The sequence below is a fragment of the Hemibagrus wyckioides genome, linkage group LG07 (genome assembly GCF_019097595.1).
Source record: "Hemibagrus wyckioides isolate EC202008001 linkage group LG07, SWU_Hwy_1.0, whole genome shotgun sequence".
Classification (NCBI taxonomy): Eukaryota; Metazoa; Chordata; class Actinopteri; order Siluriformes; family Bagridae; genus Hemibagrus; species Hemibagrus wyckioides.
Genome location: NC_080716.1, coordinates 20,918,902 through 20,972,400, shown reverse-complemented (window position 1 = coordinate 20,972,400; position 53,499 = coordinate 20,918,902). Strand labels below are relative to the sequence as shown.

General features: G+C 38.3%; 8 protein-coding genes across 14 annotated transcripts; 1 reads left to right on the top strand and 7 right to left on the bottom strand.

The window, feature by feature from the left end:
* Window positions 1–18: 18 nt before the first annotated feature.
* On the bottom strand, window positions 19–4,314 carry si:dkey-165a24.9 (probable G-protein coupled receptor 132). 4 transcript variants are annotated; one of them, XM_058393941.1, is made up of 4 exons: window positions 4,100–4,314; window positions 3,866–4,005; window positions 3,140–3,722; window positions 19–2,302 (listed from the first exon to the last, which is right to left on the bottom strand). In XM_058393941.1, the coding sequence occupies exons 2-4, from the start codon at window positions 3,873–3,875 to the stop codon at window positions 1,954–1,956; spliced, it is 942 nt and encodes a 313-aa protein (XP_058249924.1). In that variant the 5' UTR covers window positions 3,876–4,005; window positions 4,100–4,314; the 3' UTR covers window positions 19–1,953. The 4 variants fall into 4 exon arrangements, with proteins under 4 accessions (XP_058249924.1, XP_058249925.1, XP_058249927.1 ...); XM_058393942.1 differs by having other exon boundaries at window positions 3,866–3,984; XM_058393944.1 differs by having other exon boundaries at window positions 4,105–4,314.
* Window positions 4,315–8,178: 3,864 nt separating this feature from the next.
* On the bottom strand, window positions 8,179–11,278 carry ugt5g1 (UDP glucuronosyltransferase 5 family, polypeptide G1). Of its 3 annotated transcripts, none has more exons than XM_058393812.1 (2): window positions 11,089–11,278; window positions 8,179–10,088 (listed from the first exon to the last, which is right to left on the bottom strand). In XM_058393812.1, exons 1-2 carry the CDS (start codon window positions 11,261–11,263, stop codon window positions 8,494–8,496), a joined length of 1,770 nt encoding a protein of 589 aa, XP_058249795.1. In that variant the 5' UTR covers window positions 11,264–11,278; the 3' UTR covers window positions 8,179–8,493. The 3 variants fall into 3 exon arrangements, with proteins under 3 accessions (XP_058249795.1, XP_058249797.1, XP_058249796.1); XM_058393814.1 differs by having other exon boundaries at window positions 8,185–10,088; window positions 11,085–11,128; XM_058393813.1 differs by having other exon boundaries at window positions 8,189–10,088; window positions 10,961–11,148.
* A 4,442-nt stretch (window positions 11,279–15,720) lies between these two features.
* On the bottom strand, window positions 15,721–17,782 carry LOC131356429 (cornifelin homolog B-like). Its single transcript, XM_058395454.1, has 4 exons — window positions 17,742–17,782; window positions 17,277–17,391; window positions 16,970–17,124; window positions 15,721–16,485 (listed from the first exon to the last, which is right to left on the bottom strand). The coding sequence occupies exons 2-4, from the start codon at window positions 17,377–17,379 to the stop codon at window positions 16,360–16,362; spliced, it is 384 nt and encodes a 127-aa protein (XP_058251437.1). The 5' UTR covers window positions 17,380–17,391; window positions 17,742–17,782; the 3' UTR covers window positions 15,721–16,359.
* A 1,499-nt stretch (window positions 17,783–19,281) lies between these two features.
* LOC131356449 (PLAC8-like protein 1) lies at window positions 19,282–20,914 on the bottom strand. Its single transcript, XM_058395500.1, has 4 exons — window positions 20,780–20,914; window positions 20,425–20,538; window positions 20,034–20,188; window positions 19,282–19,723 (listed from the first exon to the last, which is right to left on the bottom strand). Exons 2-4 carry the CDS (start codon window positions 20,525–20,527, stop codon window positions 19,604–19,606), a joined length of 378 nt encoding a protein of 125 aa, XP_058251483.1. The 5' UTR covers window positions 20,528–20,538; window positions 20,780–20,914; the 3' UTR covers window positions 19,282–19,603.
* Window positions 20,915–23,170: 2,256 nt separating this feature from the next.
* Window positions 23,171–27,791, bottom strand: LOC131355572 (cornifelin homolog B-like). The gene is made up of 4 exons (XM_058393937.1): window positions 27,633–27,791; window positions 26,194–26,307; window positions 24,773–24,927; window positions 23,171–24,015 (listed from the first exon to the last, which is right to left on the bottom strand). The coding sequence occupies exons 2-4, from the start codon at window positions 26,300–26,302 to the stop codon at window positions 23,893–23,895; spliced, it is 387 nt and encodes a 128-aa protein (XP_058249920.1). The 5' UTR covers window positions 26,303–26,307; window positions 27,633–27,791; the 3' UTR covers window positions 23,171–23,892.
* Window positions 27,792–29,409: 1,618 nt separating this feature from the next.
* On the bottom strand, window positions 29,410–38,119 carry LOC131355665 (cornifelin homolog B-like). 2 transcript variants are annotated; one of them, XM_058394079.1, is made up of 3 exons: window positions 37,918–38,119; window positions 37,639–37,793; window positions 29,410–30,060 (listed from the first exon to the last, which is right to left on the bottom strand). In XM_058394079.1, the coding sequence occupies exons 1-3, from the start codon at window positions 38,024–38,026 to the stop codon at window positions 29,875–29,877; spliced, it is 450 nt and encodes a 149-aa protein (XP_058250062.1). In that variant the 5' UTR covers window positions 38,027–38,119; the 3' UTR covers window positions 29,410–29,874. The 2 variants fall into 2 exon arrangements, with proteins under 2 accessions (XP_058250062.1, XP_058250061.1); XM_058394078.1 differs by lacking the exon at window positions 29,410–30,060 and adding an exon at window positions 30,550–30,871.
* Window positions 38,120–43,262: 5,143 nt separating this feature from the next.
* On the top strand, window positions 43,263–45,691 carry si:dkey-112a7.4 (calcium/calmodulin-dependent protein kinase II inhibitor 2). The gene is made up of 3 exons (XM_058394669.1): window positions 43,263–43,419; window positions 43,771–44,067; window positions 44,871–45,691. Exons 2-3 carry the CDS (start codon window positions 43,842–43,844, stop codon window positions 44,954–44,956), a joined length of 312 nt encoding a protein of 103 aa, XP_058250652.1. The 5' UTR covers window positions 43,263–43,419; window positions 43,771–43,841; the 3' UTR covers window positions 44,957–45,691.
* A 731-nt stretch (window positions 45,692–46,422) lies between these two features.
* Window positions 46,423–52,708, bottom strand: cldn7a (claudin 7a). The gene is made up of 4 exons (XM_058394667.1): window positions 52,319–52,708; window positions 49,940–50,104; window positions 49,491–49,575; window positions 46,423–49,107 (listed from the first exon to the last, which is right to left on the bottom strand). The coding sequence occupies exons 1-4, from the start codon at window positions 52,539–52,541 to the stop codon at window positions 48,945–48,947; spliced, it is 636 nt and encodes a 211-aa protein (XP_058250650.1). The 5' UTR covers window positions 52,542–52,708; the 3' UTR covers window positions 46,423–48,944.
* Between the last annotated feature and the right edge of the window lie 791 nt (window positions 52,709–53,499).

The window sequence follows — 53,499 nt, the reverse complement described above, 5'->3', positions numbered from 1 at the left end:
AACAGGTGCTGATAAACAGACAAATGTCAGCTGTGATCACAGGCCAACTGGAAAAAGAAAAACAGGAAAACAAAGCATACAAGGTGTTTATTCAGGGTTGTCTTTATTGCCAGTGCTGATAATTGTGCTATTCTTTGGTTAAAACCAGCAGAGGGCAACAGAGCCTCATCTATCACAGATCTGGGCTAATTTATGGCCTGCATGTGGCGTGCTGGCCCAGTCTTTGTGAAATGAAGGGGTGTTTCATAAAGTGACATAATAAACAGGTGAAGATGCAAAGAACTTTCTTGAAGGTGACCTTTAACTCTTAAAAGTACTACTACTAGAAATAAACTACTTTGCCATGTAGGCTTCAAAAAAAAATAAATAAATAAAAGGACAGAATTATGTTTTATGTGAATCAAAACCGAACATAATTTACACAAAACAAACCCAATCTTGTTAATCCATTGATAAACTTGAGTTCTTTCAGTCTTTGTTTGATGTACTGTAGCCTACTGATATTCTAGTCCAAAAAAACAGTTCCAAAAAGTAACACAAGGTAACAAAACTATGCAATATGCTATCATGTCTACTCCTTAAGACAACCAGATTTAAAATATGCCTTTTGCTGTCATTTTTCTGCAAACATGTAATCCATTACTCCTTAATCCATTCCCCTGCCCGAATCATCTTTATGATGCAACAGAGAACAGTGGAACGATTTGTAATTTTTCATTTCTTAAAATGAACAGCCTCTGGATACAGAAAAAGCACAACTTGTCTTCGACACTGATCTTACGCTTGGATATATACGGAAGGTTTGTTTCCAGCCTTGGAGACAACACATATCTGACAGGTTTAGATTTTTTTTTTCTCGGAAAACTCATAAACTGTTTTAAGCCCCTCTATGGTTTTAATCAAGCATATTAGCAGAGGGAGAATATGACTGTGCAGAGCACTGAAGGTTTTGTTAGTGGACCCAGTGACTGGAGACTCTCTTGAAAAAAAGGGGAGCAAACTCTATAAAAGGTTTGCTGTGTGGAAATGTACTATCTGGAAAACTAATCATGAAAAAGGTTGAAAGCCCAGGCATAAGGACAGCTTGTATTTGTCAATTCTCCTTAACATGCAATAAACATCATTCTAAGTACAGACCATTACCAGACAGTTGGCAATGATAAAAAGAATAACTACATGTGTTTTTATTTTGAAGTAGATTGTAATACTAATAGCGCTGTAGAGAGTCAGCTCAAGAGATCTGACCTTGAGTAAGAGTATGAGAAATCGGAATCGGTCTTGTAACACACATGCTGTGACTGTGTCAGCGGAAGAGAGCGTACTGGTAACCTGATGATGACCTCAAACCAGATGATGAATAACTTGATAACTGCTAACGTGTTAAATACATCACAAATCCAACACGAGTGTAACCAGATTTGAAGAAGCTTAATAAAATTAAAAAAAAAAAAAAAAGACTTTCATTTTATTTCACTTTAGTAAAGATAGTTCAGATTAAATGTATAGAAATGTATAGAAATCCTAAAAAAAAACTCATCACCATGATAAGTAAAGAATATGCACTTTTCCCATTTATCCCTCATATGAACTGTACTGTTTGTGAACTCTTAAAGATCTCAGAAAAAATGAATAATATTTGTAGAATGCTGCCTGATTAAGAGCATAAATCTTACTGAATAAGACATTCGAACAATTCAAACATGCTAGCGTGAGGCTTTTTGTTTGGTTTCAGAGCCTGCATGCTTGGCTGAAGGTGTTGTCATCACAGAAATGTGTATCACTGTACGACACGTAGCAGTCGTACGCCTCTCATACCAGTGGACCCAGTGACACAACAGATGCAATCAGAGCTCTGACAGGTCATCAATCAAAAACACCTGATAAGCCTTTTAAAGGACCTGCAGGCTTTTCTTTTCACAAAGGAACCAGTCTACACATCTTCTGGGTCAAAAGTCATGGACCCTCAGACCTGCGCGGTAATGGGAGGCAGGGGAGAGATCTCTGGAGCTCAAGACGAGCATTCTGACAAAGGAATATATAGAAGAGGGGATCTAACAGCGTGTTAAGGCTGGTTAATCCGTAGCAGATCCTGTAGTACAGGTAGATGGAGCGCTCTAACATACACTGGTCTTCAGTTAGAAGCAGCGCTACAAATCTATAACCTTCCACCATGTGATAGGGGCCGAAGACCACGATGAAGATGATGGTGATGACCGTTAGAGTGCCCACAATTTTGTTGCGCTCGTGATCAGAGATGGAGGGGGAGTTGTGGAGTGTGACCCCGATTCTGGCAGAAGTGTAGCTGTTGGAAAGAGGGGTAGATAATTATTCAACTGATAAATAAAAGCTGTGTTCTTATTCAAGGTGCAGACGTGCTTGTAAAAGGAACAATGTGAGAATAGTGTTATAGAGAAAAAAAATCCACAGGGTAGTGTGATGCATGAAGCATAGTTACCATTAGGCAAAAAATGTATTCGTTTAGAATAAAAGCTTGTCCTACTGTGTTTATTTCTCTTATACCACAGACATTTGCCAACAATAAGCCGACATTTAATTTTTTTTTTTTTTTTTACAATTTATTACATCGCACTGTTTCACATTAATGTTGTCTGAGATAACTTACTGTTACTGTTATCACTTATAACACTCATTACTTCACCAGCATCTTTTTTCTTTTCTTTTTTGCTTCCTTAAAATTAATCACACACACACACACACAAATAAAATAAAAACAGTAATGGAAAAACTGACTGTTATAAAGCAGGAGACAGGAGACTGTATATATATATATATATATATATATATATATATATATTTCCTAAATAACACCATTGATTATTAAGCTCAGATAATGTGAGGCTCCACTGCAAGTCCACTACAAGTGAAGGAAGTGTTACTAGAGAAACATATTAGAGGAAGCACATTAACATCAGCCTGTGATTTGAATTACAGCTGGGACTATTGTCAGAGTTGATGTTATGGAAAATTAATCAACACCTTCTGACCAATCAGGACTGAGAATTCAACACCACTGCTGTGGTATAAAGATTCTTAATCCGTAGGGATAATACTATTTTTGTCAACACATCATATATCTACACACACACACACACACTCTTCCATGAAGTCACACACTTACCCAAGTATAGAGCATGGCATCAGAAAACCCAGTACCACCGTGGCTATTTTAAAGTAAGCGTATCTTGGGGTGACAGGATACTGCTCCAGACACAAGCCCTTCTGAGGCTCAAATACAGATGGGTAGAGACCAATTAAGCAGAACAGGAATACAAGAGTCCAGACAACCACTCCAGAGAACGCAGACAGCCGTACCTTCCTCACACTGCGGCTGCTCAGTGGGTACACAATGGCCAGACAACGGTCCAGTGCTATGAGACACAGAAAGGCGATGCTTGCATAGACGTTCACGTAGAAGACATAGCCCACCAGCTGACAGGCGATGGGACCATAGGGCCAGCGATGTGCTCTCTGTAGATAGAGGATCCACAGAGGCAAGGTGAGCAACTGAAGGAGATCTGACAGCAGGAGGTTGAGGATATAAACCAGCTGAGTTCCAACTCCGCTTGAGCGGCCCAGCTGGTAAAGTCCCCACAGAGAAAGCAGGTTTGCTGGCAGTCCCAGAGAGAAGGCCAGGCTGTAAATGTAGGTTAGTCCAACCCGATCTGTCTCCAGAGGAATGTGGCAGCTTCCATTTGTCAGGTCTGTGGAGAGAATCAGGAAAAGTGGTGGGCTTACATGTGAATGATCTGCATCTGCTAGCGCTCAACATCAAAGACGGGCCCTGTGTATTTTTGTGACAAAAAAATTAATTATGCATCAGTGCCATATTATTGAAAGTACTCACTCATAAACATGATTTCTATGAGGTTCCCATGTGAAAGACATTTGAAGAGTTGAACATTTAGCTGTTCTCACTGCTGAGCCCAAACCACTCCAGCTGTTGTTGCAGTGCTTGTGTTGACTCTTGGAAAACAATGTCAGAAACTGTTATGCAAAAACAAAACAAAAAAACCCTCATAAAGTTCAATAATCAGCACTCAACATTCAATTCATTTAAAATGCAAATCCTTTTCCTTACCTTACCTCTGCCTGTGATGGAGACTGAGCTCAGTGTGCAAGCACCCGTGAGAGTCAGCATGCATACTTCATCCCTCCATGAGGGGCTTGTCTGATTTTTTTTGATCATTTCCCCCAGCAGGAAGCCACTTCTACTGCCTTTGAGCAGCTACATCCTGCGGCCTTTCTCCTCCAGAACAAAAACACCAGCGAGGGATACGAGTTGGGCCAAACTGTTCACGCTGACGGAAGGGCTGCTGAGAGACAAGCGAAACACCCTCATTCTACTTTTATTTCCCATGTGACACCCAGTCCCCAGGTTGGGCTGGCATTATTATGTGAAAGTTCATGATGATTTGAATGTGACAGGCTTCGTAATTTAGTACACTGTTGGTTAGAAATGTACGCAAATAAAAATAAAAATCGGGTGAACAATTGATACATCTGAGCAGTAAGTGGCTTAAATAAAAGTATGTATTGGTGACATGGTGGCTTAGTGGTCAGCATATAATCTGCAAACCTCATGGGGCTGGGGGTTTGACTCTCTCTGGGTTTCCTCCAGGTACTCCGGTTTCCTCCACCAGTCCAAAAACATGTGCTGTAGGATTACTGGCATCTCTAAATGGCCCATAGTATGAGAGTGGGTGTGTGAGTATGTGTGCCTGCAATGGATTGTGCTCCGAGTCCCCTGGGATAGGCTCCAGGTTCCCCATAACCATGTGTAGGATAAATACTACAGAAAATGGACGGATGTATATAATGGTATGTAGTAATTTATTATTAAATTTTTACTAAACTAATAAACAAATCTATTAGCAGTATACTTTTCATTATACAGTATCTGTCAATAAACCTCAATTAATCTTTTTTTCCTCCTGTCTACGATGATTCTAGTGGTCGATTTCTTCATATCCTAATGGCTTAACCTTATTTTATTCAGTCAAACATGTTCACAATTGTTAGGTATCAACAGCAGATATGATGTGAGGCAACTTAGGCATAGATAATGCTACCAATCATGTTTAACCAAGTTTATTAAGTGAGGTGGAGCAGCAGGATCTAGCAGCTACTTAATTTCAGTTAGTTTTAACATTTTCAGTAACAGTAATAATTTAACAAATAAATGAACACATAGCTACTATCTGATGATCACATGATCAAAAGTGTGTCATCTTGGCTAATCCAAAGCTAGGTAAATAAAATGAGATTTAAAAAAAAAAGAAGAACAAGAGACAAAGCTACAGATAAAGCTTAACAAATTTATTTTAGATTGGATTTTTATACTTTTAAATAAATCAAGTCAAATGCAAGTCAAAGAAAATGCATGGTGCTTTTGTGTGTATGTGTGTGTGTGTGTGTGTTTTCCCTCATGTTCTTTCCAGTGACATTGCACTCACAGCGAGTGACACAAATAAAGTACGATTGGGGTTTATTACTGCGGCAACATTCCCAGCTAGCTGGTTTACAGAGCTGTACTGATGAGCTCAGCATGCAGTGCTGCAACAGTGCAGAAGCAGCATGGTTACCTCCTCTAGTCATAAACAAGCTTTTTGTTGGTCTCCTTTTTCACTATCTTCACACAATGCCAGGCAGCTTTTTGAACTAGAGCCTTAGGCATGGGCTTAAGAATTAGAGCCATTAATTACTCTTAAAATGTGGTCTGATCTTTATCTGAGTCATAATAACAGACAAACACATTCACCCTTAACTAATCACAAAAACAATTGCACTTTTACTGCTTTTTTTTTTATTGTTCACTGTTGCCAACTTCCATTAAGCTTTAGTTCCACGTTCTCATTTAACATTTATTGAATTCCTTTTGCATTTGTTGGTTTCTCAATGATTACAAGTTGTCAAGGCCCGACAGACCCAACAGAAACACAAAAACCAAAAGCTCATACTATGCATCAAATCATTAAACAAGCTTTAACTTAATAACAGATGTTGGAAACTCATACATTAGCACGTTTTGGTCACTTCACTACATCTAATGGAGGCTAAGGCTAAGTTAGGATTCATAATTTTTTACCTAGTGCTGATGATGCTAATGTCATTAAATGTCACAAATGTAATTAATCAGCCTTATGATTATGTTTTAGCCAACAGTATTGTACAGGACAATCAAAAAAGGGATGTGGTAGCTTAGTGGTTAAGGTGTTGGACTACTGATCAGAAGATTGTGAGTTTGAATTCCTGGTCCACCAAGCTGCAAGAGCTGGGTCCTTTGAGCAAAGCCCTTAACCTTCAATTGCTCAGTTGTATAAAATAAGATAAAAATATAAGTTGCCCTGGATAAGGGTGTCTGCCAAATGGCAGAAATGTAAAAAGCCTCCTGTTCTGATCGTGAAAAAGTCCAGTAAAGAGTTAAACAGAAAAGCAACTGAAGAAAGCCGTCATGAATAGCCAGTGGTGGTTATATATAAAGTCTATCTTTACATCATATAAAAGGTTAAAATAGATGCATGGTGAGAAGATCTGATCAAGTTCCTCTTGAGCAATTCCTCATAAATGGGCAGGATAATGAATTGCTTCTGAAGGAGGCTGAACATATATGACATACTGTATGAAAAATGGGAAAAGTTTTTCCTTTCTTGTAGCAGCAAGAAGTCTCGACACTTTTAATTGCTTTGTGTAGATTTACAACACATTTAAATTTATCCTCACTGACATGCATGATTATGGATATTAATGATGAAAGAATCTGGATATTTCGATGCCATACTCAGGGTAACACTGTTTCTGTGGTAACGGTCTGTGGTGGGTCTCAGTGTTTAGCATGGAATTCAAAGTGGCCTGAATGCATAATGAATAAAGTGCAGATTAGGAGGTTGTGATGAAACTATGTGAAGTGAAGGTGAGTTAACAATTCAACAATGCTCAAAACTAGAGCATGAAATTGAGGACAAAGAAGCCTTTTCTCCAGGGATTCGCTCAGTACCATTGATAGTTTTACTTTGCTCACAATTTGGGGATACCTAAAACATCATCTGCAATAAAGAAGTATTAAGATAAAGAAGTAAGAAGTATTTACACAAATCAAAGCTAGGCAGTGATTTTTTTTAAAATGTAAAATTCTTCTAATCCATATTTTGAAAACAAACAAACATAACCTTACTCAAGGTGTCTGTCTTGCTTATGTCATAATTCTTCTTTATGATACAATGATGTATTCTTTACACAATTTTATTTAAATAATTAATTAACTAATTAATAATATTAATTAATTTGACTGAAACAAATGTAATGTATTTGTACTGTCATAGCTGGGGTTGCTGTTGAGTGATACATGACATGCTGCTATTGGGCAATAGGATTTTTTTCATGGCAATGTAGTTATATATTAGAATATTGGATTTTATCAGCTTTGGAGCTCAGTAGCTCATTCATGATGTGTTCCTGGAAGATGGAGACAAAATGTTCCTAGAGAATTTTGATGAAAACATGGCTGAGAAGAGCATCTGGTCATCTGTGTACCAGATGTGGGTCTACCCACATTTTTAAACACTTTACTACAGTATTCAATAACATACATGTGCAGTAATTAATTCTTCATAGTGACCACTACTTAAATTGTACTGTATATACATTCTCTCTTGATGTATCTTGATAAAAACAAGTTTTTCTAACTTTATACCCTGATTTCTTGAATATGATATTCACATAAATGTCTACCACCATCATCAAATAGTTTTCTTTCCAGATGGTAAATAACCACAAACAGACTGTTTTGTATTTATTTGCATGAAGACTGGCAACATTTTTATGTGTGATCCACTGAATATTTTTCATAATTTTGTTTGTGGCATTTGGCCAAAACGCTTATCCAGATCAACTTCAGTTTATTTTATTTTTCATACCAGTTAGCAGTATAGGGGTAAGGGATTTGCTCAATGCCCCAGCAGTAGCAGCTTGAGGGTTGAGGGCAATCAGTAAGCCAACATTATCCAACATCTTAAACACTGAGCTATCACTGCACACATGGTCTTACTCTAAGTGCAATTTTAGTTGCAATTATATTAATACCTAATGCCTGTACTTAATTTTATGCAAAAAGGGTTATACTTATTGTTTCCTGATGTGTACAAAAATGATGATTAGACATAATTACATTCAAATCACATTTTATTCCATGTCCTGTACATTGTAATGAGTACAAATGACACTACAAATGACAGGATTTCGATGATTTGTTGCCTAAACAAAAACTGAAAGGCTGTAATAAAGATTATGTGGCTAATAGACATCATAATGTCTATTAGCTAATGTTTTAGCTGTTAAATGGTCTATTTTGATTACAGTTAGTTCACATCCTAAAGTGCTTACACAAAATCAACAACAGAAACAACAACAACAAAAAACCCTCAAAGACCCAAAAACACATTTAGGGTGCATGTCAATAGATAGTGAAGGTTGAGTTCACTCAGTCTTTTGCTTCCTGTCTCGTGTACAACAAAGAAATTTAACAAGATATACCGTGGCCCAGAGTACAGTTATAATGATGACTAACAGAAAACCTACCACATCTAGATTATGGTAGGAGTACCATGGAAGTCTAGTTCCTTCAGAGTACAGGTGTTGAGCTCCTTTGTGCCTCATGACATACTCAATCCAGAATGTGGCACTGTCTAGAGGAGGAATAAGCTGATCACGGTGAAGCTCTGAGAGTTTTTGAATGTTGCTTCTGTAAGATGGATTCTTAATGACATCCTTGAGGGCTTCAAGGAATTCTTCAGAAGTCAATGTGCTGACCTCAAGCACACGTGCAGCACCTCGGGTTTCCAGTCGAATTGCGTTGTCGAACTGATCAAAGAGAAGTGGCAGAAGCAACACTGGAATCCCATGATAGATAGCTTCGTAGATACCATTGTTGCCACCATGAGACACGAATGCACACGTCCTCGGGTGCCCCAGGAGATTATTTTGAGGAAGCCATTCAAGAAGCAAAGTGTTGTTACCCAGAGACGAAGGTCGCTCACCTACATACCTCCATATGACTTTCTGAGGTAGCTTAGCAAAAGCAGCTGCAATGGCTTCTGTGATTTGTTTGGGCAGAGCAGTGACCATGACTCCAAGGGACATGACCACCACGCCATGCTCCCCAGAACTCTGCATAAACTCCTCCAGCTCTGGAAGAATGGGTTCAGCTGGGCGACACTGGAAGCCACCTATGTAGACCACATTAGGCACGCTAGGGCGTGGGTACTCAAAAATAAAGTCAACACGCATCAACCAAATATCTGCTGAACGCTGCATGGTGAGAAGGTCTGACCCTGGTGGAAAGTGCCTCTTGAGCAATTCATCATAAATGGGTAGGATAACAAATTGTTCCTGGAGGAGGCTGACCATATAGCGAAGGAAGTTCTCGGTCCTCTGCAGGAAGTCCATTCTGTCACTGAATAATGAGTTGTACATGGGAACGTAAGATGGCGTCGATGGAGCAATGGCCATATGCGCATCTCCTGCATTGAGCCAGCGTACATTATACACCATGGGTAAGTGGAGATAGTGGGCCAGGAGAACCCCTGCAGGGAAAGCAGGGTCAGTGAGCAATAGGTCAAACTTAGCATCCTGCAGTTTTCCCATCAGTGCTGCGTCATCCAGTATGGTAGAAATAATACTAAGGGCTCCACTGTGGAATATCTTCAGTATGGCCATCACGTCCTTCTGCTGTTCAAAAAAGCGCAGGATCGGTGTCATCCTACGTAAAGCTAGTGACCGTTCCAGCAAGGTCTCAAATAACCCTGAGCTACCTTCTTCTGTGTTAGTGAGGTTAACACTAATAAATGTGTAGAGAGGAGAACTGTCCTGAATGTACCAGCTTTTTGAAGACCGTACCACTGTCAGACTGTGGCCACGGGCGTGCAACTCCTTGAGTATGACCTGCATATTCACCCAGTGGCTGCCGTCTTCTGGAAACACTAAGATTCTGCCACCATTGCAACAGCTGGTCACAGAAAGAAGGCAGGAGAAGAAGAGGAGCTGCTTTGCATTCATTCCCATGTTCCAGAAAGCTGAGAAAAGCAGGGGGAACAAAGAGCAAACGTTACACCAAGCAAAGACTGACAAGCAGACCTGAAACTAGACCTATTACAAATCTACACATAGAAACCTGTTACGAAGTTTCGTCGTGCTCATTTCAACCTAGATATACCTCCCAGGTATGTGATATTATCACATTTTTTTCCTGGCAGAAAAACACTATGATAAGTGAATTTACGACAGCCATACAGCTCATGCTGAAAGTACACAAAGACATTTGTGCAAGTTATACAAAGTTGTACTGTTTCTGATTATTTGGAGGGTCTGAGATACACATTAAAAAATAACACCATTAGATCCACTATCTAGTGCACCCCTGGTGTCATATTCTTGGTATGGTACACTCTGAGCTGAGAAAACACGCTGATATACAGTGTGAGTCTCCTTTACCACTTCAGTGTCCTTAAGCCTATATCACGTTTCATCTTCATATCCCCAACACAGAAGCCTTTTCTGCCAAGAGCACATTTTCACAAAATGTTTTCCATTTCCATTCCATTTTGCAATATTTATCAGGTGCTACCAGATCAAAATATCTAGGAAACATTAAAAACCACACAAAAGCCCAGGTCAATATTACTAGACTGAATGATTAACCCTCACAGATAAAAATCACAGCCATAACAACACCATTCACCAACAATTGACTTTAGCAACTATTAGATTGAAAGATTTTATTAGATTTGTAGCTGTTAGATTTGCAAGGACAAAACAGTAAGGATTTCTAAAAAAAAAAATAAAATAAAAATAATAATAATAAATAAAAAAAATTCAAAAGGAAACTACATATTACCTAGTAAGAGATGAGATCACATACATTGAGAATGAGCTGGTTGTACTATACCTGATTTGTATCACTGATAATTCTTCAGTTGTTTGTAAGAAAACCTAATTAAACAAGCTCTGAAATGTCCAGATCTATCCATAAACCTCTACAGCATGCTGTAGCTGATGTTTTGAAAACATACTCACTGCAGGCAGACTGTTTCCAAGCCACCAGTCTGCAGTGTCTGTGTAATGTGAGATCCAAATTGACCTGAATTATGTGGTCATGTATAAACATGTCGTAATCAGGCGGAATGCAAGCGATCCCGCGGAATCTTCTTTCTGTGTTTTTTTTCCTTGTGTGAACTGGAGATTGGGACATGGAGTGAAAGTGCCAGTGGAAGACAAAGAAGTCTGTTTCCCCATCACAGTAGTCCAGCACCAAGGATAGATTTATACTACTCACATGTTTGTGGGTGCCAAAAACATTCTGAGCACGTCTCTTATTTCTCTCATGTCTCTTTCAGATTTGAGCTAGGCAATGAAATATTTTTTACATTTGAATAAAAAAATAAACATAAAAAGAAACACTAAACAAACATAAAGAGAAACACTAAACACTCTGTATTTTAACATTTCTTGACCTAGTTTCATGAGATGTAGGGTTTGCATGAAAATCCATCAGGTTAGAGAATTTTAGGAAACCTAATGACAAAATCAAAAGATTGTGATTATGTCTAAATATGCCAAGGTTCTCACTGATTGGCAGCCTTTTATGGTGTAGACTGAGTACTACAGATGTGCCACAGATGACTGCTCCATAGTGGGGGCACATAGGAGCCAATGAACCAATTATGGCAGTATCCTTATACATCTGGCAACCACAGACAACATATATGTCTGCATGCATTTTGACAACACCAACGTTGATATAGAAAGGCCAGCGGCTAGAAACTGTTACAAAATAAACTAATAAACAAGAACTAGTCTTGTGGGTGCAGAGAATGACTGACTGAAATCTTTAAGGAAATGAAGTACTTGTTGTAACCAAATCAGCCCTTTCAAATGTGTTAGAAACCACTGACCTTCTCCTGAACTAGGATATAACTTGAATAGAACCCTTTGTTCTGAAATGCAGAGTCTACTGGTTTTATCATTCCACTGTCCAAAAGGAAAAAAAAACACAAACTTTTTGGAACAAAGTGTCAAAATGAAAGCGGTCTGAAATTCACATGCCCCAAAATGGTTGTGGGCTGATGGTAGAAATGAAGTTTATACCCAAGTGTCCTCACAGGATTTCACAGAACCTGATATTTTTCGAGCCTGACCCATGGGATTAACAGGGTCCCTAGTGCTAGGGACCACAGAGCAAGACATTTATGGCTTACTGCATTTGGGTCATATTCAACTCTGAATCTAAATCAAAGTCAACAGTCAAAGTTAATTATGCTAGTTTTACTATATATGGGTCTACAAACACTAACAGTACTTCTGTTACACTTCATTAGGTATTAGATGAAACTAACCCTTGTTTATTACAGATCAGTGTAAAAATAATACTATACCCAGAAAATATATATCCTAGCTGAATTGGTGAGTGCAGACCATGCCTTCCTACTAAATAACAAGGAGAGTGTTCGTGGAAATGCCAAAGGGAACTCTGGGAACTCAGGATTCTTGGTGGCTTCTGCTGTGCACTAGACAGATCCCCCACTAGAGACTCAAAAACTTAGTCACTAACAGAGAAAGAATGATGGGAATTTATAAGGAGGTTAAGTAGGAAGAAGATAGAGTTTCACAAAGGAAAAAGGTAGAGCTATAACAAAACTCTGAAAAACACAATTATTGTGTGTGTGTGTGTGTGTTTTCTTCTTTATGGCTATTTTTATTGCCATGGTGAGAAGTATCGGAGAGGAGAGGAGCCAAAAGAAAAACAAAAGCTGGTTTCATAGTCATTGTAAAGCCAATCTGTGAGTCAGTCCTTGGGCCTTATCACCAAGCTCCAGCTTCCTCTCCCTCTCTCTGTATTGCTCCTTTCTACTCATATCAAGCAGGTACAACAATTTCCTGCTGTGTGGAATACAAACCGGTAGTAGAACTGGATATCCCTAAGGATTACACTATTGTAGCTCCTAATGGTTTGAATTATTCCGAAGACCTGTGATGTTGGCATGCCCAAGTCATACACTTGACCATTTTTATGTGTTTTCAAATATAATTTACAATATCATAAAGTCAAGGTAACATTTAACTGTTTTATACGAAGAAACATTTGCCGTTTTGCACATCAAATATTCAGTCTCACACTTACATATACTCTATGTACCAAATTACAAAAGGAATCACATATATTGAAATGAGAGTTGATTTTTTGCAAAAGTCAAATAAATAGGCAGTACTAAAATGTTTATAAGGAACAAACACACATGAAATTTTGTTAATTATTGTTTACTAAGTTGCATGTTCTTTTATTTAAGCCAAATTGTCTTTAAAACACAGGTTATAGCCTTGTTATCTGTTTAATTATTACCATAATATATTAACAGGCGAAGAAAATCCTTATAAGCTGATACACAAATGACATATAAAAAATTTGGCCTGGGCTAACGCATCTAGCAATGCTCACATCTTTGGGGGGGATAACTGAAATAGGATATCTGATATTTACTGAATAACCTCTTTTGTGTTTTGCCTGTAATTTATAGTGACTGGCTGTTCATTTATAGTTCATTGAAAAGAATAAATGCTGTAAAATTAAATGAGCAGTTTGTAATTTTTTTTTACTATAGGTGCAAAATAAAATTGCAATGGATACAGTGAATATCACTCTATTTTATTTTTTCCCTTTGCCCCAATCAATCCATCCTCTTTATTTGTTAATGCTCTTAATGCTCAGGCTTTATCCCACACTTCATCACACATAGTTAGTGGTTACATCCGACTGAGTGATGATCACGGTAGCTTGGGATGGCAAAACAGCCGTGCGATTGGCCGTGACCACAGGAGGAGATACAATGTGCGCTGCCTGGGCATTGACGTTAATGCAGGGAGCGCAGCATTTCTTTATCTCCCAGGCTATCTGGCACCAAGAGTACACATTGCAGAAGGTGGAGTACAGACAATCAGTTGCCAGATCAAACTAAAAAGAAGAACACAAGAACACAGATTGTTCATTGTTAATGAACATAAATGTATGTGTCTGGCACTGCAGATTATTATTTTTCTTAATTTCTCTTTGGTTTTGACGATACATTCATTTTGACTTTGATTCCAGTAGCAGGAATCACAATACCAAAAAAAAAAATCAACTTTTACCACAGTAGGTAAGTTTACATACTCGATCGCTGATTTACATGATTGCCTGAAAGTAGTTAAACTTTATATTCAAGTTAAACTGCAACAAAAATTGCAATTCTAGTTCATGGTCTATGTATCTGTAGTTTCAGATCTCTGCACTGAATGTGTTCTTATGTAAAATGTTCAGAATCTTATATTAATGCTGCATTCCCTTCAAATGCAAAAAACAAACAAACCAGACACAAACAAACAAACAAACAAACAAACAAACAAACATATTTCCCACCTTCTACCAGGGAAATCTGTTTTCCCAATAAGTTGGGATCACAAGTTGGAATTTTAAGAACATTCTGATATCCCTGACATAGGAAGTGACATCAGGAGTGAAGTATAGTGAAGACGTCTCATGCAGCATCACAAGGTAGTGAAACATGTTTGAGGAAACACAAAACTGTCTTATTCTGCATGCATGAGTGCACAACTGCTGTCTAGTGTTGTCTAGTGTTATTGTGAATGACAGAAGAAGAAGAAGAAGAGAGAGAGAGAGAGGCACAGACAGCCAGACAGAGAGACAGAAATTATGTTATTTCTCTCACCCTGAAACCACAAATTTGCTTTCTTGGCTCTGAGCCAGAGATGACTATGGCACCATCGAGATTTGTACTTGCGATTTGACTGGGCGCCACTCTGGAGACAATATCTGCTTTTTCTTTCAAGATTCCAGTTTCCTCCCACATCACAAAACATGCAGATCAGCGAGTGAGTTTGTGAAGAGTACGTAGTGTACATATCTTTCCATTCAAGATAGAGTCCAATGCTTGGTGTGACCGGTAAGCTCTTACTGAGGATAAAAAAGAAATGTGGACTGAGATTATATCTTTGACCTATAAACAATGCATGCATACTTAAAATAATAGGTCAAATTCTTCAAGGTTTGCTTTGTCTCTTAAAGGTCCCATGAAGAGCACTTTCAGAAAAGCTTCCTGTATTAAGAAGCATATGTCAAAAAAGTGACACACATGGCATGGATGCCTGTGCTCTACTAGCTGGGATTAACAGGAAGAAGTGGTCTGAGGATGCTGAAGTACCACACTTGCTGTAAAAACAGCCATTGTACTGTTTCAAAGCTAAAAATCTAAAATGCGAAGAGGAAGATGCAAGCGTGTGTCTGTGTTTTGCTTTTTCCCCAATATCAATTTGTGTAAAGTATCGGTTTGTAGTTACTCAAATTGGTAGCTCAGGTTACTATAAACCACACACAGTGTGAATGTAAATAAGCCCTCCCCATTATCCACAAATGAAACATTTACATTACAAGAGCTACACAGTGTATTGACTGAAAAACCTGAAATGCTATCCTTTTTGCGGCAACCTCCTAGGTGTTACTCCAACTGAATGTGTCTCTACTTTAGCCTCATAATAAGAAAGCAAATTGTCTTTGAATATGAGCAAAGAGTAAAGGTTTTACCGATCCCCACTCCTCAGTGTTTTGCAAAATAAAGGTTCTGAACTGTCATCCACACACCAGCAACTGTCCATTCATTTTTCGAGAAGTTTATTGATATAATTATTTCAAAAGCACACATTTACATCATTCAAAGCAAAATTTCACTGGAATCTTTATACACAAACTTCTGTTATTAGTTCCTTACATGCTTCAGTGACGATGATGAAGCAGATATGCCATAAAGTAGGAGTACACAGTACAATAGTAGCTATGCAATCATCATTACATTTAAAAAATCATTATGGAAAAAAAACAAAAAATCCTAGTGAAATGTAGTAAATTTAAATTAGAATAAATTTTGTAATGGTCATGTTAAAGATCACCGTAGTAAATGTATTAGTATGTTACATTTCTGTACATGGTTATAGGTGTTATCTGATCAGTCTTCATATGTGAGCAGCATTCCTCACCACTCCTCAAGCTGATGCCGAACAGCGATTAGACAGCATGCCACTCCCCTATCAGACTGAAAACAGCTTCTGAATCAGTGTGTATGGCAGGAAGCAGTGATCGATACTCCAGATTTCACCAGGGTACACAAGCATTCAAGATTAGTTGTGGAACAAGGCACAGGTAACGCTAGGTAGAGACGCAGACTTTACTTGCTGATGACGGTAATGGTGATGGTAAGGATAAGGGTTTATTGATGATGATGATGATGATGATGTGGGTGTTTAGCCTGTTGGCCTGTTGTTCAGCAGTGTAACAGGATGAAGTCTGGCCTTCATCTCACGTCTGATTTGACACCAGCTGCATGGGCCGCAGAAGAAAGTATACACGCAGTCGTTGCAAATAGTGTCCTGAGAACAGATTAAGAAAAGTTTTCAGAATAAAATTACAATAAAAATCAGTCTTCATGCACCTTCTTTGTTCATTTATTATTATTATTATTATTATTATTATTATTATTAGTAGTAGTAGTAGTAGTAGTAGTAATAGTAATAGTAATAGTAGTAGTAGTAGTAGTAGTACTCCTACTACAACTACTACTAATAATAATAGTTTTCAACTGCCTAAATCACTACTACTACTACTAATAATAATAATAAATGAACAAAGAAGGTTCACATTATTATTATTATTATTATTATTATTATTATTACTACAACTACTACTAATAATACTAGTTTTCAGCTGCCTAAATCACTACTACTACTATTACTACTACTAATAATAATAGTTTTCAACTGCCTAAATCATCACAATAAACCTAGATGGTGTCTAAGCATTTAAAATAGTGAATTAAGGTTCACTAGCTAGAGAGATAAAAAAAAATGTATTTACCGTAATGCCATAGCGTTTGCGTGTTGATACCCTCATAGACAGAGTAGCTGGTGGGATGAGGCCGAATATATCCAGCAGAGGGAGGCAGAGACATTCACCATGATCTCGAGCTGTGATGCAGGCGAAGCAAGGAAAGCACCACACCGAGAAACAGCCTGGAAACACCAACACCAGACAGAGAGAGAGTTTTAGAGCTCTCCAATGAGCTGTACTGACTATATTATGTGAATGATCTGCAATACATGATCTAACATTTAGAAATAAAATGCTATCTTTATATCGAGTAGTTACTGTCTAACAAACTCACATTCGTTGACGTTATCACACTCGCAGATGCTGGTGGTCCACTGGTCCGAACCAGGTGCCACTGCAATTGGCCTCGGCTGCTGGATTACCATCTTAGTAGCCATAGTGAAGATTTTCTGACAATAAAAACCACAACAAAAAATTACTTAAGGCATCTTAAAAATGATTCAGTGCTGCATTAATCTTTTCTGCAATTAAATAGTTTTTAATAGTTTTAAAAAATTCAGGAAAAGTGATCTTTAATGAAAGAAAAAAAAATAAATAAATAAATAAATAAATAAATAAATAAATAAATAGCTAGTAGTAGTAGTAATACTAGAATCACAGATAAAAAGAAAACAATAAAAGCATAAGGTTTCTGTGAAGTTGTAAGCAACTGTTGCAAAGTTAAATAAAAACACACTGAGATCTATTTCCCTAAAGTGTCTCCCTTATTGCTCAGGTTTGCAGCCTTCTGCCAACTTACCTTCAAGTCGAATCCCAAGAGACGAGTGACAGGTGATTGTTGACTGGGCCACTTTATTTAGGCAAAAAGGGCGGCGCCGAGGAATGCCATGATGTAATTTCCTATTTCACGCAAAAGGGTCAACGCAGAGACACGCAGACGTGTGAACACACTTGCCTCCTTGACACGCACACATATACATACGCACGTCCTCCAGGATGCTTATCACAGAAAAGACTCTGCATGACTGGTTGAGCCAGACAGGTGCACATTGGTGATGCAAATTCGGAAAAATGCCATATCAATAGATTGAGCAGATCACAGTGTACTTTCTCTGAACCTCTAACTCCCTGAGATGGTTTTGCACGTCTGCAAAGTACTTTTTCAATAAAGTGTCAGTGTGATCTTATGCTGAAGGTGTGCTTTCAAAGCAGTAAAGACAAAAAAAACAAAGCATTCGGCATTTGCATAGTCGGGAATCCTTTCAGTGCTAGTTTTTGTTTATGTAATTTAAAGTTAATGGGAAATAATTGCAGGGCCCGTCTTTATCACAAATAAGATTAAGCAGCTGAATCATTTTGTGAAACTGTTTATCACATTGATCAAGCTGAAGAAACTCTGATTACATACTTGTAAGACATAGTTGTATGAACAGTACAGCACAATCTGAGGGTAGAGCTGAGCACATTCAGTATTATCTTGATTACTGGAGTACATTCTGTGAATATGCATTTTTTTTCAGGGATGTTTATGTCTTTTAACCAGCACATATTTTCAGGCTTAGTACATGTTCTTCATTATTTTCAGGAGCGCTCATATCTTAGTCCATTTTCTTATTTTATTTTATTTCAAAATGGAATGAAATAACATTTAGAAACCAGCTGCATACTGTATTAGACCTACAACTTGCATGTGCTTTGAATTTGTACCAAACCATGTCATAACTGCCTTTGTTTCTGGAAAATAAGTCTAGATTTATGCCTAGATGGCTGTAACCTTGATGTGATGGTTAAAGCTCACAGCAGGTGACATCATCAGGTTAGAAGTGCATGCAATCATTATGAGAACACGGAGCACACATGACCTTCTCAGGCCCTGGAAAGCACCAAGTAGAAGTTTCTGCTCTCTCTCCCTCCCTCTCTCTCTCTCTCTCTCTCCTTCTCTCTCTCTCTCTCTCTCTATCTTAAATTAAGAAAGCTGACTAAGACTCAGTATTACCCAAGGTTGTCCCAAACTGCTGATATTATTATACACCCATTCCAGTTAACATACAAGAGCTGCCACAACCTTGCTCTGGGAGAAATATTAGACTGCTGATATTTTTGTTGTAGAGGTTTTTATAATATTTTCCCTAGTTGTTAAAAGGTTTAAATTAATTAATTTATTTTTTGCAACTTTATTAGACACACACCCCCACACACACACATATATATATTTTGAATCTTAGAGCACTTAGCTTTTTATTAGATTTTTATATTGTGATGTGAAAGAGGCACAGACAAGAAAAGGAATAGTTTCTGACAATATTTTATTCATGTTTGTGTACATATTTTAATACAAATTCAAAGTTTAAGAACCAGAACAGTTAACAAAAGTGCTGATTGAGTAAATATTACACAGACAAAAATGGCTATGGAAATGCTAATATAAAATAATAATCACATCACTATAAATACAAAGGGGCCCTGAACATTTTTTTTTTTTTTTACAGATTTTTCTTTCTCATAATGTAAACGTCTTCATACATGAGCATTTTGACTGACACATATCAGACTTGAGCCCCAAGCAAAAGATGAACAAAAAAGTCTCTGTTGTCTCTTGGATGATTCTGAAAGTGTTAAAATTCCTCTGATGTAGGAAATCATGATGATGACCATGGATGATTATTTCCTTCTCTGGAAGCTTGTGATAGGATGGTGACGGGACTTCATCTCTCGCCTTATTTGGCACCAGGAGCATGGACCACAGCAGCAGGCGTACACGCAGTCGTTGCATATGGTGTCCTGGTGAAACGGCAATGCAGCATAATACATTAATAATCTATAAACATTCAAATGCAATGTTGGCTGAGGTACTTCATTACCTCAGTGGCTTAATTTTCAAAAACTTTTCATTGATATAAAATTCCACAAATTATTTCACATTACGCACACACGATTTAATCAATAATTAGAAGTAATTGTTGATTATTTATGATGTATTGGATGAAAAGAGTCAGAAGAGTACTGTAGCTAATCCTGACCTCTGTACCAAATGAGATAATAAATAGTTGAAAAATAAACGGTGACGGCAGAATGTCTGAAGTATATTTACCTCGATGCCATAGGTGAGTCTGGTAGACACTCTCATGGCCATGGTAATGGGTGGGATGAGTCCCCAGCACTCTAGCAGAGGTAGGCACAAACACTCGCCATGGTCCTTGGCTGTGATGCAGTTGAAGATGGGGTAACACCAGAATGCGAAGCAACCTGGACACACACATAGTACATAGCTCACTATGTAGCAAAGAATTCTGCATAACTTGCATGAATGTCCACAAGAGTTCACTTCATATACTGTGTAAAAACAGTAAATCCTGCTTTATTATTCAGTGAAATGTATATAAATAAAAGGTATGTAGTAAGGAGTTTAAGTCTGAGAGGTAGTGGCAAATTCAGGTTGGAATTCCGACAGAAAATCTTAAAGAAACAGCTTTTAAACTCACAGTCACAGATGCTGTCACACTCGCAGATGCCACTAGACCACTGTTCCCCACTTGGAGTGATTACAACCGGCTTGGGCTGATCGATGACCATCTTGGTCGCCATAGTATAGTAGTCTAAAATACAAAAATATGATAAGACTATGATAACACTAAGCGAATACTAACTTATCTGTCACCTGGAAAGTTGGATTTTTATTAATTTTTTATTGATAAATAATCATTATTTATTTTTTTCATTAATAAATGATCAAGCAGCCAAATAAAAAAAAGCTTACATGCAACCATTTAAGGCAATGTGTAGCAAAATCAGATAATTATTCATTCTTATTATATAAATGTCTTTCTAGAGTCCTACCTTACTGGTGTGCTGAGCTGGAGGAGACAGGTCTGGCAGACAAAGATGAAAACAAGTGTCTGAACTCTGAAGAAAAGGTATGTGTGGTTTTATATGACTGGCAGCACACACACACACACGTACACATGCACAGCCTCACATATGTGCTTACGTTCAACAAAGTGTGTCTTCACAAGATTATTATCAAAACATCCCTCCTTTGTAACAAACCAGGTTGGATGAGTACATACCCTTAAGCTTTTATCAGCAGATGTGGAGATGTGCATGTTTCTCTGACATGCTACTTAATTGTACCATGTGTAGCCGAAAGTAATACATACCTGCGAAATAAATCAACAAATCAATAAACCACCAAATATTAGTAATCTATATGCATTACATATGTGAGGTACACTTGAATGTGTTTGTTTAAAAGGTATTTCTTCTCTTTATTTAAGTTTGACTGAGTGTGGGAAAATTGTAATAATGTCTCTGAAATAGAATTAAAAATAATAATATTAAAATTGTGGTAACTGTACATTTAAAGAAAACCTTGTTTAAGTGCCTTAAAAATGAAATTAGTAGATATGTGGGTGAGATAAATCTGAACACACTATTCTCGAAAGTGTTAAATGCTCAAAAAATGTACTTGAAAGGTATTTTCCTATGGAATTTTCTTTTCCTTTTTTCTCACCAGTACCTTACACAACCTGTCTGAACTGATGATTTGTACCTAGAATGTCAGTCTTGGCAAAGAGGTTGAATAAACCACATAATCACATAGTTTCCTTGTAATGAAAGAGTGTCCACTTTCTAGCTACATAAAGTTTGGCATGCTGTAGATAACAGTTGGGTGGGAGTTCAGCTCTGCCTCACCTCACTGCTTCTGTTTGCAAGAGGATCCGGCTGCTGTTGAGGGAGGTTTTAAAGTCAGACAGTGGCTTCTGTCTCTACATCATGTAAACATGAACAACGTGAAGCCATTAGACAGGACAGTGGTAGCTCAGTGGTTAAGTGTCAAATGCCATAAATGTTAAGATGATGGTCCACTGCTTGGAAGGTTGGTTTGGAAGGTTTAAATCCCAGTGCTGCCACTATTGGGCCCTTGAGCAAGGACCATAAGCCTCAACTAAGCAGTCAGATGTCCACCTAATGGCAGAAATGTGAATGTATTGGAATGTTGCATTATGTCTATTGTTATATGAATATTAAATAGATTATAATTCAGTTCTAGTGTCTGAATGTTTTCTTCTTCATGAATAAGTAGGTTAGTTAAGGTGGTCAGATGTGTGACCAGAGAAATATTTTTTTCATTTCATTTCATTGTCTGTACCGCTTATCTGATCTATCCTCAGGTCACGAGGAGCCTGTGCCTGTGCCTGTATCTCAGGCATCAAGGCAGGATACACCCTGGATGGAGTGCCAACCCATCGCAGGGCACACACACACACTCACTCTCATTCACTCACACACACTACGGGCAATTTAGAGACTCCAATCAGCCTAGAAGCATGTCTTTGGACTGTGGGAGGAAACCGGAGCACCCGGAGGAAACCCACCAAGCACAGGGAGAACATGCAAACTCCACACATACACACAGTGAGCAGGAGCGCGACTCAAACCCAGGATGCTGGAGGTGTGAGGCGAACGTTCTAACCACATTTTTATATTTGTATCTGCATTGAATTGGATAAACATAACAATGAACATGATTAAAATGAAAGTCTTAATGTGTTAAGAAAGTTATAGCTACATTTTTTCGCACAACTCTTACTAGGCTTTGTGATAAATAATAACACCAGTCGCTTAAATAGAGCGACTTTACAATGGTTTATTTCTCATCACTGACATGACCGTATCTTAAACAGATGTGTTGTGAAGGAGGCTCCACTTAGTGGATATATAAAGTATGACATACTGTAGATTAAATTGGGAATGCTGGTGAGAATGTTTCCTCCAGCTTCATGGGTAATGCTATGGCATTATCTCGTGAGAAACTAAAAAGGTATAAACTAAAAGGAATGGAACACTTAGTGTATATGTGTATGAGTGTTCAGGTATATTGAATAGTGATATGGAAATATTCTATATATATATATCTATATATATCTATTGTCTTTCTATATGAATAGTTCAATAAGGTTATTTTATATGTAATAACAAAAACAAACGAAACCCCCCCAATTAAAAAAACTACAACCGCACACTTATAGTCCATGCCTTATCTTACATACTGTATACTCAATAAAGTTGACTCTAAGTCTGACTCAGAGTGCATTTTTTATCCATTCTATGTGGAAAACATATAACATAAGATACCTATGAAAAAGTGTCGCTTAGTGCTACAGTCCATGCCATTATTACTAAACATGATACACATGATCAGAGACAATTTAAAAGCCATACATTTATTTATTGATTACAGAATTCAATGTTATACAGGCTCTATAAGTCATGTATGATTATTGCACCTGTGCTTTTGAAGAATGTACAGAAAAGTCACTCTGCCATGAGTAATATTTTACAGTACTGTCTAACCAAGTGAACAAATGTGCTGAATTATATGGTCTGCTAAATGATGTAATACAGTACTTTGCCATATATATGGTTTGCAATGAAAAATGTACAATACTTACAGTAACTAGGGTACAACTATCTATCTATCTATCTATCTATCTATCTATCTATCTATCTATCTATCTATCTATCTATCTATCTATCTATCTATCTATCTATCTATCTATCTATCTATCTCTATGGACTGCCATTTAAGATTACACCCAGAGAGAGTAACTATTTATTTTACACAAGTAAGTTTCTAGCCCTGAAACATTAATTTCAATCAGTCAGATTTCCTCCACCACTTTCACAGAACTGGAAACAGATACAAAAACATAGGAGTCCAATCTAAGGATCCTTTTCTAGGTATACAGCATTAGTGTGCAAACACCTCCCTCTAGTGTTTAGATCAGATACCAACAGAATGAACTGAGAAAACCAGATTACATTTCAGTACATATAGAGCCAATGCTTTATCTTCAACGATTATACACATATTATTATTGTTTATTTTTGTATGTAAGTGATGTCATTTATGCCATGCAGTATTTGTTAATGATCTTGTCGTTGAGTCTTCATCTTGCTCGAGAGTTTATAAATGTGATGGAATGACCACGTAGTTTCATCTCTCGTGACATTTGGCACCATACGCAGGGAAGGCAGAAGAATGAATAGAGGCAGTCATTGCACATAGATCCCTGGGGGAAGAAAGAGGGATGATTGTTAATGTAAGGCATAAAATAATACAATATAAACAGATTGTTTGACAGTAGTGGACACAATTGTATTTATGAGTATTTATGCTCCACTACCCCCTGTGTACTCACTCCACTGCTTCATCATTACCTCCTACCTGCTTAATTCTCATTCTTTACTTTTATTTATGTCCTGTCAACACTGTGTGTCGTACAGGTATCTTGCTATAAACATCTCTTTGACTTGTTTTCTCTCCCAGTGTACACAGTGAAAAGGATTTCTCCAAGTATAACAGTTGGTTACAAAAGATGTGGTTATTATAACAAAATGTTTGGAAGGTGTGCCAAAAGAAAGACTTTTTTGTCATCTTACACCAAACCTAAGGGCCTGGAGCATGCTAGATGCTACTGGAAACTTTTCACTAAAATTGGGTTTTCTGAGTCAGATAGAAATGGAGCAGTCTTTTATTAAAACAAGGGAAGACTGGAAGCTAAGACCATGCAGCCCTTAGCAGTGCATGATCAAGTAAAAAAAAAAACAAAACAGTAATTTTGCTATTTGGTCTCTCTCTCTCTCTGTCTGTCTGTCTGTCTGTCTGTCTGTCTGTCTGTCTCTCTCTGTCTGTCTGTCTGTCTGTCTCTCTCTCTCTCTCTCTCTGCCTGTCTCTCTCTCTCTCTCTCTCTCTCTCTCTCGCTTTGAAGAAAAATGACTCCTGTGCCCAGTAGGTGGCGATAAACCATCACTTCATTTTGTCCTAACCTCAATGCCATAGCGCTCGCGCATTTTTGCCCTCATGCCCAGGGTAATTGGGGGAATCAAGCCAAAACCGTCGAGCAGTGGTAGACACAAACACTCGCCAAACTTCCTCGACGTACTGCAGGCGAAACAGGGGAAACACCAAAAGGCGAAACAACCTGTGAACACAAAAACAGGGTCAGAGAAATATAGGGAAAGTCAAACATGACCAATAAGGGACTGCTTAAATGGAGAGGTTTAGAGCATTGTACATTATATCACAAGTATTGCCTAATACGTTAATACTATTATATTGTCTGTAATAAGAATAGAATAAGAATAACCATGAAATTAAATGGAACGACTACAAAATGTGACTGTCTATGGAATATTATTAGCACAGCTAATGGGTTCATTAAAAACAGGTTCCTCAGAGCAGTGAAAATTCATTCCTTCTTATCCTCACCAGCTACTAGCTAGTTATATATAACAGGCTGAAGTGCTTAACTTGGTAGACTGTACCACTTTATCTGCACCTAATTTCTTGAATATGTTGATAAATACCTGCTATGAGGTTTTTTCTAATCACATTCTTGTTGTGTTAATTTCTTGAAAACAGCTCATCGACAGTGTAGCATTAGAATTCAGTCTGACCAAATGAACAAATGTGCCAAATATCTATTACACCCAGAGAAAGCAACTATTGGGAACAGATACATAAACATAGGAGTCCAATCTAGGGATCCTTTATGCGGCATTAGTATGCAAACACCTCCCGCTAGTGTTTAGGTCAGATACCAACAGTAACAGTGTAGCATTAGACTTCAGAAATTTTCTCTTGGACCAGTTTGAGTAGGTGAAGTGATCTAGCTGGAATATTCAGCAGGAAGAAGTAGGAAGTTACCGAGATAGTCTTTCACATAACTGGTGGTCCAATTTCACTTCTTTCAAAATATGTCATGTTGTTATGTCCTATGTAGATATCCATCTTAAAGCTGTAACTCTTTATCTGTGTCTATTGTAGAATTTCTATTAGAAAGGTTAAATCTGCGTTACGATGTTAGATGTTGCCACCCTTCCTGCCATTTTCTTTGGTGTTCATTGCTAATTTTCACTCACAGCTAACAAATATTTCTACTTCAGTCCTGATGTAGGACCAAATGTGCCAACTGTCCTCTTTCTTATACATAAGCTCACAGACAACTTGGTTTGGCTAGCATCAAATTTGATTCATAGTCTGTTTGTCGTATTTCAAAGGAGAATAGTCAGAGGTTGTTATCTCTTGAACTAATGTCCTTTATGTGTCATGTGAGACTTGTTATTTTAAGTATACATGTTTCTAATCCTGTACCTGTAATACAGGACTAGACAATGCGGGCCTTGGATTTTAAAAAAATCTATAATTATTACAATGTAAATGGAAACATTTATGTAGAATGACTCACACTCTGCCATATTTTCACAGCAGTCACAGATTCCTGTACCCCACTGATTGGAGTATGATGCAGTCGTCGTCACGATAGGCTGAGGTTGCTGCACGACCATCTTCGCCATGATGTCTGTGTACACATGCACGCACACACACACACACACACACACACACACACACACACACACACAGAGTGACAATTTAATCCTAATGTGAGAAAGCAATTGCAAAGCATTATTGGTATTAAGGTCATGACAATTATTTTTCAGTTTCTGCATCTATATGTCTGTATCTGATCTACATGTCTACGTCTAAATTGTAGTAATAAAGATGTCAGAATCAGTGGTGATATGTGATTTCTTTCAGAATCAGTGGTGATAAGTTTGTTTTACTATTTCTTGTCCACTCACATCCAATGTTTTATCTGAAAGTTAGGGACATTGATGAAACCTTTAAGACCCATCCACTTTACACAATAATTTCATGCATTCACATTTATATTTATGATATTTGGCAGACGCCCTTACCCAGAACGACTTACATTCTTCTAATTTAAACAACTGAGCAATTAAAAGGTTAATCAGCCTCTAGCAATCTTTTTTCCTGATATCATTTTAACAAGTTATGTGGCATTAAGACGCACACATCTGTTTATTCTATAACATTTTAAATCATACAATGATTTCTTTTATTTGTCAATACTCTGAAGTACATGGTTTTATCTTGAGGACATGACAAATAATTGACATTCCCACAAAGTCTTGTATTCTCAGTGACGCGAACATTTGCTAATAGCATTTTAAAGATCTAGATTTTTGGATTTGTAATTTATAATCAGATGAAGAATCACTGCATAAATAAATGCTAGTGTCTTGCAGTAGTGGTGTTTTTTTCTATTAAGAAAAATATCATTGTAATCAAATAGCTGTGGGAAACACACACCTTAAGTAAGAAACTGTCAGATTTCTTTATCATGATGTATTGCCCTGCTGGTGTATTATCACATGATGACTGTAAGACAGGTCCTAAGATTTATCAGCTACAATCTGACATTTTATTCCAATGATTATAAAGCAGTTAATGTATACCCATAATTATTAACTTATTCACAGTTTATTGACTTGAAGTCACAGATATGCTACTTACTGTAAATCTACAGATATGAACTAATATCTCTGATGTTTACCTTTTCCTATATTAAAAAAGCAAGATAAAAAAAAGAAAAAAAGAAAAGAATCGCTACTACTATACCTGAAGCTATGTGTAAATCAAAGAAGACACCCATAGACTATAATATGGAGAAAAATGGTTAAACCTAGATGCCTAAAGTGTTCTTTTTTTGCCCCCAGGGTGAAATTTTAATGTATTTAACTTTAACTATTCAAAGAAGAGGATCATATTCTAAGGGTAAATTGATTATGAGTAAGCACGCATGTAGCTCATGTAGCCACTCACCTGTGTAAAGTGCTGCAGGGTCAAGACGTGAGTTGGTCGCACTGAGAAACTGACCGCTCTTTGAGACTTGAGAGTACTGATAAGGTAGGGGCTACCTTCACACCTCAGGTTTTGTGCTACCGGTCTAGCTAGTCAGGCGAGAGTGTTATGTAAATGTCACGTCTAGTGTAAAAATGGGCTTGTTTATTTTGTGTCATTAGTTTCATCCGGTTCTTGTTTGGCCTGGATTTAGTTAAGGATACCTTTACAGAATGCTCTGATTGGGGTTCATAAACTTTTTTTTTATTTTTTGTTAACACACGTTCCACATCCTACATCATGAATACGCTTTTCTTTCTTTATATTGTTGGCTTTGAACATTCATAAGACGCAGTATCCACAACAAGCTTACTATGTAGACCACATTTTTAGATCTTTATTTAGACCACTTTAGTTAGATCACACTATTTATGACTAGGTACTGTGATGGGAACTCAGTGATTGAATGATGGACTCCTGCTCAGAAAATTGTGAGTTTAAATCCCAGGATCACCATTTTGCAAGTGCAAGTGGGTCCGTAAGTATCTCTGTATAAAGGTGTCTTTCAAATGGTCTAAATATAAAGGTACTCTTTATAGACCAGGCAGGTTCATCCAGTTTGGGTGAGTCCTGTTCTTGACTAACAGGAGTGGAACCTGATGTGGTGTTCATCATGTTTGTGGACTTTCTGTCACCTCAAAACGTTCTGGTGATACTTATTTCATCAATTAAATGTTGAACCACTGCTCACTGGTTGCTTTTCACACCATTCTCTGTTTCCTTTAGAGAGGTGAAAATCAGCAGTTTATGAAATACTCCAACTAGCCCATCTGGCACCAACAACCAGCCACAGTTCATGTCACAGAGATCACATTTCCTTCCATTCTGATGTTTGATGTAAATATCAGCTGAAGGCCTTGACCTGTATCTGGATCTCCATCAGTGAAAATTTAATGCTGTCAACAAATTAGACTTCATGTTAAAACAAGAATGAATTTTCTGATCACTTTTTGACCATAAATTACAGTTATAGAAAGGAATTATTTATAATCACTCTACCTGGTGTCACCCAGATGAGGATGGGTTCCCTTACCTCACAAGGTTTCTTCCTCATATCGTCTCAGGGAGATTTTTTCTTGCCACCATCTTCTCTGTCTTGCTCATTAGGGAAAAGTGAATACATTTAAAATGTGTATCTTGAATTTATATTTTCCTCTGTCACTGCTTTATGACAATATCTAAACAAAAAAAATAAAGCGGCCAGCTTGTGTATGTTAAATTATCAAATCAAATTTGATTTGTCAGAAGGTGTTGATTACATTACTATAACAGCAACACTGACAGTATATGGATGTATGGATTATATATGTAGAGACTCCACATAATATCATGTTTTTTTCTTATTTAAACTTGCTCTGGTAATGCTTCATATAAGCTAAAGTTTATTTAACATTTCTGAGACAGTGTCAGTGTTTTTGAGGTGAAGCTGTTCATATTTTCCCCCTGCGGGGAAAGTCTTCAGGACTTTTCAGTTTTTCTTACAAGCTGCACTTTTTCTTTGAATTTGTATTTGGCTTAAGTGAGAGAGTGAGAGAAAAGATAAATAGAGAGTGAGAGAGTGAGAGAAAAGAAAGTGAGAGGCTGGTATTATGGAAGACATAATGGGAGCTTTAAACAATATATATATATCAGACATTAAACAACATGTAGAAAATGGAGGGAGTACTTATGGAATAAATTCATCATTCATCGATTCATCAGACTTTTTTAATAGTCTTCAAGTCATGTTCTTACAATTGATTTTACCATAACAAACAAATCTGCTGAAGTATTCATACAGAAACAACAGTTACACAACAGATACAAAGAAAATGTAAATGGAACAGAAGTAAAAAAAAAAAGAATATATATATAATAAGATGGAAAAAATACATAAATGTGTAAAACACCAAAGGTTAACATGGCACAGTCAGGACTTTGGCATATACAGAAAGACAGCATTCTTTGAAATTCAGTAGGGAAAAGTTCACAACTAGTTTTCTCAAGGATAAATTGTGCAAATTTTTGGACTCTGACAAATCCCCCCCAAAATTTGTGTTTACTTTAGTGTGACACTTTTTCTACTCAGGTGAACTGGACAGACCAGATATACAGTAACAGACCGTCCATTCACTGGGTTCCTAATCTCTGCTACGATCAATAAACATCCAAGAGCCATTGACTTCTATACAAGGTGAGCGTTAGACAGATGGAAGAGTGGCACATGCCATCTTTTAGATGAGGAAGAAGAATATGATGAAGTCTGGGCATTGGACAGGGCAGCTGCTCTTCTCTTAATCTCTCGAGAAATCTGACACCAGGACAGAGGATAACAACAGCAGCCATAGAAACAATCGCTATAGACACTGCCCTAAAAGAGACAGGAAGAGTAAAAGTAAGAGAGAGATGAAGAAGCAGAGAGGGAGAGACAGGAAGTGGGAGGATAATGACATGTAAAGGGCAAATGTGGGAGGTCACTGATGGTAATTATGATTGTGCCTTGTGTAACTCTACCGGTATCTGACAAATGAATCTAGAAGATTCATGAAGATTTCAGTCTGATTTCATTATTCAGAATCACTCTCCACACAACACTTTTTAAGTGATGTATCTACTGTTGCTTAGTATTGTTGTGCTATAGCTGATTAGTCAGTGTGTGTATACTGTATATCTGATTCAATGTAATGATTTGAGGTGTTGACAGTCAGAAGGTGCTGTGACAATAATGTTGGCGGTGATTCCAATCACAGGATCATATTAATGCGCTGGTTCTAATACCTATCTCTTCTATAATGACAGCTCATTCATTAGAACTCATATGGCAGGAAAAAACATAACATAATCACTGATATAGTGATACTTTATTTAAAGAACCCCCCCCCCCACGTTTAAGGATATAATCTGTAGGTGTAGTAAAAGTTTAGCAAATTTTAAGCACAAAATCTCTTGAGAAATGGGACATTTCAGACAAAAGTTCTTCATCAGCTGAGCAAGCAAGTGCTCCTGAGGAAAAACAAGTAAATATTCAAAAAGCATGCACAGGTTGCCAAAACAAAAACATCCAGTTCATGGGGCTCCGAGATGAGTTCATTCTCCTTATATTTCCTCAGTTCATGCTTCCCAAAGAGCAAATGCATCAGTGATGTCAATGCTTTGTCCAGTTCTGTTGAAGGGTTTTTCCACTGAAAAGGAGAACTCCATTATTCTGAATTTCATGTCTTTATTCTCAGCTAATAATAGTGAGTTCCTCTAAAAAAGTGAGGAAGCACCTTATATTGAACAAAGACAAAGAGACCATGTCGGGAATGTGAGGGCGTGAGGCGAGAATACACAATGGCAATTTTTATGACTAAGGATTTCCTGAAAATGTTCTACCTTATGCATGACCTGGATTACTGACACTGGACCTCATTTATTAAACTGGTTATGAATGTTTATGAGTGTTTATACCCATAAAAAATGTGTGGTCCATAAAATTTCCCATAAATTTGTATCTTCACCCTAAACTCTAATCCATTTTAAGTCAAATAAGAATAGTTGTTTGATTAAGATGAAATGCTGGTGTATAAAAGGAGGATGAGCGAGTCTCTGCAGACGCTAGCTGTATTAATATTACTAGAAGAATTAGCACATGATGCCCTTAGGAGGCAACAGATATTAAGAAACCAACATGATTTTTTTTTAAAGGATGAAAGCAGGCTTGGAAGTCAGTTCTGTTTGCCAAGGCATCTGTTCAGTTTTATAAAGCAGTGTCATGGTATCAGAGAAACTCTGATTAATTAGCATTTAATTAGATTAATTAGTCAATTAGCAGTAATACTTGTGTTTACTGTCAAACAAGTTTTTTTGGCCTCATATCGCACTGGATGGAAGACACCGAATAAACCTACTTAATTTCTCTCGATATTTTTTCAGGTGCTATGACTGTTTTTTTTATTCTTGTACATGTGTTTTATTCAACTTCTGCCTTTAACTCTTCTTTTTTGCCCATTTAGTAGCAATTGTGCACTTTTCCCTCTGTAAACATAACCATTTGATGGAGTTTTGTGGGCAAAAATGCAAATCTGCAGTAATGTGAATGTGCCTGGTAATTTACAAGTGATAAATAAATGAATGAATGAATGAATTAATGAATAAATGAGTGAATAAATAAATAAATAAATAAATAAATAAATAAATAAATAAATAAATAAATAAATAAATAAATGCGTATATCCAGCATGTTTTTGGTTTTGTTTAGTGTAGGAAAACATTTACACTTCCCTGAAGTTTTCCTTGTTCTGTATAACTGCTTTGAGACAATGTCTATGTAATTAAATTAATATATTTAAATTAAATAATATTTATATAAATAAATAAAATAAAATTGAATTGAATTGAATTGAATCGGACTATACACGTCTAAGACAGAGAGAATTCCTCTAGTGCAAATTTATCATTCTACTAATAAATAAGTGGCTGAAATTATTCTTAAAATACTTACGAACTAGTCACAATGATCCCGAGACCTTTTTCAGTTTTAACTACCATTCCTCTCCAACAGACCCATCTGTCATGAGTGATCAGCCTAACAGCAACCACTCAACTTAAACACACTAAAATTTAAGCTGTTCTCCTTGTAGTTTATTAACAAAGCTACTACAATTACAGGCCTTGAAGGATCAGTTTTTGTCACTCTTCACTCCTAATGCATCTCTGCAATATTTGCTGCTGTACTGTAGCTAGGAGAAACCAAGAGGAGACCAGGTCATCATCATTACTGTCATATCTTTTGTCTGAAGCTTCCTGTTTGCCTAGAGATCTTTGTGTACTTTGCTCAACCTTTACCACATCTCTATGCAGTACAAAACACTGTTAGAGAAACAGGAAGTTCATCAGCTGACCTTCATCAGCTGTGCAGGCAAAGTGTCTTTGTATAAAGCTGTATATATGTACACACACCTCCACTTTCTACCAAATGTCTACATACCTTTATGATGAAATGAGCTACCAACAAGACATAAAGTCATTAGGATTCTCAGCTGTGAATTTATAAGATATTATGAGAAATATTTGCCTCAACAGTTGTCTCCGTGTTTTGTTTCTTTTTAGCAGTGTTTAAATCCTTCTGGTGAACTTTGAAGATCGCTCCAGGATCTCTCCCGGGATATACACTATATTGCCAAAAGTATTCGCTCACCCATCCAAATAATCCGAATCAGGTGTTCCAATCACTTCCATGGCCACAGGTGTATAAAATCAAGCACCTAGGCATACAGACTGTTTTTACAAACATTTGTGAAAGAATGGGTCGCTCTCAGGAGCTCAGTGAATTCCAGCGTGGAACTGTGATAGGATGCCACCTGTGCAACAAATCCAGTCGTGACATTTCCTCGCTCCTAAATATTCCACAGTCAACTGTCAGCTGTATTATAAGAACGTGGAAGTGTTTGGGAATGACAGCAACTCAGCCACGAAGTGGTAGGCCACGTAAACTGATGGAGCGGGGTCAGCGGATGCTGAGGTGCATAGTGCGAAGAGGTCGCCAACTTTCTGCAGAGTCAATTGCTACAGACCTCCAAACTTCATGTGGCCTTCAGATTAGCTCAAGAACAGTGCGCAGAGAGCTTCATGGAATGGGTTTCCATGGCCGAGCAGCTGCATCCAAGCCATACATCACCAAGTGCAATGCAAAGCGTCGGATGCAGTGGTGTAAAGCACGCCGCCACTGGACTCTAGAGCAGTGGAGACGCGTTCTCTGGAGTGACGAATCGCGCTTCTCCATCTGGCAATCTGATGGACGAGTCTGGGTTTGGCGGTTGCCAGGAGAACAGTACTTGTCTGACTGCATTGTACCAAGTGTAAAGTTTGGTGGAGGGGGGATTATGGTGTGGGGTTGTTTTTCAGGAGCTGGGCTTGGCCCCTTAGTTCCAGTGAAAGGAACTCTGAATGCTTCAGCATACCAAGACATTTTGGACAATTCCATGCTCCCAACTTTGTGGGAACAGTTTGGAGCTGGCCCCTTCCTCTTCCAACATGACTGTGCACCAGTGCACAAAGCAAGGTCCATAAAGACATGGATGACAGAGTCTGGTGTGGATGAACTTGACTGGCCTGCACAGAGTCCTGACCTCAACCCGATAGAACACCTTTGGGATGAATTAGAGCGGAGACTGAGAGCCAGGCCTTCTTGTCCAACATCAGTGTGTGACCTCACAAATGCGCTTCTGGAAGAATGGTCAAAAATTCCCATAAACACATTCCTAAACCTTGTGGACAGTCTTCCCAGAAGAGTTGAAGCTGTTATAGCTGCAAAGGGTGGACCGACGTCATATTGAACCCTATGGTTTAGGAATGGGATGTCACTTAAGTTCATATGCGAGTCAAGGCAGGTGAGTGAATACTTTTGGCAATATAGTGTATATAGTCCTTATCAGATCATGTCTGGAGTCTGAGTGGATCTTGATAAAAATCCCACTGTTTTTTGTTGATTGTTTTCATTCATTTGTCTAACAGAACTGGCGATAACCACAGCTGGGAGCTGCCAACACTACCTGTTTGTGTTTTTCAGAATTTTTTAATGATTTGTATTTAGATTTAGATTAGTGCCCTGGTATCATATCTTTTTTGTGTGTGCTCTAGAGATCAAAACACTTTGCATCCCAAAAAAAGTGCAAAATAATCTGACAATTGCAAAAAAAAATAAAAAAATCTCAGAAAATAACTGATCTCACAAGTTTACATTCAATGATCTACACTGACCAGGCATAACATTATGACCACCTGCCTAATATTGTGTTGGTCCCTCTTTGGCTGCCAAAACCGCATTAACTTCTTCAGCAGTTTGAGCAACAGTAGCTCGTCTGTTGGATCGGATCACACGGGCCAGCCTTCTCTCCCCACGTGCATCAATGAGCCTTGACCCTGTCACCGGTTCACCACTGTTCCTTCCTTGGACCACTTTTGATGAATACTGACCACTGCAGACTGGGAACACCCCACAAGAGCTGCAGTTTTGGAGATGCTCTGATCCAGATGTCTAGGCATCACAATCTGGCCCTTTGTCAAACTCGCTCAAATCCTTACGTTTGTCCATTTCTCCTGCTTCTAACACATCAACTTTGAGGACAAAATGTTCACATGCTGCCTAATATATCCCACCCACTAACAGGTGCCATGATGAGGAGATCATCAGTATTAGTCACTTCACCTCTCACTGATCATAATATTATGGCTGATCGGTGTATATGAGTCACACCTTAATGAGATTTTTCTTTTGAAGTGAATGGCACCTTTACGGTTACGGTCCACTAATTAACCCTCTAAAGAGGAAGGATGTGACAAAGTGAAATTTCCTCCTGCTGTATTTTTTAACAAGGAGTTTGCTTTAGGGGATAAGTTGGCTTAGCTCCATTTAGAAGGTGTATTGTCAAATTAAAGTCTAATGTTTATGTTTTTGTTTGCATGCATGCATATGTAGAAAAAAAACTAAGAAGAAATATTAAATTAATGTTAAACTATGAGCACGAACCTAAAACCCTGAATTCGAAAGTGGCGTGTGCACTCAAGGTTTTACTTTTTTTTTTGTTTGTTTGGGTTTTTGCTTACGCCCACTTGAGAGTCAGGTGAGTCATGGTGAATCTCTCGAGTGACCTCATACATTGTGTATATACTGTGTTTGGAGAACTTGTGCCGTTAAACCGTTTTCCTTCAGTCACCATGGCAAGTGATAAAGTGCGAAGAATTTGTGGGAAATGTTGTATGCTAAAGCAAGCTTTTCAAAACAACAGCATCCAGTTACGTTTCTTTATATCTGATACCTTTAATCCCGTATAAAATATCACAGTATTACATAAATGCTTAAAATCATACTATGATTGTCTTACACCGATCATGCATAACATTATGACCACCTGCCTAATATAGTGTTTGTCCGCTTTTTGCTGCCAAAACAACCCTGACCCATTAAGGCATGGACTTCACTGTGCTGTGGTATCTGGCACCAAGATGTTAGCAGCGGATCCTTTAAGTCCTGTAAGTTGTGAGGTGGGGTCTCCATGGGGTCCACCTCCCAACGTAAGGGACTTAAGGGATACCTACAGGACTCAAAGGATGCATACAAGACTTAAAGGGCACTTTTGCACTAACAGGAGCTATGATGAGGAGATAATCAGTGTTATTTACTTCACCTGTCAGTGCTCATAATGTTATGCCTGATCAGTGTACTTCTCTTATTGACTTATGTTTCTAAAATCTGAATTCAACTTGCAGCTATTTACAAATTATTAAAAAAAAAAAGTTGTATCCTTTACAGTAAATGTAAATATACAGAATATGTTTGAGGTTATCTGTATAGAGTTTCCCTACCCTTACTGAGGTTGTGTGTGTATGTGTGTGATTTGGCCCTTGGCTGACTTTGTCCTCTAACCCCTATCCTGCTGCTCATAGTGTTATTGAATGCTGGGATGATGTGCTGCTCTGTTGAGATTATAGGCGCTTGAGGTGCTCTTATCAGCCCTTAGCGTGTAAGATGTTTATCTGAATGTGTTTTCTTTTCCAAATGGCATGAAGAGTTTAGAAACTCACTCTAGATCTGGCCTCTAGTTATGTGTCAAAGTTTTGTCTAGCAAGTATATTTCTGCTGACCTTAAACATGTACACTATATTGCCAAAAGTATTCGCTCACCCATCCAAATAATCAGAATCAGGTGTTCCAATCACTTCCATGACCACAGGTGTATAAAATCAAGCACCTAGGCATGCAGACTGTTTTTACAAACATTTGTGAAAGAATGGGTCGCTCTCAGGAGCTCAGTGAATTCCAGCGTGGAACTGTGATAGGATGCCACCTGTGCAACAAATCCAGTCGTGAAATTTCCTCGCTCCTAAATATTCCACAGTCAACTGTCAGCTGTATTATAAGAACGTGGAAGTGTTTGGGAACGACAGCAACTCAGCCACGAAGTGGTAGGCCACGTAAACTGACGGAGCGGGGTCAGCGGATGCTGAGGCGCATAGTGCGAAGAGGTCGCCAACTTACTGCAGAGTCAATCGCTACAGACCTCCAAACTTCATGTGGCCTTCAGATTAGCTCAAGAACAGTGCGCCGAGAGCTTCATGGAATGGGTTTCCATGGCCGAGCAGCTGCATCCAAGCCATACATCACCAAGTGCAATGCAAAGCGTCGGATGCAGTGGTGTAAAGCACGCCGCCACTGGACTCTAGAGCAGTGGAGACGCGTTCTCTGGAGTGACGAATTGCGCTTCTCCATCTGGCAATCTGATGGACGAGTCTGGGTTTGGCGGTTGCCAGGAGAACGGTACTTGTCTGACTGCATTGTGCCAAGTGTAATGTTTGGTGGAGGGGGGATTATGGTGTGGGGTTGTTTTTCAGGAGCTGGACTTGGCCCCTTAGTTCCAGTGAAAGGAACTCTGAATGCTTCAGCATACCAAGACATTTTGGACAATTCCATGCTCCCAACTTTGTGGGAACAGTTTGGAGCTGGCCCCTTCCTCTTCCAACATGACTGTGCACCAGTGACCAAAGCAAGGTCCATAAAGACATGGATGACAGAGTCTGGTGTGGATGAACTTGACTGGCCTGCACAGAGTCCTGACCTCAACCCGACAGAACACCTTTGGGATGAATTAGAGCGGAGACTGAGAGCCAGGCCTTCTCGTCCAACATCAGTGTGTGACCTCACAAATGCGCTTCTGGAAGAATGGTCAAAAATTCCCATAAACACACTCCTAAACCTTGTGGACAGTCTTCCCAGAAGAGTTGAAGCTGTTATAGCTGCAAAGGGTGGAACGACGTCATATTGAACCCTATGGTTTAGGAATGGGATGTCACTTAATTTCATATGAGAGTCAAGGCAGGTGAGTGAATACTTTTGGCAATATAGTGTATATACATATATGGTTACGTAAATAGTAATGTATATCAGTGAGTGTGTGAAAGTGTGTGTTACCTCTATGCCATAGCGTTCTCTTACTGCAGCACGCATAGCGAGGGACGCTGGAGGCACACAGCTCACGCAGTCCAGCAGAGGCAAACACACACATCCTCCTGCAGCTCTGCTTGTCTTACATGCAAACACAGGCAAACACCAGAGAGCAAAGCAACCTACTCAGAGACACACAGTCATGTACACGAGCACCTACACACAACTATAATCACATCATCAGCACAGATGACTTTGTGAATGTTTCCCAATTTATATCTACATAAGAAGAGGACGTGTACTCACAGTCGCTCATGTCCCCATAACATTCACATAGTCCTGTGCTCCACTGACCATCAGAAACTGGACCAGGCTGAGACCGTACCACTGTCAGCTCTACAGGGAGTCTTTCCATGTTCAAGTCTAGTCCTAGAAGCACAGATATTCAGCTTCAAATGTCCTCACTTTATGCTACAATATACAACATACCTTTCTAGTAGAACCTTCTCTCTTCTCACAATAGAGTGTGTGACCATGTGGTCTGTGTATACTATAAACAGTAAACAGACACCTATCATGATGCGTCAGCTCAGGGTTCAAGCTAATCGCTGAGCAAGTCTTTTATATAGATATATCTATAAAACATAGCAACTAACAGTACTTAGATTAAATCTGACTGTTTAAGACAGCTGTGGGGTCCACAGGGGGGCGCCAATGGTAGTAATGTTTGTTTCTGACAGTTTATTAAATCATTATTTGGCCAAATATTGAAAAGCAGTATGTGAGAGCGTCAGAGGGTGAAGGCTGGCCCGTGTGATCCGATCCAACAGACGAGCTACTGTTGCTCAAATTGCTGAAGAAGTTAATGCTGGTTCTGATCGAAAGGTGTCAGAATACACAGTGCAGGACGGGTCAGGGCTGTTTTGGCAGCAAAAGGAGGATCAACACATTATTAGGCAGGTGATCATAATGTTATGCTTGATTGTTGTATAAAGCTGACACGCTTTTGACTGACAGGTTTCTTTCCATTCCCATATTATGAGAAGCCTTTACCTGAGTCGCTTAGACTGCTCTAGATCACAGATCACTTTGAGAAACCATCATGCATTTCTATACACTGCTTATGACAATCCACTTTTACTGCTTAGATAGATTTTTAAAATCTACCAGAATCTACCAGTTATAAAATTCAGCTGTGTTTTTTTTATTACTCTCCCTTGACACTGTGTAAGGATTTTTCGAGAAGATGTAAAAGTACTAAAAGTAACTAAACATTTGTAAATTTTAGTTTACTGTATGTCTAATAATAAGTATGCTTAATTTGTTTAAACTATTTATTAGATTTTTGGTTGGAAATGAAAGGTTTAAAATCCTTTAACAGCTCAAGAAAACCTGCGTTCATTAACAAAAAACAAATATTATATATGTGAAAGTTATATCAGAGCAAGTCCTGCTCCATATCTGGTGTAATATGTGACAGAATTTTCAAAGGGCCTTGACAGAAAATGTGCAGCCTAGCTCTTAGATTTACATATGTAAATCTGCTCATGGTAGTGAATATTAAATGAGCTGCTCTTCCAGCTTTATTTCTATATATGGACTACATGGAGTGGAAACGGGTTTGGCTATATGATCCTTTTCACACTTCATTGAGCTTTAATGGACTTTTCTTCCATAAAGCCGTGCTGAATTCTTAACGACCAGCTCTAAACATTCAAGCTCACATGCAACCATTCAAACAGCCATAGAGTGAGAGTATTTCCTCATCTTCACACAATACACAAACATAGAGGTCAGTCAGAGCGTCATAAGCCTCCAGGAGCTGTACTGATCATGCTTTCAGATAGAAATCATTATGCATGAGAGAAATGCCATGGTTCTGAAGCAGTGTGTTTTTAACCATGTGGAAACAAACGTGTAGAAACGTGACGAATATGTGTTGGCTAGAATCAGGCAAAAACAAACATCATCTCTATAATCACTATATCAGTGTTTCTCAACATCCTGTTTAGGAATTTATGAAAGAAAGGAGATAAGCATGTTTTATTTGGCATTTATCATATGTTTAATCAAAACATCTGTAATTATAGCACAATATATTTAAATTTTAAATCCATGAAATCCATGAAAATATGTTTAAAGCTGTTTTATATAAAGGACATTCAGAAGGGACCAAGTCTCAATACACTGCAAAATATATGAAAATGACAGCGTCTGGATAATTATTTGATCAGCTCCATATAAATAATACACATATCCCCAGATTGATTAAGTTGAATGTTAAACATTAAGCAGAGTTACACAGCAGACAGAGCTACACAGTTACACAGCATGTTTTTTTTGTCCTGAATATGCTCCTTGAAATGAGATTAAGGGACTTTAAACAGGGATGGAAACACCGAAAACTGTCGTCTTAGCTGGTTTTCTTCTGCCACCTGGGTGAATACCAAAATACACACTGTGATTAAAAACCATAATTAAAGCCATACAAATGAACTTTCACATAAAAAAATGAATATGGGATAAGTAAATTACCTTGTCCATTTAGAGGAGTCACATGAGTGGAGTTTCTCTTCACACCTGTAATATGGTTTCCTTGCACTAGAGAGCCAAAGAGAGAATGATTCATGATTTCTGATCTGGACTTGATCTAAAAAACTATTATTATAGTAGTTATCAGCCTTGACATTAAAAAAAATTAATAAAGTGCTTGCTTACATATGCACGTGCAAGGAATCTCTGACGTCTGCCTCGGAGATCTTTGTGCTAACAAATATAAAAAAATAATAACGTTAAAATTAGATATATATATGCCATCTTACTATGTAAACCTGGAACTTTATATATCCAGTGAATACTAGCTGATCATAGACATTCATGGATTATGCATTATTCATCCATTAATGGACCAGACTTAAATCTACACATAAAAACATGTTGGTTTGGGTCCACCTTGGTGGTCACCTCAGGCATCTTTATATGATATATCCTAAATATTTTAATACGACTATTTTGAAATAGTTGCATTGGGAGAACTCCCTTTAGATGTCCCTTTTACATACTGTTTACATGTTGGTGCTCACTGGGTAAGGTTAACCTCAGATGTTGTGGATTACTGTGAATCATTTGATGATCTGTTTCTGAAAGGTCAAATCAGACACTAATTGAAATTTTTAAAAAATTCAGTATGAAATGACATCTACAGACAATAAAACAGCATCTTATTACACATGAAAGAGTACACATATATGTATATATAAAATAAAATGATTTGTAGTTTACCTGAGTTGACGCTTAAGATGGTGGCCAGGATGACCAAGGTGACCGCCATCACAATGAGCTTGGACATTTTTTCAGCTGTAATCGTTTGCAATTCCTCGCTGTTTGTCGTTCTACTGTGTTATAAATGTGGAGCGGTCTTGCTTCTGCTTATATACTCTTACACTATCTGTTATCATTCCCTGCCCTCTTAACTCACACAATACAACAGATATTAGGTTTGCATACTGGTCAGGGCAAATTGGTCTCTACAGGTCCTTACATGCTTTAAACTGGTAGAGATGCCTGAGAACAAAGATTTGTTGTCTATTGCCAAACAAGAACAAAATTGTGAAATTTGAATTCTTTAAGGTTTGATTACAATCTGTGGCCATACACCAACTGATCATGTCGACAAAAGCTGTTCATGAAAGTTCTCACCATCTCACTTTAAACTTAAAAAACGTATGTAAAAAGTTTGGCAGGATATAAAAGCGTTTACCTTCACCTGAACTTCACCATGTTTACCCTTGCAAATTCTTTGCAGTTCGTCATAGCGCCAGCGTGATGTGACTCAGACAACTCCTTTACCTCACGGTTTTCCGGACAAGACGATTTGCAAAGTAAATTTTATATATGAGCAACATATTAAAGTGAACAGATTATCATACTTTATAAAAGCCTGTAATTTATACATGGCCTTATTTAGAATTAGAGTCAATGTAGTTCACCAAGCACTTGACGCTGGCAAGCAAATTCAGATGTTTCTGTAATAGAGCGCAAAGCAAGCGTTTATGTGGGAACGGCAGTCATTTGCAAGGAATGTCTTCCTGCTGTGCAAGCAGTTTCGCAGAAATAGTTTACCGAGCTCCATTTGAACAAGGCTGCTTGTTTGTGCAAGTCCTTTTGCATTGTAGGTGTTCTTTAGGAAGAAATTTGACATGTTTATGTGGAGAAACTTGATAACCAGATAAAGCTCAGACTCACAAAAAGCTCACAGAAGGTTTTCCTGATAAAAACAAAACTACTGAATGCATTTATTACACACTATTAGACATTAGCATTTATTACATCTCTTGTTGCTGATGATTTAGGATCAGTCGGAAGTGAAATAACACGTCAAACACTGAGGCAGAAAGGCTACAACAGCAGAAGACAACACTGAGTTACAGTACTGTCAGTCAAGAACAGGAAAGTAGCCTCTGGAGAGCTGAAGACTGGAAAAACATCACCTGTTCTTATATATTTATTATTATATTATTAAATATATATTATATATTTATTATAACATATATTATTAGTCTTTTTTCCTGGAGAATTACTACTAACTAGCCAGTGTTCACTTTACAATACTATTTCAGATCATCATTAACTCCTAGGGAAGGACATAATTATATATTAGTCATTATTTAACTGATACTAATCACTTACTCATACAGTAATGTTTGGTAACTCAGAGACTGTTGAAGTAAGATATACACAAAGTGAAGTATCTATGTGAGCCATCTCTCTGTGTCTGGTAATAATTCAGAAAGAACATACTGACATACTTAACCCAGCAGAAAACAAGTATTTGAGGTAAGAAATCCATTCTACTAGACAATGATCTTTTAGACATTCTACATAAAGTACTCAGAAGTGGGAGTGATGGATATGTGGTGTGTCAAACTCTGCCTCCTCTGAGCAAGTGTTTCTATGTTAAAAATTATAAAGGAAAATTAAAGATTATAGTAAATAAAGAGTTGGAGAAGGCTTCAGCTATCAGTTCTTCAACTGCTAGGTCAGACAGCATTTACTGATGAGCTAGGATCCTGATGATGACATTTTTATCAATCGTTAAATGACCTTTAGATCTATATGTGATCTATATATTGAAACTCCACTTTAATGTCAGCTTTCGTAGATGAAAATGGCCTGAAACGTTTAGACCGAGCGTACAGCCTGACATTATTTTCTTTTGTGTGGGCTATGCAAACACCTCCACTCTGTATGACTCATGTAGTAGCCTACACTGCCCACATAAGTGTGGGATGATATTTGCATGTGGTTGTGTGGCCTCGATGTGCGAACACTGTCCTCCCACCACTACTACTAAGATTCGACACTGTGCTGTACACCTACACACACACACACACACACACACACACACAGTGTTTTGCCATCTTTCTAAGTACCTCACATTGACTCAATGACTTCTGTAATAGCTACACATCTAACCCTCATTAGATATTTTAGTTTGGGATTTTTAAGATGAATTTGCAAAATCACTAATCTAATGACTGTGAGGACAATATTGTCGTTGTATTCTATCACTGGGTCCTCAGAAAGGGTTAACACACACACACACACACACACATGCACACACACAGAAAGCCCTTCCCTCGCCGTGACGCGCACAGAAACGACCAAGGAAATCCCCAAAGCAGGAGTTACGACACAATTAGCTGTCCGTGTAAAACAGCCTACTTCCGGCTTACAGAAAACAAGCAGCCGTGTTGTTTCACCTGCGTTAAAGAGGCACTTCTGTCGTTTAGGACTTACATAAAACGGGTAAGTGTCCTGTTTTGGGGCTGTATTTCACTGACTCGTCGAGGAAATTGTGTGAAATTGGTGTGTTTATCGATCCGGCGGAAACCCGGGTACCTGCGCGCGCGTGAGTGAGTGTGTGTGTATGCCTTTGTGTTGACAGATCAACACGAGGAAACACGACTTGACACATCGTAGGCTAAAAAGGTTACAAAAAAAACCCCGAACTGAATCGTAACCCTATCAGATCCGTTTCGACGGTTCACACAGATAATGTGTTAGAGTATAATCCAGGAGGTGTTGATGAGAGTAGTTTAGAGTGTTAAGAAGATAGCGTTTCGCCCACGCAGCTAAATCCGCATTTAACATCCACAGGTGGTTTAAAGCGACCTCACAGCACTGCTACAGCAACAAGACCAGCTCTTACAGGACACAAAAGGAGATATATGAAGAGATCGTGTGAGTTTGAGCAGATAGACGCGGCCGCTGTCATGTACGGAAGTGCAGGTTTGCCCGAGCTCATCCCGAACGCAGGCGCGCTGAGACCCAGCGCCGTCCTGCCCTACAGCCCCGGACCCGGAGCAGGGGACAGACACGGGGCACAGTTGGCCTCTAACCCCCGCAGGATGCACAGAGCCCCCAAACTCGGCCAGATCGGCCGTTCAAAGAGAGGTTAGTAGTCGATGAGTATCTATCTATCTATCTATCTATCTATCTATCTATCTATCTATCTATCTATCTATCTATCTATCTATCTATCTATCTATCTGTCTATCTATCTGTCTGTCTATCTATCTATCTATCTATCTATCTATCTATCTATCTATCTATCTATCTATTTATCTGTCTATCTATCTGTCTGTCTATCTATGTATGTATGTATGGGATGTGGTAGCTTAGTGATTAAGGTGATGGACTACTGATCAGAAGGTTGTGAGTTTGAATCCCAGGTCCAATAAAAGCTGCCAGAGCTGGGCCCTTGAGCCAAGCCACCAACACCCAATTGCTCAGTTGTATAAAATGTAAGTTGCTCTGGATAAGGGCGTCTGCCAAATACCTGAAATGTCTGTCTGTGTTCATAAACACACACACACAGAGAAGTATTAAACTGTAGGCTACCTTTTCCAAAGTGGTGGTCCAAAGTTTTTTCTTCCAGTTAAGATAAATGTGCACTACATGCACATGTAGTGTAGATTGTAGTGTAAAGCTACCATCTAAAAGTAAGAAAGGTGTTTGCTGAATATGATTACATCAACATGAATTGCATAGCAGTGAAACCTAGATTTGTGATTCAAGGTTAGACTTGGCGTAAGAGGTCCCATTTCAAGTCTTATAGCTGTGTCATAAGACTTGAAACATGGGGCTTTTTACACAAAGAGGACGAACCGCAGTTGTCCACTTTGAATCATGTAATGTGAATGAATGTCATGAATTAATAGATTTATCTCTTTCTTCTTCTGGCTTTTGTTAAACAGTGGACATTGATGATGAAGACTTGGACGATATCATGAACAACAACAGGAGCTTCCCTCTTTCCATCAGTGTCTCACCTGTTGCCTAAAGCATGCTGGATTGTGCCAAAGCTGCATCGTGGCCAACATCATTAATCGTCAAGTTCTGAAACATTACAAAATGCACACAACTGTTATGAAGTGGAATAATTTATATACAAATGCACACACAATATCAGCTCTCCCTCCCTCTCTCTCTCTCTCTCTCTCTCTCTCTCTCTCTCTCTTTATTTTTCTCTTATCTTTTATCTCAGGACTGCTGACTGTTCAGTGCTCTGCTGTGATCATTGCTTGTTCAGCACTTGTAACTTTAATCTTGTGGCTGTGACATTGACTCTGTTGTTGTTACCTCTATGTTCACACTGCATTTTGATACTGAGATTGAAAAATGATTTCTAAAGGCACAGGGCTATATTCATATTAAAAAAAAATAAAGCACTTTACTGAGTGGACAAAGACCAAAGGTAGGTTTGCTCCACTCTCACAAACGTGTTCTGTGAAAGTCTATAACACACCATTTGCTTAGCTTAGATTCACAGTTACCTTGGAAACTGAGGTCTTTTGGCATGTTTTCTGCTCCCTGGATATTTAGCAGTTCAGTTGTATTTGCAGGGAGTGATTTTTCACCTTCGATCCGAACGAATTACTCTCTAAAATGGTCTAATTTTATGGTTGTGCTAATATGTGGTTTGTGCATTATAATTGACTTGCATGAAATTGCTGGTTGATTTTCATTTTGTATTTGCAAATTGCATTTTTGAAAAATAAAGTATGCATGATTATCATATCTGTCTGTCCTGTTCATTAAGTCAATAACACAGTCTTTGGATTATGTTAGGGTTTCATTTATTAACATTTTCTATCCACAGTGCTCATCATACTTCTTCCATGACTGAAGAAATGTATATATATATATGAGATATTTTTGTGGTTTTATAAATTGTATGCTTATTATCAGATGCTATTATGAGTTTATGACCAAACTGATCTCTCTCTCTCTCTCTCTCTCTCTCTCTCTCTCCCCCTGTTTATCCCTCTATAAGCAAAATCATACAGTTAAATACAAAGCCTGTACAGAAACAGCTCAAGTAGAATATTATGGTGGTGAAATCAATAAATTCCTCATGATAAACAGAGATAATTGGATATAATCAGCTTTGCACTCAGGTCTCTGCTATTAAACAATGGATGGCTTTGCAGAAAGGAATTTATTTGAAAACTAAAAACCTTGTTACACCTTGCAGTTTACTTTATATTTTACAGTTACAGAAAGGAAATGATATATAATTTCACTTTCTGGTGTCACCCAGACGAGGATGGGTTCTCTTCTGAGTCTGGTTTCTCTCAAGGTTTCTTTCTCATAGTTTCTTTTTCCTTGACACCATTGCCTCATTGCCTCATAATTTGCTCATTATGGATACATTGAAAAATTTTTTTTAACTTAATAACTTTTATTCTGAATTTATATATTCCTCTAAAGCTGCTTTGCAACAATAAAAAATGCCCGCAAATAAAATAAAATTGAATCAAATATAATGATTGACTTGACAAAGACCCATACTAATACATATCAGTAATCATTACAGCATTGTTATAAACAATACAAACTTTATTTTGTATTTATTTCGTATTGGGACATTTTATTTTGCATTCATAATCGTAGCAAAACAAACAAACAAACAAACAGACAAAAAAAAAAGAGAAGAGACAAAAATCACTGAGCACAGAGAGTCGTAACCTCACTTGCTGAGGCTGTACTTTTCTGCAACAGAAGAACACTTGATTATACAGATCACTTTATACAATTACTGTAAAAGTACATCAGTTGGTGGAAGACGTGCAGAAACACACTGACTCACTGAATATGTTTCTAGCCCTCTAACACTCACTCATATTAGGGTGTATTTAGTTATTTTTGTCCATTTCGAGTAGGCAAAGGTTGTGAAACTGTAAAATAAACACTTTTAGTTCTGTAAAATCTTTTCATTAGAAAACCAATAACGAGGCAAAAAAAAAAAGCACATGTATCATATTTACATATCAAAACAGCATTGTATTAACATTCAACAGAACAGTGCAGGAACAGGTGCTAGCTCCAAGTGCTTGATTTATTCACTTCACCTGGTCCCTTGTTGTGATCTAACAGAGCTTCAGCCACTAGATCTCATCTAAATCAGTGTATTTTTTGTCTTATTGCAGTCATGACTGCTGTGTTTTTGTCATGTCTGTGCTCAACACATCTGAGTCAAGCCCTTTATGAGCAGCATTAGGTGTGCTACGAGAAGAGGAATTACAAAATTGTGCATAGTACGGGTTTCCCAGACCTGGAATTACGAACCAATGAAACTCTTCTGGATGGAGGCCAAATACAGTTATAAATAAGCAGGTCACCACTAGCTCTTGTATCACTATTCTTGTATGTATATGTACTATTTTGCCCGTCATTTATTAGTCATGTTATATATGTCAAGCTCTGTGTTTTGTCTCACTCTGTGTGTGTCTATATACTCATCACGATTCTTGTAGTCTGTTTTTATCAAGGTTTATATGTAAATTCATTATATATTAAAATAAAGGTTGAGCTGAGACAGAAGTCGAGTCTGTTAATCTTGTACTTCCAAGAGGTTAAGAAATTAATACTGTAACAACAACAGCCATCGAGGCTGATACTCTGGAGCGCCAGAAAAACCACCACTAAATACAATCATTTTTCTATTAATACATCTGTAAGACTGACAAATACAACTCCAAGTCAGCCCAAAATAAACAGTAAAACAACACTTGTGTAACTTTTAAATGCTGTTTTGGGGAGGATTGAGATATGTACTTTGTTGGTCATGCTTTTAGCAAACTCTTTGTTTTAAACAAATGTTTTACTTTTACTCTTACTTTAATTTAACTATAGGGTTAAATTACATTTCTAGGTTGTCCAGTGAGAATACGCCATTTCTCCTGAAAGACAGTGAAAAGGTTCTGGTTATTCACATTTCTGGGCAGTTGTGTACTTTACACAACAATACGCGGACATACAATGCCCTCTAGTGAGCATGATGGTAGCACATCGTCTTACACTGGTTTCACACTACATGCGTAAGCAGAGCAGAAGGAACTCACACCCATTGTGCTTTCACATACATTCACATAGAGGCTTGTTGGAGTAGTTTATATACCTTTACTTTGTTTTATCCACCTATTATTATTCTCTGTTTTCTGTAAAGTACTAGACAGTAGAAAGGCCATAACACTTCTGATAATATGTGATGCTTTATCTGTTCTAGAAAAAGGATGATGGAAAGTGGATGTGAAAGTGTTCCTCCTCCCACACATACCATATAAGCTATATTTTATATGTTTATATGATACAATTATATGATATTTGACAATTATATAATAAAATAAATCTTCAACTTAAGCTAGACTTGTAGTTTTAAAAAACCTACCAGGAAATAGTGCATTTTTGATTATATAAAGTCATGTGTATGACACTGTAGATATAACTTATATGCTTTTACGGTAAAATGACTCATTGCCCATGTCGACTCGTTTATTTTGACCACAAATGCGGTGTCAAAAGCATACTCAGCACCTAAATGATCACACCACACTGCTGATTCAGCTCTGCTTCGTGTTGCCGAGCCGCCTTGCTGTGCAGCGTGAATGCTCTATCCTGTTAACATGTACGCTTAAGAATATGAGCTGCTACTTCTTTGCTTACGCATCCAGTGTGAAACAGGCTCAACGCTAATCTTTCAAAAGGAGAGTGATGGAATCCAGAGAGTGTGCAAGAAGCAAGAACTCAAAGAGCTAGTAAAACTGTTCCTTTACACCATTATAAAGTGTAAACCTTTGTTTTTGCAATAAGTGTAGGATATTAGAATGCTGAAGTCGGTAAGTTATAATCAGCACCTTCTGCCATTCTTACTCTATGGATTATCCATGTTTTCCACCTACTTCAGTTCAATCCATCAGGCTCAGTCCTGTTTGCTTTCACAGGGTTTGTTTATCATATACAGTTCTTGTCTGATCTTCTGAAAGCGTTCACACGTACTCCTTGGTGCTGCTGCTTGTGGTGCGAGCAGAGTTTTTAGGGTACTTGGACACCTGTTTGCTTTGAGGGCAAGAAGCCGCCAATAAAGCTCCGCCGAGAACATCGAGAAAAGATCCAGCCCATGCAATGAAAATGGCTGAGCCGAACTCAAACCTGGTAAAGGAGGGGAAAAGAAGACAGAAAAATAACATCACTATAAATCCACACGCCTTATACGCACCTACAATAACTGTAAAGTACACAGAGACTTGGAACAATCTAGAAGCTAAGTGCCCACTAAAACTACACCTAGAAGAACTGACTTTTGTGTCAATTCAAAGAGAATTTGTTCACATAACACCCCCCCCCCACTTACCACTCTTTATGCTTAATTTATATTAAATCTTATTACATATTATTATAATAATATTATGATTTTTATCACATGTGACTAAGACCTCTGCACAGTATTAAACATACTCCGGACCATTCATCAACTTTACTACTGAAATAAAACAAAATAAAAAGAATAAAAAAGATTCAGTGAATTAACCTACTTGGTGTTGACTGGAGTGAAGGGGTTGTAGAAAGCACGGATCACGTTGTGAGCAAACCAAGAGCATGCAACGATTGCGCTCAGAGCTGCGTGACCAGAACAAAGAGAGTACTTAGAAAAGCAGGCAGGTGGAAAAAAAAAACGGGTCATACAGCAAACTGCACGTATGCCCACATCAACCAGTTTTACTTCACGGCTTCAAAACACCCTCTTTATAATGACGCCTTTTATCGTAAGCTTCTATGACTGCCGCGATGTGAACGCACAGCTTTGTACTAAGTGGCAGAGCCTTTGGCAGAAAGATCAAAATCAGTCCTACACATGCTTTCAAGATTTTGTGCAATACCAATAATACACACTGTAATCTTGATTTTTACTGCCTTCTTATTTGTGCTTTGAGGTTACATGATCCATTTCATTTTTTTGAAAAGACATATGAAACATACTCACCCCCGATGAGCAGTATGATGCCACCCGTCATAGCAGTGCGAGCTTTACGCTCTTTATTGTCTTCTCCACATGTGGTGCACTTCATACCTACACAGGCAACTCCCAGTCCAGCAATCGACACGATGATGCCAACTATCATTAGAGCACGAGTTGCCTGGAGAGAACCTAAGACACACACACACACACACACACAAACTGTATGTTACGAGCATGCCAGCAAAACTACTGCAAACTCTTTAGAACCATACTGTCAAGAATCAAAAAATGATCTTAAAGTGGCTCAGTGGTCTAGCATGTAACTCCAGGGTCCCTGGTTTGATCCTGAGCTCAGGTTACTAAAAAAGTACAAGTATTAGGACTAGTTATAATAAATCACCCATAAGTGTGAATAAGTGTGTAAGAGTGTGAATCATGTGTGTGTGTGTGTGTGTGTGTGTGTGTGTGCATGGTGCTGTGTGATCCATTGTGTTCCCAGTATAGATCTGGCTCTACAGTACCACAACCCTGGCCAAAATAAAGCAGTTACTGAAAGTGATTGAATGAGTGAAAATGCATCATGATCATTTGGACATGTTTTTCATATTTACTAGGAACCATCTACGCAATATGTTGTTCTATGTGAACAGCCAAACAATAAAAGGCACAATTAGTAGGATACACTAATCAGCATCCAGGATGGGATAAAGGAAAACAGAGAATGTGTGTGCGTGCGTGTTTGTGTGTGAGAATGTGTGTGAGGGGGCTTTACCCACCCAGAACCAGTCTGTACCAGTTAATCCCTGTATATTCACATTAAAAAAAGGGGGAGGTGGGGATGGGTGTAAAGAAGCAAAAGAATGACTTTTCTAGCATCATTCATTACAGCACAATAAAAGCTCTCTTGCCAGGCACTGAAAATACTTGAGTCTGGAATCCAGTAACTACCCTCCCTACTCCCCCGTCTATTCTCCCTCTTCCCTCAGTCTTAACTCAACCTGCTGGCAGGTGCAGCCTAAACCGGTTCAAACTGGACATCATCCCAAGTTTCCAGTTCAACATCTGCCCAGTTCTCCCAGTCGTATAGATATTGATGAGAGCGGGAGGAATTATATAAGACTGGCAGGAGTGAGGGGGTTGAATGCTATTGTTTCAGGAAGAAGTGGTGTTGTGGAGACGCTGCATTCTTATTAACAAAGCAATAGCCTTCTGTTTCCTAGGGCTCTACTACAGTGATGTGATAAAAACAGATTTAAGATAGGAGCCCTCCTATGTGTGTGTGTGTGTGTCTGGAAAGTTTTTGGAGGTTGTTGTTGCCAGTATAAATACCCATAAAATCACCTGACACAATCCTGTCATGTAATAATATTTTATTCTATCTAAATTAAAGTTCAGATGTCCTGAAATCCTGGACGTTATTTATACAAAGCACAAACTGGTTGACCATTTTTGCCAGCTGGTGATAGAAAGGAAACAGTTTCTCAATTACTGCAACTAATGAATTAACAAACCAATACATAGTCTTAAAAATGTATCCGTGAATTTTAGACAAGTAATAAGACAAGTAATAAGGACGATGGAAACTAAGTGACCAGCCGGCAACGATGCCAGACGTCTATCAAGTGGTCTATCTATGGATATTTAAACAGGATGCAGTTTAGTTCATTATATTTGTTTACATATATCTTGTCTTTGTTTTCCTAAAGGTATCTGAGTTCAGTAGATAAACCAGCTATGGTAATAATGTACTTTTGCACCTCCCAGTGCTTTCAGACACAACAATAAGCTTAGTGTATGCTGATACAAAGCTCCCATAGTCAGAAGAGCTGAGCTGACAAGCACTGAGGGAAGTGATACAGCAATGTGGCTCTAGCAATGTAACAAGCAGCAATCCCCTGCAGTAGAAGATTAATACACAGGCGTCCAAACACCACAGGTGCATTAACCTCACCCACCTTGTCCACTCTGTCTTTTTCCCTTTTTCCACCACTTTTTTCCCTACTGATTAGTGAGTTACTGCGTTTTTGTAACGCACCCATGAGGCAAACAAACGCAGTTAACGGTAAATGATGCTGCGCCCAGACTTCTAGACTTAAAGTTCCACATGATCCTTCAAAAGGTGTTCAAACTTTTCGACTCGTATTGAAATTTGTACTGAATTTACATTTACTGAAAGCACAGCTTACGTACTAAATAACGTACTAAATAACTAAAACAGACAACGCGATTATAACAAGCCTAAGTGGGATGCAGTGGTATCCCATCCCATCCGTCTCGCGCTCAACGACCCTGACCAGGATAAAGCGCTTTTTCATCAATAACTAAAATAACACTGTCACTAACACTATAACACTCAATGCAAAGCAAAGATATGTTCAAGTTCCTTTACTTGGTTATACTTACTGTCTAGCTGCAGGACGGAGTCGTAGATTTTGCACTGGAGTTGACCGGTGCTCTGGAAAGCGCAGGACATCCACAGGCCCTGGTAAGTAGCCACAGCAGTGATGATACTGTCTCCCACATGGGCTGACATTTTCCATTGCGGCAGTACTGTGCCAATGATGAGCCCCATGATGCCCACCAGAGACAGGGAAAACCCGAGCAGCTGCACTCCTGAGTTCGCCATGTTGGAGTTGAATGGAAGCACTTTACTTTTCCAGATGTCCTTGAAGGAATAATGCAATACAAAGTCTACGAGACACGCTTCTGTCTTTAGTTTCTGCCACTAGGGAACTACCCCAGGCAAACTGAAATAGCGCACTTAAATACTGAAGATGAGGCGCGACTCAGAGCGCGCGCCTATCTGCATCCACCCCCGGTGGATGGCTAAACGGGGGGGCTAAACGGGATGTTGTGACGTCACGGCCAATAGTTGGAGGTAGCTTTTAATCCACAAGCTGGATCCAGATCAGATTGGATGAGACAGGGTGAGGTTGTTTTCTTTTCCCAAGAATTCAATCATGAAATATTAGGGCATGTAAATGTCAGAGTGTCTCAAGGATGAACGGAGAAATCTGCTGCCCACTCACTGCTGTGTGTCATTATCTGGCAGGGTTTTACATCCTCCCTACCTCCAAAAAATAAAATAAATTTTCACACATACTCCTTCTAATATGATTCCATGATTACGGCACCATTTATTTTGCTTTACCAACTTTAAGGAGGCAATGGGTAGCATTGTCACCACACAGGTCCTCAGTTCCCAGATTGATCTTGAGCTTGAGTTCCTGTCTGTGTGAGGTTTTATCCTTGTAAACATGGGTTTTCTCTGAGATTTCTGATTTTCCTCTAACTGATTTACCTCTTTCTGATTATCTAAAAACAAGCTATTAGCTGGGTTACACTAAATTTCCTGTTGGGTGAATGTGCATGGTGATGTAATATGTACTGGCATCCGGAGGGTATTATTGCCTCGTTCCCAGTGTCCCTAAGCATTGTGACCTAAGATAAAAAAATGAACAAATTTTACAACTTACAATATAAGGAAATGCACATGTAACCATTAAAAAAACATGTTAAATTGTTAACATGGTTGAAGGTAACAGAGTGGAATTTTAATGAACAAATGTAGTTAAATAACACCT

What these genes read in the sequence shown, in the direction of transcription:
- si:dkey-165a24.9 (XM_058393941.1), bottom strand. An exon ending in ATGCCATGCTCTATACTTGG is followed by an intron (nt 2,303 to 3,139) that starts GTAAGTGTGTGA and finishes TCTTTCCAACAG; the next exon opens with CTACACTTCTGCCAGAATCG.
- ugt5g1 (XM_058393812.1), bottom strand. Translation starts at nt 11,263, where the DNA reads ATGTCCCAATCTCCAGTTCACACAAGGAAAAAAAACACAGAAAGAAGA. An exon ending in TTGGAAACAGTCTGCCTGCA is followed by an intron (nt 10,089 to 11,088) that starts GTGAGTATGTTT and finishes TGCTTTTCTCAG; the next exon opens with CTTTCTGGAACATGGGAATG.
- LOC131356429 (XM_058395454.1), bottom strand. Translation starts at nt 17,379, where the DNA reads ATGGCTACTAAGATGGTAATCCAGCAGCCGAGGCCAATTGCAGTGGCA. An exon ending in GTGTGATAACGTCAACGAAT is followed by an intron (nt 17,125 to 17,276) that starts GTGAGTTTGTTA and finishes TGGTGTTTCCAG; the next exon opens with GCTGTTTCTCGGTGTGGTGC. An exon ending in GCAAACGCTATGGCATTACG is followed by an intron (nt 16,486 to 16,969) that starts GTAAATACATTT and finishes ATCTGTTCTCAG; the next exon opens with GACACTATTTGCAACGACTG.
- LOC131356449 (XM_058395500.1), bottom strand. Translation starts at nt 20,527, where the DNA reads ATGGCGACCAAGATGGTCATCGATCAGCCCAAGCCGGTTGTAATCACT. An exon ending in GTGTGACAGCATCTGTGACT is followed by an intron (nt 20,189 to 20,424) that starts GTGAGTTTAAAA and finishes GTGTGTGTCCAG; the next exon opens with GTTGCTTCGCATTCTGGTGT. An exon ending in GACTCACCTATGGCATCGAG is followed by an intron (nt 19,724 to 20,033) that starts GTAAATATACTT and finishes CCGTTTCACCAG; the next exon opens with GACACCATATGCAACGACTG.
- LOC131355572 (XM_058393937.1), bottom strand. Translation starts at nt 26,302, where the DNA reads ATGGCGAAGATGGTCGTGCAGCAACCTCAGCCTATCGTGACGACGACT. An exon ending in CTGTGAAAATATGGCAGAGT is followed by an intron (nt 24,928 to 26,193) that starts GTGAGTCATTCT and finishes TTGTGTTCACAG; the next exon opens with GTTGTTTCGCCTTTTGGTGT. An exon ending in GCGAGCGCTATGGCATTGAG is followed by an intron (nt 24,016 to 24,772) that starts GTTAGGACAAAA and finishes TTCTTCCCCCAG; the next exon opens with GGATCTATGTGCAATGACTG.
- LOC131355665 (XM_058394078.1), bottom strand. Translation starts at nt 38,026, where the DNA reads ATGGAAAGACTCCCTGTAGAGCTGACAGTGGTACGGTCTCAGCCTGGT. An exon ending in TTATGGGGACATGAGCGACT is followed by an intron (nt 37,794 to 37,917) that starts GTGAGTACACGT and finishes GTCTCTGAGTAG; the next exon opens with GTTGCTTTGCTCTCTGGTGT. An exon ending in GAGAACGCTATGGCATAGAG is followed by an intron (nt 30,872 to 37,638) that starts GTAACACACACT and finishes TCTCCTTTTCAG; the next exon opens with TGGAAAAACCCTTCAACAGA.
- si:dkey-112a7.4 (XM_058394669.1), top strand. Translation starts at nt 43,842, where the DNA reads ATGAAGAGATCGTGTGAGTTTGAGCAGATAGACGCGGCCGCTGTCATG. An exon ending in GATCGGCCGTTCAAAGAGAG is followed by an intron (nt 44,068 to 44,870) that starts GTTAGTAGTCGA and finishes TTTGTTAAACAG; the next exon opens with TGGACATTGATGATGAAGAC.
- cldn7a (XM_058394667.1), bottom strand. Translation starts at nt 52,541, where the DNA reads ATGGCGAACTCAGGAGTGCAGCTGCTCGGGTTTTCCCTGTCTCTGGTG. An exon ending in CATCATACTGCTCATCGGGG is followed by an intron (nt 49,576 to 49,939) that starts GTGAGTATGTTT and finishes CTGGTCACGCAG; the next exon opens with CTCTGAGCGCAATCGTTGCA. An exon ending in TTCACTCCAGTCAACACCAA is followed by an intron (nt 49,108 to 49,490) that starts GTAGGTTAATTC and finishes CTCCTTTACCAG; the next exon opens with GTTTGAGTTCGGCTCAGCCA.